The 72089-nt window shown below is 40.8% G+C and overlaps 1 protein-coding gene across 1 annotated transcript; it reads left to right on the top strand.

The window, feature by feature from the left end:
• The first annotated feature begins 40227 nt into the window (after positions 1-40227).
• Positions 40228-60118, top strand: LOC103722845. Its single transcript, XM_026799868.2, has 4 exons — positions 40228-40476; positions 45211-45304; positions 45393-45497; positions 59632-60118. Exons 1-4 carry the CDS (start codon positions 40331-40333, stop codon positions 59899-59901), a joined length of 615 nt encoding a protein of 204 aa, XP_026655669.1. The 5' UTR covers positions 40228-40330; the 3' UTR covers positions 59902-60118.
• The last annotated feature ends 11971 nt before the right edge of the window (positions 60119-72089 follow it).

Here is a 72089-nt window from a genome sequence, read left to right as displayed (position 1 = left end):
GGCGATCTCCGCCCGTGAAGGAGGCGGGATCCCACTATGGCCGGGCTCCTTTGGGCGGTGGTTTCCGCCCACGGCGGTGGCGTGCGAGCCGCCTGAAATTCCTTCCGCCGCCGTCGCACGGCACAGAGGCGCCGGCCAGCGGCGAGGAAAGCCCCTTGCCATCCTTCATCTTCTTCTTCTTTCCCATGAAGAGGGGATTTGTAAAACGGGAAGAAGATGAAGGATGTCTGCGGGAGAAGAAAAAAAAAACAGAGAGATTTAGTTCATCCATCTCATGACAAAAATTGGTAGACTAGTTGCTAGGGAGAGGAGAATACCAATGACATGTCACGCTGGCCCCAAAGCACATCAATGCTTTGGAAGATGATAAGGAAGAAGATGACTCATGCGGTTGGAAGATGAAGCTTACGGGGAGGACAAGGAAAAAGATGAACAGTGAAATCCTTTTCCCTTTTCTCTTTTTATTTTTATTTTTTTTTAAATCCGAAAATCATATTCCATACAAATCTAAAATAAAATCAAATCAAAAATTTGATCATCAATGGAAGATCCGTGTATGAAGATTTATGCAGAAAATCCATTCACCATATATCACCAATGCATAAAATCAATCCTTAAATCCAGATAAAATAATAACTGTGTATGAAGGATTCTAATCCTAGCATGGATGCTCTGATACCAATTGTTAGTCATAAATAATAACATGCTAAGATTTAGAATCACAAATAATACCGTATTCAAGTTTAAGAGATATACCTGCGGAAGACATATTGAATACGTTCCTCAATCACCTAGAATAATAGCGGCTGGATCTTCCCTTCCTTGCTCCTCACAAAAGATAGCCGTCAATGGGGCAAGCTATCAACCATATGGAGATGAGAGGGGGACCTAGCCTATATATAGGAAACATAGAGGAGCCTTCCCATTAAAGGCTCCAAAACCTTAATTAGGTTTCCTGGCCTACATACCAAAAGTACCACAATAAATAGGACTCAATCCTATACATCTAAGGTGCACCAAAGTCCATAAAACAAAATGATCACACATCATATTGGGCTTAACCATAGTACCATTCTGAGCCATACGTCTAACCCGTTTTATAAAACAAAAATGCGCAATCAGTGTAAACCCATATTTTGAAATTATTCTAACACTCACTAGTTAATTCCTAACCAACTAAAAACCCCCACCTTCTCAGGAGCATAATAAGATCAGATGTCAATCATTCCAGTAACTTTATGGCCACTAAAATTCAGAAAAAGATAGAAAGATTTAACAAACAAAAATCCCTGAAAATGACGACCTCCAAATAAAAGTATCTGGACTGTCTCTTAATTGAATGAAATTAATTATTCAATCAGCATTAAAACTTCCCAGAATTGATTGACCCAAATATTCCTTCTGAAAACCTGATTTCTGTTGAAGTCTTCCCAAAAATTAATCTCTCAAAATGCCTCAACCAAACAATTCTCCTGATCAGTTCATCTTTTATTGTCATTTTTTAATGAGAACGGTAATGAGCTTCCCTTATATTATCGGTCTTAAAATTAACTGTTGAAATATAGAAAATAACCTCTTCTGGTGCATGTGAAGCTTAATTAAGGAGCATTTACTTCATGACATGGATGTGGTTTCAAAACATGCGAACTGCTGTTAAATTAATTGCCAAACGTGTAGGTGATGTCTCCTTGCATTAGTGTTCTATGAGACTGTTTCTTCTTACAAGCTGCTTGTTTTATTGCGCCCAAATGAATTGCACTGCATTGAATTGTGAAGTAACCGTCCATCAGGACTTTGAAACTAAATGAAATAACGGCCCATTAGAAAGGTTCATGAAACTGATTCTTTTCTCCATTATATATCTCTCTTCCATTTCCTCAACCACATCCCCACCCCCCCCCCCCCCCCCCCCCCCCCCCCCCCCCGCGGCCCTCTCCCTCTCTCTCTCTCTCTCTCTGAGATGAAAGGTGGTCTTTTAGAAGTTCTACTAGTGAGCGCTGAAGACCTTAAAGATGCTCATTTACTTGGTTCTCTCTCTCTCCCTCTTTCTGTGTGTGTGTGTGTATGTGTTTGACCTATAAAACTTCAGGTTGAAGTGGGTCAATCAGAATTAGATCCGACCCGTATCCAACTGGATATGGTCCAAACCCAACTAAACCCAATCCATGTCAAAGTTCGGATTCATGGGTCAGGTTTCGTTACTAAACCACTTGAATTCCAGCAAGATGATCATCGGGTTTCGCAGGATCGGACACGATCTAACAAACTCGAATGGATCCGACATGAAAGTCTGGACTTTGTGTTGACCGACCAAGTAAACATGTTGGATCTGAATTAATTGACCTACCCGAAGTCCACTGTGGCTGGACCCAATTCAAGCCAGACCTAGACCTAACCTAACCAAACTAAAGCCCTGACCATTCCTCATGGCTCAAGAATACCTCGACAGGATATTTCTGACATTATAATATCTCATATCTTGTGAATTTTTAAGTTAATAGTCTGTAAATTTCAAGGAGTCTGGCAATATTAATATGCTAATGTTGTGTGCAGGATTATCAAGGCACTATGTGGTTCTAAAATGCGGTGGGCAGACTTTTACGAGTAAAATTACAGCGGGTTTGTGCTCTCCCTCTTCTGTTTTTCCCTTTTTTGCCTATCTTAATTACCTTTTCTAAATGACCGAGTTTCGGTGGTTCTTTTTTTTTTTTCTTTTTAACCTTTTTAGAGTGAAAAAGTTCAATTCCGCCGGCTAGACTTACGCCATTGTTGGGGGAGAAACCCTACTTAAACTTTTTAATATGCATGGCTCAGTGGTAACAAATCTAGCTCGTTCATGATTCTTTATCAGTAAAATAAAATCTTTGAGAATTTAAAAATGTTATTTTATTCTCAATCTATAAGGGGCTATCTAAAATGAAAATAAATAAAATGTCTAGGATAATTGTGCACATCAAGTTAAGAAAATTAAATGCCTTGTAATATATCATCCAACTGCTTTATTTAGGAAAACTAACATATTGATTGGATTATATTTATAGTCTATCACTAGAGATAGAGGTTGATCTGTTTTTAAAAAAAAGAGCAAAAAATCTTTTAGGGTTGAAACACTACAATCTACAACTAAAAATTACCGCTTAGTTCTTCTAACAAAAAAAGAGCTACCCAATGCATGAGATTCTCACTATTGCAAGATATGAGGAGTATTTTTATGCTTACATATTTCAAGGTTGGAATTGTTCTTTAAAAATAGAAGAGTAGAAAAAAATAAAATTCTTTAAAAACAAAAAGTAAAAAATAAAGAAACATTAAAATATACAACTAAAAAGTATTCCTTAGTTCTTTTAGGGTTGGAATTTTTTTAAACAAAAATAGTAAATAATTTGTTGAGTCATTACAATATCCAAGTAAAAATATTGCTTAATTCTTTTGGGGTCGTAACTGTTATTTAAAAACAGGAATAAAATGAAAAAGTTCTTTGAAAATAAAAAAGAAAAAGAATCTTCTAGGTTTGGAACATTACAATATACGACCAAAAAAATGGATTAGTTCTTTTGAGGTCGTAATTGTTTTTCTAAAAAAAAAAATAGTCAATACTTTGTTAAGATATTACGAGATATAACTAAAAAATATTGCTTAGGTTCTTTTGGGATTGGAATTGTTCTATAAAATTAGAAAAGTAAAACATAAATATAATTCTTTTAAAAATGGAAAAGAAAAAAATATCTTCTAGGATTGGAACATTATTACAATGTTCAACTAAAAATACTGCTTAGTTCTTTTGGGGTTGGAATTTTGTTTAAAACACAGAAATAGTAAATAATTTGTCGAGATATTACAATATACAACTAAAAGGTATTGCTTAATTCTTTTGGATTGGAATATTTTTAAAAAAACAAAAATAATAAAAGAGAAAAGTGAAAAAAAAAGGGGCGGGAAACTATTTGTTGCGAGTGGGATTTTAACCCACGCCCTTTCAAGCATGAACCTTAATCGACGAACTCGGTCATCTCAACTTTTGCTTCTGGTTGTTCTCAAATATAAAGAAAAGAGCAACAGAGGTGCCGGTTCCCACTGTTCTGCCACATCAACCCCATGCCATCTATCGACTGCAGCAAAGTATATGCCTTCTGAAGGGAGAAAACTATATGCCTTCTGAAGTAAATGTGTGGTAGTTTCATTTAGGGAGAAAACTATATGCCTTCTGAAGGGAAGAGCTAGCTTGACATATATAGGCAGATCTTTAATTTCTTCACCAAGTAGCAAATCTTTGAGTACAACTTTACATGTAGCACCATGTCCTTGAAATATTCTTTTTTGCCCACTGTCACAGGAAAAGACAGGAAGGTCTGGTGGAACGAGAAGTTTACATTCAAGCTATCATCTTCGGAATGGAAAGATATGAGCAAGCTCAAGTTAAGAATCATGGAAAAAGATAAATTCCATGAGGATAGCTCCGTCGGCAAAGCGACGTAATATTTCACATGGCATTGTGAATTTCACTGCTTTAATATTTACTTCTAGTTATTCTAGTAATGGCTACTAATGTTTTGCACATAATTCATGCTTCTTTTACAATGACGATAGTAATATCATTAATAGTTGATCCTACAAATGAAAACTGAAACCTTTCATTTTCTAAAATTCCTCTAGCCATTTGGGAAAAATGCTCAATGGCCTGTACACACTCAAAATGACAATGATCTGAGATCATAATTGAGCTGCATCATTCTCAACCTGGTTTAAAGTACTATTGCATACCGTTTCTTCTTTGAATTAGGGCTGCCTATGACATTTCGCCATATAATACTTTTCTTTGAGTAAAAATTTCACTATATATCATTACAGGAAAAAAAGGGGTTTGCTGACTCTTTCTGGCTGACGCTAGGAGAAAGTGTTGCTATATAGCGATAATTTAAAGTGTCATTATATCATGACGCTTTAAAGGATCGTTCAAGACCACCCATGTGGCAGTCCAGCATGCCACTTAATTTACATCACATAATATTACCTTGTGTATCTTAAAAGTCATAAAAAATGGCACGTACAAAACCATGATAAATTTGCCCTTTATGTAACATATTGACTAATAAGTGATGATCAACTACAATAGTTGATTGACATGAAAGAGATAGGTCAGTAATAGAATGCCAGTAAATTCTACTAGCTAGGTATGACAACTCACAGTAAATGATATTAGCAAAAGATGAATAACAACTATTGGTTACATTACCAGACCATGCTAGTGCTAAAGGCTGGTCTATAATGAAGTGATAGAGCTTGTTGGGTACGGTAACATGTATGTTATAGCATTTACCACCGAAGCAGTTTTTATCTGATAACTATTTTATAGGTTGTATTCTAGAAGTGGTTCAGCCATTCTATGAACCACTCCTAAAATGATGATGCAGAGTTTATTTAAGAGGCATTCTGAGCGAAGGAAGTCAGAAAGGTGGCATTGAACTGATGCCAGCTCCATACAATGTAGTGCTCGAAGATGGCACATATGAGGGGGAGCTGAAAATTGGCCTCAAGTTCATCTCCAATGTAAGTACATACAGTCATTGCATTGAACAGTTTAAAGTTGATCACATGCTTCAATGTATGTTTAGTATCAATTGTATCAGACATCACTGATTCAAAAAGAATTCAGTTAAACAAGGCATTCTAGGATTGACTAATTTTTCTAGCAAAAAGCACTTAGAAATAGCTAGTGAGATTTCTTTCTATTGAGGTACAAAAAAAAATTTATAATGTCACCACTAGATTACATTAATGGAAAGCTAGCCCTTTTAACTTTTACAAAAGAAGATCAAGATATTTAAACATTTCTTCATGCTGTTTCAATGATCTTCAAATTCCTTCTGAATAGATTCCATTTACCCAACCCAGAAAGGAATGTTAACATTCATCTTTGAATATTGTGGCAAAACTTTTGGTTTGCAGGTAGAGGTGGAACTACAGGCAGAGAGAAGAGAATCCAATCTATCTGAGAAGCAACCACAGCCACTATATAGAACCATTCTGAACCTGACTTTAAAGCGGATCCAGTGGCCGAGATTCTTCATTTTCCAGAAACACTGAGATCATACAGAAAGAAGGAAACATAAATAGATTCCTCACGAACATAATGCAAATTCCTTCATTATAGATCTTTATTTATTATAACTTATACAAACCCCAAACAAATCCAAAAATTCGATATACTATCCGTACAGAAATTAAATAAGCATAAAAAACTTGTTTTTTCAGTTTGGACACCATGCAGTAGAAACTTCTTCAGTAATATTGTCAAATATCTGTTTTTGACTTATGTTATCTTTTGCATTATATATTTTTAACTTCGTGTGTAGTTCTCTTCCTACCAGATGAAGAGAGATGCATGTAACCTTCTGCAAGCATATCTTCAAACTTACATAGTGTGACCTGAAGTAAATTGGTCTGGAAAGCGGCAATCTTATATTTGGAGATTGTTAGTCAAGAAAAATAGTAGAGGGCCTACTAATTTTTTTCTTTTCATTTTTTTGTATTTGGAAACAGTTCTAATTGGTTTGATCATAGCTCTAAACTATCTTTGTTTATCATTTCATAGGACACTCACAGATAATGATGCTGCAAACGATGGGGCTAAAATGGATGGTTAGGTTTGGGAATAAATATTGTAATGATGGACAATATGAATCAAGGTAAAAGATGAAGGTTAGCAAGAAACAGATAAGAACAAAACTAGCAGAGTTTCAAATTGCCGGAAGGAAATTCAATATATGCATATGCAAGTTTTTCAAAGAACTAGAGAGGAGTAGAGATCGATGTGAGGTTCAATATTGAGGCTGATACGATTGAAACAGAGAAAGATCCTGGAGTGGCTAAATTTGTTAATGAGCACATTTTTTTTCAATGAATCAATAGAAATAACACCAACCATCAATTACAAGCTTAGATATGAAGACAATTAAATGGTTGTTGTCACAATTGGTTGTGACAAATCCATATCCTGCTTTGGCACTTGAGCAGGCAATTGTTTGCTGCTCCGAGACAACAGTAATGAACCATTGTCAAGGTTGTTGTAACAACCCAGGATCTCACCCAAAATGGCTAGCCGGAAGTTATTATTTGGGCTCTTTGATCCTGTATAAGTACCCAAGATTTACCCAGCGAATAACCGATGTGGGACTAAACACACGCCCGCACGGATCCTCACATACTCCCCCCGTTCAAGCTCTGACGTCCTCGTCAGGCTAAGGGTTCAAATCCATTCAAATTTAATCACAAACACCACGATCAATCCGTGGTCAGCCCCAATGGATCCGTACTGCAGTGTCCCCTAGTCCACATAGGTTATGGGCTGGGTCCGCTCTGATACCATTTGTAACAACCCAGGATCTCACCCAAAATGGCTAGCCGGAAGTTATTGTTTGGGCTCTTTGATCCTGTATAAGTACCCAAGATTTACCCAGCGAATAACCGATGTGGGACTAAACACACGCCCGCACGGATCCTCACACTCCCCCCGTTCAAGCTCTGACGTCCTCGTCAGGCTAAGGGTTCAAATCCATTCAAATTTAATCACAAACACCACGATCAATCCGTGGTCAGCCCCAATGGATCCGTACTGCAGTGTCCCACTTTGGATCCATTGGGGTTGACCACGGACCGATCGTGGTGTTTGTGATTAAATTTGAATGGATTTGAACCCTTAGCCTGACGAGGACGTCAGAGCTTGAACGGGGGGAGTATGTGAGGACCCGTGCGGGCGTGTGTTTAGTCCTACATCGGTTATTCGCTGGGTAAATCTTGGGTACTTATACAGGATCAAGGAACCCAAATAATACCTTTCGGCTAGCCATTTTGGATGAGGTTCTGGGTTGTTACAGTTGTCTACCCAAATAGTTTTGCAGCTTTCGAAACTGGAACTTCCTCACTTCAAATATATAAGGTACATCAAACTGAGTATGTGTTGTACTCTCTCTCTCTCGCGCGCGCGCGCCCGATAAAGGGAGGGAGAATCATCACCTATGCTTCAATTATGGAAGTCTAAATTTTTGGAGATGCACCACTCAAGAGTCAAACCCAAAATCTCTGGTTGCTAAGAGAAAAGATGTGAGAATCTAGGACTAGGCCTGGTCCACTTGATTGGCCCAGCCACATGCCTGGGCCTCACGTGCGACAATTATGGAACTCTAAATTTTTGGAGATGCACCACTCAAGAGTCAAACCCAAAATCTCTAGTTGCTAGGAGAAAAGGTGTGAGACTCTAGGATTGGGCCTGGTCCGCTTGACTGGCCCAGCCACATGGCTTTGGGCCTCACGTGCATCGCACGTGAGGGCACCAAGAAGAAGACTCCGGCTCCTCCCCAATCGCGATAAGAAAGAGAGTTCATCGCGATCCGGAGACCAGCCAAATACGGTCGGGATCATCTATTTATAGAACTCCTTCGAGTTCATCCGAGATCGAGCCACCGAATCCCAACTCCTCATTCGGCTCATCTTCTTCCTCGACTTGTTGCCGGAGAGAGAGATTCGCTAGAACCCCTTATCGGACTAAGGTATGGTACTCCTTTCCTCTTTTTTTCTCTCTTTTAATGTGGAAGCCTCATTGCCTCGTTTTGGGATGGCAAATCGCTGAAGAATCATTGAAATAGGGAAGCCCTACTTCAGCCTGTTTTCACTTGCCGTCGGCTACAGAGGTTGGCTGAGCCTACCTCGCCATCTCTTGCCACCATTGGGGCGGGCCACCATAGCCGCCTTTGGGTCCGATCGAGGAGGAAGGGAGGGAGCGTATTTCCTGTTTTGGAGAAGAAGAGCGGGTCTCTCTCCTTTCTCTCTCCTCTCTCTTTCTCATTCTCTCTCTTATTTATCTCTCTGCAAAGTTTTTCTCTCTTGATTCATGGCCAGACAAGTTAATTGATTTAGGTTGACCGTGTTATTAATAATCAAGCCCAGACCCCTGATTGAACTCAAATTGAGATTCTCTCTCTTGCTGAATTTTCTCTCTCTATTGTACTTTCTTTCTCTACTGAACTTTCTTTCTCTACTGAACTTTCTCTCTCTATTTTCTCTTAGATAGCTAGATCCAGTAGGGGCTCTTCATAGTAATTTTGAATTAACTTGGACGAAGGATCCTGATCTAGGATCGTCAAGCGGCGTGTCAATCCCACCCTAGCTCTTGCTAAACACTGCTAGATTTGATTGCCCTGATCCTTGTTGAACAATCTGTTTCCTAGTTCGAGCATAATTTGATGAATATTGGACCAACCAGAGTATCGAGCATTCCCGCTTGGTCCGTCCTGTAAGGGTGTTGGAATTTAAATTTTCATATATTATGATAAAATTTTAAAGAAAAATATGATTTTTGTATATTAGGCTCTAAGAAAGATTTTTGGGATTAATTGGATCTATTAGTTAGATCACGTTCGTAAGATAAGTAATGTTTCACCTTTTTTCTGAATTTATCGAAAATTATTAAATTATTATATTGATGGCATTAAGGTTGTAATGAATTTTCAGTCCTTGCAAGTTCTCTGGGGCATTGTCTTAGGGAGTGTGCGACTGTGTTATGTGGTCGACCCACGTAATAGGTTGGGGCATGACAGAAATAGTATCAAAACTTTAAGTTATGACAAATAGGATGATAGGATGTACCAGCCAAATCAAAATATTGATGTTCGACTCTTTAAATAATTACCATATTCCACCAACTGTGGGTCAAATAGGATGATGGGATGTACTAGCCAAATCGAATAATTGATGTTCGACTCTTTAAATAATTATGAATGCAGGAATTTTCACCTTTCTTAAATTTATCTTTTTTATAGTATAGGAACCATGTAGCAACGCCTCTTTTTTCTTCTGTAGTAGCCTATGCAGCAGTGCCTCCTCTCTCTTCTATAGTGGCCATGTGTTGTTATCGCATAGGTCAAATCTCAAAGGGTCATTCCTTCGACTTTTGAATATTTCATAATCACTATGCGATCTCTTTAGATTGGCATGGAGCATTTATCTTTTTTATACCAAGCATCATCTGCTCCTTTTTCAAAGAAACCCTCCTCTAGTTCTCACCTTCTCATCTACAACTTATCTTCTTTGCTCATTTGCTCACTGTAAATCAAGTGGCTAGGTTTCTTTCTAGTGCTAAATAGCACTGAAAAGACCTTAAGTGCATCAATATTTTCAAGAAGATCAATACTTAGGTACTCATAGTAGATTCTGGTGGCCTCATTCTTGGAGCCATCTTCCACCCTAAGATCCCCCGATCCTTATCCTCTTTCCTTCCTAGCTCTTCTCAAGAAGTTTTTCTGTACAAAAGTCCAAACTTCAATAATTCGGTCCAGGATAGTCCGAACTACTGTTGCCTATGGCCCACTAAGATCCTTCTTTAGAATGCCTAGTTCAATCATGTTCGTGAACTGAAGGGCACTATTTGGGAAGTCAATAGTCTCTTCAACATTTTATCCCTTTCAACATCTCCTCCAATATATACCCAACCATCATTTAGTCATGGTGGTAGCATGTTTCTAGCCACCTACTTCCAACACTTCCCATTTCAACTCCCATATATCCAACCCTAGTCTCTTAGTCTTAGGGTTTCTTTTCAACCATTGCGTAATTCAATACTACAACACTTTGGTCGAAATCTCTAAAAATGTTAACGATATATTCTTCATCTCGCAATGGTCACTATACTAGGCCCATCACGATGATAAAATATACTATCTATTTTCTAAATTTAATTTCTAGCTTTCTTTTCTGTGTTGATTGGTGAAACTCGTAAAAACTCACCTTCGACTAGCAGTTGCCTTGGCTGAGAATCGGCCTATATCTCTCGAGCACCTAGTTTTTGATTGTTTATACCAATTAAAGGGCCTTAACATGGAAATCTAGAGCTGCAAGGTTCCTATTTGGATCCTTCAAATTTGGTTCTATACTTATTTTCTGGAGGTGCGTCCTTTGGCAAACATTCCAAAAGCCCTCCGTCTCGGCCTTCGCTTGTCTTAATTAGCTCGGCTGACTCTTTTTATTTTTGCTGAATACTTCAAGAAGTTTTATAAAGATTCAGCTTATTGCAACACTTCTTTCCTCTTTCCATTCCTTCAGGCTTTAAAGCTCAGTTGGCTCCTTCTTAGCTAGTTAGACATGGCTTTGGAAGAGGTAGAAGCTATAGGTAACTAGTGGAAGCACTTTCTAGTATCCAGAGATCTACATGTTAGCTCCACTATCGAGCACTCAAGCAATAATAAGTGTGGGATTAAGCAGTATTAACCAAACTTCTTCACCTACCAATTTGGTCTTGCTCAAGCAATCCCTTGTTTACCACTTTTCTATTTGAATGAATTTTATTATGATTGGCTTTTGATCACTGGTCCCAAGTTGATAGATCTAGCTGATTTGTTTTATCATTAATCCTACTCTAACTATATTTTTGTTTCTTTTACACCCATACCTTCCATGATAGAAGACTTCGTGCACTAGTGTGACAAATGAATATCTCAAGTTGGGTCTAAGATGGCGTCTTTCATCCTGGTTCGGATAGATCAGCCCGAATCTGACAGTGAACCACCTTTTCTTGTTGCTAATCCTATTGATGATTCTATCGTCTCCTAGCATATAGATGCAATAGCTTCATTTTTCCCTAAGGAGAAAGGTATGCTCTATAATCTTGTAGATGAGATTAGAAAATATAATTTACAAGTTCATGTTTGCTGGGTAACAATCCATGTTAATGGAGAGTAGATGAGGAAGGTCAAGCAAGAATTAAGGGTCGAATTTGAGGCCAACTATGCTGCTAAGAGAAAATGGTTAGGGCGGCATATTGACTAGTTAGCCTACACTAGACAATTCTACGCTTGGTTGGACCTATGTCGGCCTGACTATATTTCAACCAAATTCAAAGTCGCCGATTTAGTAGCTACCATTGACTTTATAATGAATGATTCAATCACCCTGATCGGATTATATTACCTTGACTGAAAATGGTGGCAGTCATTTCAAAAGGCAATATTTGTAGATCACAACTACAAGGGTGTGTTACTATTGTTTTTTCCTTTGATCATTTCTTCACTAACTTGACTCTTCTTGCTTCACCATGCAGCTCCTCTTTTAGCACTACCTATTCAGCCTACTCAATCTGAGACCGAACTTGCATCTTCTTAGTGCAAACTCTCGGCTCCGAAGTGGAAAAAAATAGTGGATGGTAAGTCTAAGCCCTCTGGTCCTAAAAAGCCAAAGTCAACTATAATAACAGTAGTTTTATCCTTAGTTTGCTAGCTCAACTGAAAGCCAAGGTAGCTGCACATATTTTCATGCCCTCACCGACTCACACCCTATCAAACCATTTAGCCAATATTTTGAAGACAAAGAGAGTCATTTGGGATGTTGCTAATGTGAGCCTTGATGATTGGCTAGACCTATGAAGATGGTTGAAATCTGAGATGCAGTCGACTTCCTATTGCAAGCTGACTTTCTTGTCCGTTAGGTAGCAAATATGACCGATTTGAGAAGCCAGCTTTTGTGCTTTTTCTAGTGCACCATACTATAGCCACGGCAACCGAAGAGGTTAGATAGGTTAGATAGGTTAGATAGTTTAACGTAGCTGCACTGGAGGATGATGCTATCCTGTAGAAAAGCTTCTATGATAATCTAGAGGCCAAAGTTGCTTTAATCGAGGAGTTGATCACATGCTTGGAGGGTCAATTGGAAAATGCTTGCATGAGGCTAACAAGGTTGAAAGTGAACCTTGCCGAGGAGAAAAGATCTTGCAAAGTGAAGTTGTAAGGCTTGGCCAATGCACGTGTCAGACTTCAGGATTGCGTGTCTTGGCTCCCCAGTCTCATAGCCCAAATGGCCAAAGTAGATGAGTCGGCTGAGGAATTGCAACATGAATGGGAGGATATTGCTAGAACCTTTTAGACCCCTTTTTACATTGTAACTTTTTGCATAATGATGTACTCGGATTTGAAAGTAGTGCATGGACTTTTTTGACAAGTATCATGTAGGCTTTATCCTATTAGTATTTATTCTATCTATAGTTTTCCAAATTTGGATCGAGGGAACCATCTGCGGATATTGATATCTAATGGAGGGTTGCATCATCCACAGTCTATATGTGGATCCCAAATTATATGTACTGTTAGGTACCAGGCTAAGTTGTTATGCTACCTCCTGGCATATAGACTTAGAATATGTATCACATAGGAAAACTCCAAAAGTGCCCCTAGGTAAGGTTTCCCCTCAGCCCTTGTGATGCTTACAAAGTTGTTATATTTTGGCCTTTCACTCCTAAGCAAACAATAAGGAATTATTAGTAGCATGGATTTGCCGACCTCACCATCAATCTTCTATTACTCACCCTGACCGACAGTATCGTATTTCAACTAGGTATTACCGCAATATCTCTTCATAGCTCGGTCTACCACAACCTTGTTGGTGTGACTTCTATAGTACCTCGGTCATTGGATTCTAAGGGCTCCATTAACTAGTCTTTAGCTATTTCTTCCAAATGGAACAAAGTCTAAAATGTGGGTTCTTTAATGACCCCAACACCATGCATTGGTAGATTAGCTGATTCATCCTTCTCAAGGATGTGCTCGGCTTTTTCCACCATAGCATGCACTAGAATGTACTATGGCTTGACGCATCAGCTCTCAATCATAAAAATAGTTTGTCTACCTATTCTAGCATCAAAGCCAAGGTAGCCACATATCACTTCAATAGTGAACTAGAATAGCGGCCATTCTTTCTATAGCTGCTTCCTTGATCTCCTTTCGTATGATCTAATGACAGCTATGTGGTTGTCCTACTAGAACCAATGTAATGATGACTATGCTAGGTCCTACTAGGAATGCCAGAAAAGATTTGTTGCTCATTTTTCCATCCCATCTAGGCAAGCATTAGAGAACTTAGAATCCCAAGGAACTCAGTTGGTCGGTGAAGAAAGACATTAAATCTCAACGGCAACAAGGTTGGTGTGCACCGGCATAATAATGGAGATCAAAGGAAGGATAGAGAGTAGCATGGGGCCAAGTGCCTTGCCCTTCAAAGACTTTCGCCACCATCACATTATCGTTCAAAAAAGATAGAATAGATAGGGGTGTAGCACTGGGCTATGGTAGAAATCTAAGCTACAAATACTTCTATAGTAGAACTACTGGTAGAGTAAAACTAAGATATAATAAGTAAAATATTTTTGAACAATCCTTCCGACATAGTATAGATTCAATATTCATACTAAGTAAAATAACCACTTAGTTTTGATAGCTATTACCTACGTTTGCTTCCGCTTCTGACAATTATGGTAGCTGACACCAATTGCCTTTTCACTATTTACATTCTTCAGTATAATCACTCAGCACCAACAATCAACCCAATAACCTAGTCAAATTAGCCGAAATCCTTGCCAGACTTTCATTAGGCCAATTTCATATCAACATTCTTTTAGCCATTCTTGTATATTTGATCTTTAGTAAGATGCCTTTGGCCGGCTTCTATTCAATATCCATTTAGTTTTGTTTCTTGAGATTTTCTCCTGAGGCTCATTATATCCCTTCTCCCCTCATCTTTTGGCCAATTATGCACGTGTCTCTCATGTGTCAAATAGAGCAAGGATGTGTTGTAAACACACGGGAATCCAAGATTACTAACATGTAATACCAAAACTACCCCGAAAATATTCCATATATTTTGTAATTACTAAATTGAATTCTCAAATAAATCATAGGAAAATATAAATAAACATAAATCAAATTATCAAAACCTGTCACTCTAGGACCAAAAATAAATTAATATCTATCAAAATAACTACAGGGGATTATAGAACTTTCCTAACTAGAAGATTTTTTTTATAGAATTATCAAACCCTTCTCAACTAGAAGAACATTTTATAGAGATTGGCATTTTTAGAAACAATTTTTCACCCTAGACTAAGGGGCATTTTTATTTCCAAATTTCAGTTCAACATCACTGCCTTGGGATTAATTTGGAACCTATCCTCAAAAGATTGCTTTAACATCATTGGGTTGGGCAGTGATTTTAAGAGTAGGGATGATTTGAGATCGCTACCATATAAGATCATTGGGTTGTAACCAAACACGGTGTCTCATTACCTCCATCCATATCACTTTTGATCTTGGAGTCATCACCCCATGCCAAATGCTATCTTAAAGATTTATACATAGACTCCACTTCTATCAAATATATTCTCTATGGTTATAACCTTACACAACATTTTTATCTATAAGAAAATCAACATAATGTGAGTAAGTGATGCATGGGAGTATCATTATGAGGTCTCACAATTTTTATGAGTAGGAACCAAAAATTGAAGTGTTTTCTTTGAAATATAATGAGAAGAACTTGTGAAGAGTTTGAGTCTAGTACTACCAGAGATATTAGTTTAAAATTGTAGCATTTTTCCTAACTGATGGTTTTCATAAGTTGAATTATATTGAACAAAGACTATAGATGTCAAGGTGCTAGGTTATACATTTATATTTTTAAAATTGTAGCATTTTTCCATCTGATGGTTTTCATAAGTTGAATTATATTGAACAAAGACTATAGATGTCAAGGTGCTAGGTTATACATTTATATTTTTAAAATTGTTGCATTTTTCCAAACTGATGGTTCTCATAAGTTGAATTATATTGAACAAATACTATAGATGTCAAGGTGCTTGGTTATACATTTATATTGATAGGCATGTTCAGATACATTATTCAGAAAACTGTGTTGTCATAATAATACTAGGCAGGTATTTGATTATTTGTTTAATTATTAAATTTGGGAGAGATGGAATAGTGGCTAGTATTGAAAGGAATATGGAGGCTTTTGTAGAAGGAAATAGAAAATGAGACAGGGATGTTACATGGATGCCTTCTTGGGCCCCTAGTTAGATTAATTAGGACTCTAGAACTCTCTTTTCAACAAAAAAAAACTAGGACTCTGAAACTCTTAGTTGGAAAAGTCATTAGAGTCCTAACAAGTAACATGCTGCTATATCTGATTGGACAGGGATGTTAGAATCTTCACAAGCAAATTCGTGTCAGCTCTGCAGCTTCTGTTGAGAGACCTTTTCTTGGTCATCAACTGGATGGCTGCTGCCATGAAAAAAATACTGATAGACACGGAACCTCTCGACAAACTTCTAGCTCTTGATAGAATTCGCTCCATTTATTGAATTTTCCCTTCAATATTTTCTTTTTCCTCTTTCCCTTTTACCAGTTTGGCTGGTTTGCTTGGTGACCTCCATCTCTCTATATTCATTATCATAGTGAAAAGCCAAGTGTAGTTTCCCCCAATTTCCTCCAAAAAAGAAACTTAGACGGGTAGATCTTCATGGTTGCTATCATATAAGTAAAGAAGATAAGGTTATATAATCTTGGATTGTCTGATATAATCCCACTTCTAGGATAGAACATTCGAACCTTAGCATACCAGTTGCGGGTTAAAAGTTTGCTGATCCACTGTAATATCAAATTAAATTGGATTAAGTTGGAGCAGATTTTCTGGCTTCTTGCTAGAATTCATTTTACTGTTCATCTGACCCATATCTGGTTCATTTATTCAATATTGTATCAGCATTATAAAACGGGGAAAACATAATTCCTCAAAATTTTGTATTGAGTTATATCTTTTTCCTTTTTTGATGTGGAGAAGGCCAATAATAGAGCAACATGAGAAGAAATTTGTAGCCACTGACGAAGAAACATATATTGGAAGGTGATGTTGTAATTTTACAAGACTTGTATCAAGAAACTAATATAAGCATGAGTTTCTTTTACCAGACTGGTGAGTTTCCTGCAGCAATTGGCAGACACTAAGTGTCACGCCCCAAACCCATCACCCGAGTCTGGCACGTGACCGGCCGCATGAGCCCTAGAGCAGTGCCCTAAAAATCATGCAAAGCCTAAGATAAACAACAATTCAATAAATCCACAACTAATTAATAAATTCAAATTGACAAATCCGACATGTCCAAATAAACAATCGGTTCAATTACAAGATTTTCAAATGTTCATCAATAAAAGATAAGCTGCTTTTATCTATCTAGCAGTCTGACTCCAGATCGAGCTCACTTCTCATCCCATCCGATGGACTTTACAAATCCAGTACCTCTGAAAAAGAAAGTAAGAGTAGTATGAGCTTTTCCAGCCCAGTAAGAATCCCAACAGCCACACACAATAATAATAATAAAATAATCAAAGCATCAAAATATTCATCATTTCAAAGGCTCAACAAACAACAAATATATATAACCATTTCATATTCATAAATCCTTTTTCATATTATGTGATCCATTCCCGTATTACTCTGATTCCCAAGTTTTCAGACTTTTCACTTCTGGCTTTGGACTAACCAAGTTCATGTCCCAGTCCAAGACTGCACAAATCCCACGCATAAGCTCGTGGCAGCTATCCCACGCGTAAGCCCGTGGAGGCTATCCTACGCATAAGCTCGTAGAGACTATCCCACGCGTAAGCCCGTGGAGGCTATCCTATGCATAAGCTCGTAGAGGCTATCCCACGCATAAGTTCATAGCAGCTATCCTACGCATAAGCTCGTAGAGGCTATCTCATGACAAGGTTAGTCCAACCCATTTTACATGTCTAGTTTTACATTTTTAATCACATTTCCATCACATCATATATTTTCATAAATTCTCAAAAATATGTTAATTCTTCCTAATTTAATTATTTCAATATTTCCATAGCAATCAAAATGCGCATCTCATATGTGTTATACAAGCTCATAAAATTAATATCAACATACTAATAAATTATAACCAACGATAAATTCCATACATGCATAAATAGAGGTGCTCAGTTGTAGAGATTCTCACAGAAATTGTAGACTGACACAAACACAGATTCGAATCACAACCTACGAGCTGAGGTGCTGAGTTCCCTGATCCAAACCTCCTGGTACCGCTGACTCTTCCCCTACAACATCAATTACAAATCACGAACTAAATTATTTAATATTAAAATATTCTGAACCATAACTTACATATACTTTGGGGCCTATTACCAGGTCCCCAATCATCTCAACCCCTCCAGATCTAGGGCAGTCGGGGTGGCCCGACTCTCACTTTGTACCACCGGCCTATGTCGTCGCCAGCCATGGCCGCCGTCATGCCGGCAACGGTGGCCGGTCTCGGTGAAAAGACCAAAGGAAGGAAGTGGATGAGAGAGAAGGGAGGAAGATCCTTCTCTCTTCACAGGTGTTTTTCCTTGATCCTAGGGCAGCAGCCATGGTGGTTGTGCCCTCTTCCTTCCCCAATCCAACAACTCGGCCACCACTCCGGCGATGATGGCTGGCCAAGAGAGGGAGAGAAGAAGAAATTTCTTCTTCTTTCCCCCCGCCCCCAAGAACCGGATGGACTTCCCTTCCCCCCCTTCTCCATCATCAACGGAAAGCCATCGTGATGGTGGCTCGGCTCCCCCCACCCGACGGCAGCCACGGTGGCCCACGACCGCCGTCGCCGTCGCCGCCTGTGGCTAACCGACGAGAGGAAAAGGAGGAGAGGACGGAATCACGAGGAAGAAGACCTCGGATCTGCCATCCCCCATCTCCAACCAACCTGAAATCCCTTCCGCAGTCCCGATCCACCCCATCTGCCATGAATCCCGGCCAACCCCGGCGGCCGGCGGCGGCACAATTCGGAAGAGAGAGGCCGAAACAGGGGTACCCTATTTCGGGTCCCTCTCCGGCGATTTCACCGGCTAAAACCCAATTTCACACAGCCCTACCCCTAGCAAAGGAAGCACAAGGGAAGGAGCCATGCTTACCTCGGTCCGACGGGGTGTTCCGGCGATCTTTCCGGCGAGAAATCGAAGGGAGCGAGCTCGGATCAACCTCCTCTCTTCTCCCGATTTGTGGATGGTCTTCACCAAAGGAAAGGGGGCTTTGGGGCTTCCTCCACGGCCGGCCAGATCTCGGAACCGTCGCCTCTCCGGCGCTCGGTCTCCTCCGACGGGTCACCTCCTCTAACGCCGCCGTCTCCCCCCTCTTCTCGTTTCTTCTCCCACGATCGTGCCTAGGGCACGATCGTAAATGGTGGATGGGCCCGATCTTTTCGGGCTGGCCCGTCCACCCATCTTTTTTTTTTCCTTCTCCGGGGTATTACATACTCTCCTCCTTAAAAAAATTTTGTCCTCGAAATTAACTTACTTGAAGCCTCAAACTTTAAAAATAAGAAATGCATCCATTATATCATCCCGAGATCTCAAATAGTCTCCCTCTCGGAGTACCTACTCACAAGATTTTGACATACAAAAATCACAGCATCTCAAAACTTGATCATTTCTATTTACCACACGTAGTAAGTTCTTTTGATATCCTTCAAAAGAATTCCAAACTCCCAACCTTGGATTAAAATGCCATAATTATATCCCAAAGAAAATAATTTCTCTTGATTCTACATAGAGATCATAATTGGCTTAACATAAATAGGAGAAATCTTTAGTATCAAATGCTCTTAATATTCTATAATCATTTTTCTTTTCTTAACTTTGCCTGTGATTAAATGATCAACCTTTATCCTAGGAAAACCGCAAACCTGTTCAAATAGGTATATTAACAATGTCAGAGCTAGGAGTCGAAGAACTATGTTAAATCATTCCAGGCCCAAGCTTAATCATAGAGCTATCAATCCGTTAACGCTATTTGAGATGCCCCAAAATTCTTCTTAGAATTATCAAAAATAGGAGAGCCCACAACTACTTCCAGTAGGCAAAGAATCAACGACATTCCCCTCTACTAGAAAACTAACTCAAGTCCTTCCATAATAATACCTTTCAGATCAAGGTATTATTATTATTATTATTATTATTATTATTATTATTTTAATCGATTTCAAAATAACTCAAACCACTACACTTCCGCTGCGCACTCTGATCTAACTCATCAAATTCTCTAAAGTCACAAAATGATTTCTGACCAAAGTATCACTTTGCATCAAGACTAAAAAAATCCAAATTTTAAATTTTCAAGTAGAACTAGAGCAAAACCTCTAGACCTTTTTGTCCTCGATTTATATAGAGTATACTTACCATAACTAACCCCCAATCCTTTAGTCAAGTTTAAGGTCACTACATGATCTCCACAACCTTCTTAGAATCCAAAATATCTAAGTTTAATTTAAAGGGGGTAATTCTTGTATTTCCTTAGCAATTTAATTAGAAAATCTACATTGATTTTTCTTCCAACAGAATTTACTTCAAACTCAATGGGTTAGAACTGTCGAGCCAATATCACTATGAGTAGGAATTAACTCTATCCACCTCCAAATCCTTCTTCACCAAAATCCTTGATGTCTATGATCAATGCCACACATAATAACTCACATAAGCATCTCAAAATCGAAATCTCTACTCAATATTGTATTTTACAATGACAAAGATTCTGGTTAGATCATAAACCTAGACTTGAGTTCAAGTTAACACATCCAAAAGTCTCCAACAATTATAAGAAAAATTCAGTAGCCCAATCCAAATATACAAATTCAAATAATTAGAATACTCCACCAATTTGCATACTATATGGCCTTGAGAATTTAATCCACTAATAGAAATATGCCAATTTACAATATTCAAACATGTCAATTCCAAATATAATCCCCATACAGATTTAACCTCGAAAACATTCTGCACTAATACTACGAAAAATCTTTCTTAGCCCACTTCAATAATACGGAAGATCAATATATAAGTCACACTCTAATAATTAGTAGCAAAACCAAAAGTATGATCATATCATAACCCATATCAAGTTTGAACTTCCAAATCATTTAAATAATATCTGAACATTGTATAACCGATATGCCATTGTTGACCTTCCTACAGTTATCTTAGGTCAAACCTCTCTTATCATGATCAAAGACAATTTATACTTTTCTTCTACACTCATCGAAAATCAAACCCAATACATACATTTTATCACAATGCCTAGTAATCTTACACCGTAAGCACTGAATTTAATTATCATGTTTCAAGTAATCATAACTGTTGCTGGAAATTGGACCCGGGGGCCGCCGCGAAGCCGGGGAAGGAGGAGCTCCGCTGCTGGGACGTGTTGCTGGAAATTGGACCCGGGGGCCGCCGCGAAGCCGGGGAAGGAGGAGCTCCGCTGCTACAGGGGGCGGACGGCGGTGCGCCGGCCGGCTGCGTCCTCCGCTGCGAGGGGGGTGTGCAAGTCCTGCAAGGAAAACCGGTGGCCGGGCTCCCCGGCGCCGGCCCTCCGATGCCTAAGTCAGAGGGGGCAGATATGTGGAGAGAGCAGGGAAGGGAGTATGTGGAGAAGACAAAGAGAATATTGTGTTCAATTGGGTCTGTGCTGTTTTCTTCCTTTTTCCCCCGGTCTAGGAGGGTTCTCTCCAGCTCCGGGTTTTTCCTCTTGTTTTTGGTCCCCCCTCCCTTTTCCCCCCAGGTTTCCTTTTATAGGAGGATTTTTGTTACCTGGGAGGTGACAGGAGGTTTGTCCTGTTTTGTAATAATTGGGCACGATTTGGCCCATTAATGGCGTAATGGAGAACGGGACCGGATCAGACCGGAATCAGGGAGTTGTCACGGTCGATCGGACCTGTTGGAGTGGTTGAACCGCCGGCTGTGGTGGGCCTGGGGTCCGTGGATGGTAAGTGCATTTATTACCGAATGAACCGGCGGTCAGGGAGAGCCATACGTTCTGATGGTTCAGTGATCCGGAGATCGTCTTGGGCCGTGTTCATTAAATGACTGAGTGCATCGGAGACTTGAGAGAGTCTCGTGCATTAATGGCAGGTCGTGCCGAATACCTGCGAAGATCTTATGCCTTGATGGCTTGGAGATAGTGGCAGGTTATAGTGGAGTTGTCAGGTCCCTTAGAGGGTTAGGTGGAAATTGGATATTTGGCTAAGGCATGGGCTCGGCCTGCTGTGCTCGGCCTTCTGGTCTCGGCCTTCTGGTCTCGGCCTTCTGGTCTCGGCTCTCTGGTCTCGGCCTTCTGGTCTCGGCTCTCTGGTCTCGGCTCTCTGGTCTCGGCCCTCTGGTCTCGGCCTTCTGGTCTCGGCTCTCTGGTCTCGGCCTTCTGGTCTCGGCTCTCTGGTCTCGGCTCTCTGGTCTATGAGCTCGAGAGCGGAAGAGCTCGATCACTTAGGATGAGCTCGAGAGCGGAAGAGCCCGATCACTTAGGATGAGCTCGAGAGCGGAAGAGCTCCATCACTTAGGATGAGCTCGAGCTTGCTGATGGATTTGGGTGCTATAATTACATTTGTGGGGTGGTCCATTTTTCCACCAACACTACCCCCCGACTTCCGAGTCCGAGCTGCTTTTTGGCTCGGGCGAAGGAAGTAGTTCAGTCATCGATCGTCCTGGTGCTGTGAGCGTTCTTACACCAAGGCGACTGAAGACGCTTTTTCTGCTCGAAGTCCGTTCTTTGGGGACGTCGGCAGAGAAGAATCCAAGTAAAGATAAATGAGAATGTAAAGACATTAAATGAATGGGTACCTTGTACCGTGTGCGTCCTTGCGCCGAGGCGACTGAAGACGCTTCTCTGCTCGGACTCCGTTCTTTGGGGACGTCGGCAGAGAAAAGTCCAAGAATAAAATAATGTAAAGACATTAAATGAATGGGTACCTTGTACCGTGTGCGTCCTTGCGCCGAGGCGACTGAAGACGCTTCTCTGCTCGGACTCCGTTCTTTGGGGACGTCGGCAGAGAAATCCAAAAATAGAAGAGCGGGCTGAGCTCGTTGGCTGAAGACGATGGAGCACGAGCCGAGCTCGTCCGGTCAGAGAGGACCGCTAACTCATAGCCGATGGAGCACGAGCCGAGCTCGTCCGGTCAGAGAGGACCGCTAACTCATATTCGGGGAGCACGAGCCGAGCTCGACGGTGGAAGCCGATGGAGCACGAGCTGAGCTCGTCCGGTCAGAGAGGACCGCTAACTCATATTCGGGGAGCACGAGCCGAGCTCGACGGTGGAAGCCGATGGAGCACGAGCCGAGCTCGTCCGGTCAGAGAGGACCGCTAACTCATAGCCGATGGAGCACGAGCCGAGCTCGTCCGGTCAGAGAGGACCGCTAACTCATAGTCGGGGAGCACGAGCCGAGCTCGACGGTGGAAGCCGATGGAGAACGAGCCGAGCTCGTCTGGTCACTTAAGACCGCACCCCGACGTCTCGGGCCATCCCGACGAATCGGGGCATCCCGTTGTGGCAGGGCATCCCAATATATTGGGGCATCCTGATGTCTCAGGGCATCCTGACCGTGGTCAGGGTAGGAGAACGAGCCGAGCTCGTTGGCTAACCTGAAAATAGATAAAATATTGAATTTATTTGAAGCCAAAGTGGCGTCCTGTACCTTTTGGAGATATTTTGATAGCTCTCGAGCTTCGAAGTCCCTCAGGACTTGGTTCGGCACTGGCCTTCTTTGGCTTGATTTTTTAGATATTTTGCGCTCGGGTTTCTGAGCTCGGTCTGCATGAGCTCGACGGGGGCTTCAGTGATGGCGACGCTCTGAAAGGGGAGCAATGTCGCGGGCGCCGTCCCAAGGACTTACGCCCGTAAGGAGGGAGTACATGCTGGTTTCTTGCTTGCTGCCGGAAGACAGAAGACTTGGAAGGATAATGGGATTTAATGGGGCTGTACCCTTTGTCACAGAGGCTTACAATCCTATTTTAAAGCTCCATAACTTTCCTTCTCCAGACCTCAGCTTTTATTTCTCTTTCCCCCCAACTCGTTGACGTGAGACTTGGACTACTACTTCTCACTGGTTGCCCCCACATACGTCGTTGCAGCGGGAGCCATGCCTGATTCGAGATGGCTCGGGAGTCAGGAGAAAGTTTCTTCCTCTGCTTCACATGATTCCGTGGAGGCGGCACAGGAGGGGCCTCCACTTGTTGCAGGCTTTGGGCTGCAAATAGCTAGCGCTTGGACTTGCTGCACAAGCGCATCGAAGTGCTCGAGTTGGACTTGTGGAACTTGATCTACCGGAGATCTTGATGGTGAATTTTTGACTGAGCGTTTGGGACTTGGAGCATGATACTCGAAGGGGAAACCCGCTTGTAGGGGGCTCCGGTTGAACTGGAGCCGGAGGAGGCGGTGCCGTTGGGATGCCCCTGGGTTGCAAGCTTTGGACAGCGGTAGCCAAGGCTTGCACTTGTTGCACCAGGGCATCAAACTGCTCCGGCCGAACTTGATGAACTGACTCGGTCGGAGGTGATGGGTTTCGGACGGAACGCTCCGGGCTAGGTGGAGGACGTCGAGAGGCATTGGAAGTCCCTTTGCTTCTTAGCTTCATGGCAGCGAACTCGGTCCCTTCCTCTAGCGCCAACTGTTGCTGAAAATTGGACCCGGGGGCCGCCGCGAAGCCGGGGAAGGAGGAGCTCCACTGTTGGGACGTGTTGCTGGAAATTGGACCCGGGGGCCGCCGCGAAGCCGGAGAAGGAGGAGCTCCGCTGCTACAGGGGGCGGACGGCGGTGCGCCGGCCGGCTGCGTCCTCCGCTGCGAGGGGGGTGTGCAAGTCCTGCAAGGAAAACCGGTGGCCGGGCTCCCCGGCGCCGGCCCTCCGATGCCTAAGTCAGAGGGGGCAGATATGTGGAGAGAGCAGGGAAGGGAGTATGTGGAGAAGACAAAGAGAATATTGTGTTCAATTGGGTCTGTGCTGTTTTCTTCCTTTTTCCCCCGGTCTAGGAGGGTTCTCTCCAGCTCCGGGTTTTTCCTCTTATTTTTGGTCCCCCCTCCCTTTTCCCCCCAGGTTTCCTTTTATAGGAGGATTTTTGTTACCTGGGAGGTGACAGGAGGTTTGTCCTGTTTTGTAATAATTGGGCACGATTTGGCCCATTAATGGCGTAATGGAGAACGGGACCGGATCAGACCGGAATCAGAGAGTTGTCACGGTCGATCGGACCTGTTGGAGTGGTTGAACCGCCGGCTGTGGTGGGCCTGGGGTCCGTGGATGGTAAGTGCATTTATTACCGAATGAACTGGCGGTCAGGGAGAGCCATACGTTCTGATGGTTCAGTGATCCGGAGATCGTCTTGGGCCGTGTTCATTAAATGACTGAGTGCATCGGAGACTTGAGAGAGTCTCATGCATTAATGGCAGGTCGTGTCGAATACCTGCGAAGATCTTATGCCTTGATGGCTTGGAGATAGTGGCAGGTTATAGTGGAGTTGTCAGGTCCCTTAGAGGGTTAGGTGGAAATTGGATATTTGGCTAAGGCATGGGCTCGGCCTGCTGTGCTCGGCCTTCTGGTCTCGGCCTTCTGGTCTCGGCTCTCTGGTCTCGGCCTTCTGGTCTCGGCTCTCTGGTCTCGGCCTTCTGGTCTCGGCCTTCTGGTCTCGGCTCTCTGGTCTATGAGCTCGAGAGCGGAAGAGCTCGATCACTTAGGATGAGCTCGAGAGCGGAAGAGCCCGATCACTTAGGATAAGCTCGAGAGCGGAAGAGCTCCATCACTTAGGATGAGCTCGAGCTTGCTGATGGATTTGGGTGCTATAATTACATTTGTGGGGTGGTCCATTTTTCCACCAACAATAACCTTAAGCTATGATATATTTCTGTCACAATACCTAGTGATCTTAAATATATGCTCATATTCCGATTTTGTCACTATCCCTAGTGATCTAAAACCTCAAACTCTAATGCCACTAAGCCCACAGTCTCTAGTGGTCTTAAACCGTAGATTATAATATCATTCCTGTTACAATCTCAGATGATTATAAACCAAGGCTCTGATAATTTTCCTATCATAATTCCCCACTCACACTCATCTGAACCTAAACCCTAGAATATCTTAACCTTAAGCTCTGATACCAAATCTGTGACGCCCCAAATCCATCACCCGGGTCCGGCACGTGACAGGCCGCATGAGCCTTAGAGCAGTGCCCTAAAGATCATGCAAGGCCTAAGATAAACAACAATTCAATAATTCCACAACTAATTAATAAATTCAAATTGACAAATCCGACATATCCAAATAAACAATTGGTTCAATTACAAGATTTTCAAATGTTCATCAATAAAAGATAAGCTGCTTCTATCTATCTAGCAGTCTGACTCCAGATCGAGCTCACTTCTCATCCCACCCGATGGACTCTACAAATCCAGTGCCTCTGAAAAAGAAAGTAAGAGTAGTATGAGCTTTTCCAGCCTAGTAAGAATCCCAACAGCCACACACAATAATAATAATAAAATAATCAAAGCATCAAAATAAATATCATTTCATCATTTCAAAGGCTCAACAAACAACAAATATATATAACCATTTCATATTCGTAAATCCTTTTTCATATTATATGATCCATTCTCGTATTACTCTGATTCCCAAGTTTTCAGACTTTTCACTTTTGGCTTTGGACTAACCAAGTTCATGTCCCAGTTCAAGACTGCACAAATCCCATGCATAAGCTCGTGGCAGCTATCCCACGCGTAAGCCCATGGAGGCTATCCTACGCATAAGCTCGTAGAGGCTATCCCACGCGTAAGCCTGTGGAGGCTATCATACGCATAAGCTCGTAGAGGCTATCCCACGCAAAAGCTCGTGGCAGCTATCCTATGCATAAGCTCGTAGAGGCTATCTCATGACAAGGTTAGTCCAACCCATTTTACATGTCTAGTTTTACATGTTTAATCATATTTCCATCACATCACATATTTTCTTAAATTCTCAAAAATATGTTAATTCTTTTCAATTTAATTATTTCAATATTTTCATAGCAATCAAAATGTACATCTCATATGTGTCATACAAGCTCATAAAATTAATATCAACATACTGATAAATTATAACCAACGATAAATTCCATACATGCATAAATAGAGGTGCTCAGTTGTAGGAATTCTTACAGAAATTGTAGACTGACACAAACACAGATCCAAATCACAACTTACGAGCTGGGGTGCTGAGTCCCCTGATCCAAACCTCCTGGTACCGCTGACTCTTCCCCTACAACATCAATTACAAATCACGAACTAAATTATTTAATATTAAAATATTCTGAGCCATAACTTACATATACTTTGGGGCCTATTACCAGGTCCCCAATCATCTCAACCCCTCCAAATCTAGGGCAGTCGGGGTGGCCCGACTCCCACCTTGTACCACCGGCCTATGTCGTCGCCAGCCATGGCCGCCGCCATGCCGGCAATGGTGGCTGGTCTCGATGAAAAGACCAAAGGAAGGGAGTGGATGAGAGAGAAGGGAGGAAGACCCTTCTCTCTTCACAGGTGTTTTTCCTTGGTCCTAGGGCAGCAGCCATGGTGGCTGTGCCCTCTTCCTTCCCCAACCCAACAACTCGACCACAACTCCGGCGATGATGGTCGGCCAAGAGAGGGAGAGAAGAAGAAATTTCTTCTTCTTCCCCCCCCCCCCAAGAATCGGATGGACTTCCCTCCCCCCCTTCTCCATCATCAACGGAAAGCCACCGTGATGGTGGCTCGGCTCCCCCCACCCGGCGGCAGCCACGGTGGCCGACGACCGCCGTCGCCGTCGCCGTCGCCGCCGGTGGCTAACCGACGAGAGGAAAAGGAGGAGAGGACGGGATCACGAGGAAGAAGACCTCGGATCCGCCATCCCCCATCTCCAACCAACCTGAAATCCCTTCCGCAGTCCCGATCCACCCCATCTGCCATGAATCCCGGCCAACCCCGGCGGCCGACGGTGGCACAATCCGGAAGAGAGAGGCCGAAACAGGGGTACCCTGTTTCGGGTCCCTCTCCGGCGATTTCATCGGCTAAAACCCAATTTCACACAGCCCTACCCCTAGCAAAGAAAGCACAAGGGAAGGAGCCACGCTTACCTCGGTCCGACGGAGTGTTCCGGCAATCTTTCCGGCGAGAAATCGAAGGCAGCGAGCTCGGATCAACCTCCTCTCTTCTCCCGATTTGTAGATGGTCTTCATCAAAGGAAAGGGGGCTTTGGGGCTTCCTCTGCGGCCGGCCGGATCTCAGAACCGTCGCCTCTCCGGTGCTCGCTCTCCTCCGGTGGGTCACCTCCTCTAACACCGCCGCCTCCCCCCTCTTCCCGTTTCTTCTCCCACGATCGTGCCTAGGGCACGATCGTAAATGGTGGATGGACCCGGTTTTTTCGGGCCGGCCCGTCCACCCCTCTTTTTTTTTTCCTTCTCCGGGGTATTACACTAAGAGCAGTCTTCAATCCACCATTACCATTGTGATAAAATTCACTTCTGGTATTTTGGCATACATATGGTTTGTCTACTGATGCTTTTATGCTAACTTATAAGGCAAGAATGAAGCTGAATGCAGTTTAATAAAATTATGAGCTTAATAGAAAACAGACTCGGAAATACAATTTGATAGTCATAAATTTGAAAAGGAGGCCCAAGTCAGAATTGATGACTAACATGTACTTAAGAGTTATGCAAAATGCCTCATAACAGGTTGGAAATGTGAAACTACTGTTTGCCCCATCACAGGCTGGAAATGTGATACTATTGGTGTTGGGGTATGTAGAGACCATTGGTGATGAAGAGAATTGAAGGAGAATCAATTCTGCATAATTCTGTCTGGCGGACTGTCGGAGTCGACTCGAGCTACAGTCGAGTCGACTCGGGAACAGTCGAGTCGACTCGGGAACAGTCGAGTCGACCCGGGAGGAGAAAGGCCAGAAGACCGAGAAAACCATGTTTCTGTCTCGACTGTCAGAGTCGACTCGAGATACAGTCGAGTCGACTCGAAGCATCGTCGAGTCGACTCGAGCTACAGTCGAGTCGACTCTAGATCGTGCCAGTTTTGTCCAGACGTGCCAGAGTCGACTCGAACCACAGCCGAGTCGACTCGGGCTCGCGAAAAATCGTACAGACGATTTTCTTTTGGTGTTTTTGGTGGCGTTTCGACGGCTATGATCATCTGAAGGTCTTGAGACTATATATAGGACTCATGAGAGCCCTAGGAGGTGAGATATTCAAGGATATTTTTGAGAGAGACTCTTGTTTTGTGCGGCTAGGGTTCTAGAGAAGAAGAGGATTGGGATCCTACTTCTTGTGCAAAGGGAATTCTGTGTGAATCTCTTGTAGAGCGATCGCGTGTGATCGTTCGGGTGTGTGCTATCTATGTAATCTGTTCATCCTAATTGAGATTTGGAGCGGTGGAGGACGTAGGCTACTTGTAGCCGAACCTCGTTACATCTTTGTGTTTGCTTTGCTATTTTCTTCCTATTTCTTCTTCTTTTGGTTTGATAATCCGCTGCGGTGCTCAAGTGTTTTACCCTATTGATACCACGGGGTAATCTTTTGCCCTTCGTAGCGGAAGCGAAGCGGTGATCCTTGAGTTCGGTGTCGAGGGAGCGAGAGAGTGCTTATCCGTTTGCTTCTCTCTTTGCTTGTCCGACATTGGTGGTTGTACCGGTGTGAGTGGGTTCCGGTGCGGGTCGCTGCCAACAATTGGTATTAGAGCTATTGGTATTCTGCAATGGCGGATGAAGGGAAGTTGCGAATTGAGAAGTTCAATGGCACGAACTTCGGATTTTGGAAGATGCAAATAGAGGATTATCTTTACCAGAAGGATCTCTATTTACCTCTTGGAGGTAGAGCGAAGAAACCAGAGAAGATGTCCGATGAAGACTGGGAGGTCCTCGATCGAAAGACGCTCGGCACCATTAGATTGTCACTTGCATCCCAAGTGGCATTCAACATCAAAAACGAGAAGACGACGATGGAGTTGATGGCAACATTGTCGCGGATGTACGAGAAACCCTCAGCATCAAACAAGGTATTTCTCATGAAGAGGTTGTTTAATCTTCGTATGAAAAATGGCAGCAGCGTAGCAGAATACTTCAACGAGTTCAACGGACTCACGGCCCAGTTGGAGTCAGTGGAGATTAGTTTTGACGATGAGATTCGGGCATTGCTAATCCTCTCCGGACTGCCTGATAGCTGGGAGGGCCTGGTGATGGCGGTGAGCAACTCTTCGGCGACGGGGAAGTTGATCTTTGATGACGTTGTGGGAGTGCTTCTGAGTGAAGAAGCAAGAAGGAAATCTTCTGGAGCTACGGAGTCGTCTGGAAGTGCACTAAACATCTCTAACCGGGGAAGACAAAAGAAGGACGGTCGATTTCGAAGCGACTCGAAGTCGAGATCCAGTAGGTCTCGAGCACCTCAGAACAAGGGAGCGAAGTGCTGGAACTGCGGGAAGATGGGGCACTTTAGGAGGGACTGCAAATCTCCTAAAGGGAAGCAAGGCGACCACACCGAAGGAGTCAGCAAGGATCTGGCAAATCTTGCTGAAAACGGTGACATGGATGCCCTCGTTCTATCTTTATCTACCGGTGACGAGTCTTGGGTGATAGACTCAGGCGCGTCTTTTCATGCTACATCCCAACGGAAGCTTCTTGGAGGATATGAGAAGGGAGACTTCGGCAAAGTCTACTTAGGGGATGGAGAGCCTTGCACCATACAAGGAAGGGGAAGCGCGGAAGTGAAGTTGATTTCTGGATCTTCACTTGAGCTTGAGGACGTACGGCACATGCCTCAACTGCAGAGGAATCTGATTTCTGTTGGACAGTTGGCGAGCCAGGGGTACAAGACTATTTTCACAGCTAATCAGTGGAAGATATCCAGGGGTTCGTTGATGGTGGCTAGTGGCAAGAAGGTTGGGACACTTTATATCGCCAACGGCATGGAAAACTCTATTGGAGTTGCTGCAGCAGATGTGGACGCCAAGTTATGGCATTGCAGACTTGGGCACATGAGTTATCAGGGACTGGAGGTGATGCACCAGTTGGGAAAGCTGCAGGGTCTCAGGAGTGTTGAGATGGACTTCTGTGAGGATTGTATTCTCGGAAAGCAGAAGCGTGTTTCATTCAACAAAGAAGGTAAACCTCGGAAGCAAGAAAAGCTAGATCTCGTGCACACGGATGTGTGGGGGCCTGCACTGGTTTCTTCCATTGGTGGATCTCAGTACTATGTTACTTTTATTGATGATGCTACCAGGAAGCTTTGGGTGTTCTTCTTGAAGCACAAGTCAGAGGTATTTGGGGTCTTCAGGAGATGGCAGGCAATGGTAGAACTCGAGACAGGAAGGAGGTTAAAATGCCTGAGATCAGACAACGGTGGTGAGTATTGTAGCAGAGAGTTTGAGGACTACTGTGCAGAAGCTGGGATCGTCAGGCAGAGGACAGTTCCAGGGACACCACAACAAAATGGAGTTGCTGAAAGGATGAACAGAACAATTAATGAGCGTGCCAGGAGTATGAGGATACATGCTGGATTGCCACAGCAGTTTTGGGCAGAAGCAGTTAACACTGCTGCCTACTTGATCAACAGAGGGCCATCAAAGAAACTTGAATTTGAAATTCCTGAGGAAGCATGGACAGCGAAGAAGATTGATTTGGTGCACTTACGAGTATTCGGTTGTACCAGTTATGTCCATGTTGATTCCAATCAAAGAAGCAAATTAGACGCCAAATCAAAGAAGTGCATTTTCGTTGGATACGGAGGTCAACAGTTTGGGTATCGTTTTTGGGATCCCGAACACAGGAAGATCATTCGTAGTAATGATGTGGTATTTAATGAGAAAATGCAGCAGAGCACTGAATCAGAAACAAAACCTGTTGAGCCGTGTTTTGTGGATCCTGAAGAGGAGTCTACAAATTCTGGTCAGAAGACTCAGTCAGAGCAAGAACCTGAAGTATTGGCACCCTCTCCACAACTAAGAAGGTCCACTCGTAGTACTCATGGGAAGCCTCCTCAAAGGTATGATGGGACTCTTAGTTATTTGCTGCTCACAGATAATGACGAACCTGAATGCTTCACGGAGGCATTGGAGGTTGATACCAGGAAGGAGTGGGAGTTGGCCATAGATGATGAGATGGAGTCATTGGAGCAGAATCAAACGTGGGATTTGGTGGATCTGCCCAAGGGGAAGAAAGCACTGTCAAACAAATGGGTTTACAGGCTGAAGGAAGAGCAGAATGGGAAGAAACGGTGCAAGGCCAGGCTGGTTGTAAAAGGATTTCAGCAGAGAGCAGGTATCGACTTCACGGAGATCTTTTCTCCTGTAGTCAAGATGAGTTCTATTCGGGCGGTGCTGAGCATGGTGGCAGTAGAGAATCTTCACTTAGAGCAGCTTGATGTGAAGACAGCTTTTCTTCACGGAGATCTCGATGAGGAGATATATATGCAGCAGCCGGAGGGATACATTGCAGCTGGCACGGGTGACTTGGTTTGCAAATTGAAGAAAAGCCTCTATGGTTTGAAACAGGCGCCCAGGCAATGGTATCTCAAGTTCGATAGTTACATGCTTGAGATAGGATACAGGAGATGTCAGGAGGATCACTGTTGCTACTTCCGGAACTTCGGTACATCTTATATTATCTTGCTATTATATGTTGATGACATGTTAGTTGCAGGAGCTAGCATGCATGAGATTGCAAAATTGAAGCTGAAGCTGTCAAGAAAATTTGCAATGAAGGATCTAGGAGCAGCGAAACAGATCCTTGGGATGCGGATCAGCAGAGATAGGTCTAAACATATCCTTAGACTATCTCAGGCGGAGTACATCAGCCGAGTACTCAAGAGATTCTGCATGGAGGGTGCCAAACCTGTTGGCACACCACTAGGTGCCCACTTAAAGCTTTCAAAAGGACAAAGTCCGAAGACGCGGGTGGAGGAGCTCAATATGTCAAAAATCCCGTATGCATCGGCGGTGGGGAGCTTGATGTACGCTATGGTCTGTACGAGACCTGACATTGCTCAAGCAGTGGGAGTTGTGAGTCGCTTTATGAGCTGCCCAGGCTTGGAGCATTGGCGTGCGGTCAAATGGATACTGAGGTATCTGAGAGGCACGGAGCACATATTAATGTGCTATGGAGGTTCTGAGATCCGGTTACAGGGCTTTGTGGACTCAGACATGGCAGGGGACTTGGACGGCAGGAGGAGCATGACAGGGTACTTGTTCACCCTGGGCAGTGGAGCCGTCAGTTGGATTTCCAGGTTGCAACCAGTTGTTGCATTGTCGACTACGGAGGCGGAGTATGTGGCAGCCACAGAGGCGTGCAAGGAACTAATATGGCTTCAGGGCTTGATGAAGGAGCTTGGGAAGGAGCAGAAGGATTGCATGTTGTATTCAGATAGTCAAAGTGCAATTCATCTGGCAAAGAATTCAGCTTTCCATTCAAGGACAAAGCATATTGACATACGGTACCACTTTGTGAGGTCATTGCTCGAGCAGGAACTTGTCAAGTTGGAGAAGATTCATACAAGTCAGAATCCTGCAGATATGTTGACGAAGGTCGTCACGGTGGAGAAGCTGAGGAGTTGTTCAGCTTCTGCTGGTCTTCATGCTTGAAGACGTTGAGGAGGCATCGTACCTATCTCACTAGGATGATTCAGTTTCAGTGGGAGCACAGAGGAGAGCCAAGTAACAAGAGGATATACCCAAGGTCTCCAAGTGGGAGATTGTTGGGGTATGTGGAGACCATTGGTGATGAAGAGAATTGAAGGAGAATCAATTCTGCATAATTCTGTCTGGCGGACTGTCGGAGTTGACTCGAGCTACAGTCGAGTCGACTCGGGAACAGTCGAGTCGACTCGGGAACAGTCGAGTCGACCCGGGAGGAGAAAGGCCAGAAGATCGAGAAAACCATGTTTCTGTCTCGACTGTCAGAGTCGACTCGAGATACAGTCGAGTCGACTCGAAGCATCGTCGAGTCGACTCGAGCTACAGTCGAGTCGACTCTAGATCGTGCCAGTTTTGTCCAGACGTGCCAGAGTCGACTCGAACCACAGCCGAGTCGACTCGGGCTCGCGAAAAATCGTACGGACGATTTTCTTTTGGTGTTTTTGGTGGCGTTTCGACGGCTATGATCATCTGAAGGTCTTGAGACTATATATAGGACTCATGAGAGCCCTAGGAGGTGAGATATTCAAGGATATTTTTGAGAGAGACTCTTGTTTTGTGCGGCTAGGGTTCTAGAGAAGAAGAGGATTGGGATCCTACTTCTTGTGCAAAGGGAATTCTGTGTGAATCTCTTGTAGAGCGATCGCGTGTGATCGTTCGGGTGTGTGCTATCTCTGTAATCTGTTCATCCTAATTGAGATTTGGAGCGGTGGAGGACGTAGGCTACTTGTAGCCGAACCTCGTTACATCTTTGTGTTTGCTTTGCTATTTTCTTCCTATTTCTTCTTCTTTTGGTTTGATAATCCGCTGCGGTGCTCAAGTGTTTTACCCTATTGATACCAACGGGTAATCTTTTGCCCTTCGTAGCGGAAGCGAAGCGGTGATCCTTGAGTCCAGTGTCGAGGGAGCGAGAGAGTGCTTATCTGTTTGCTTCTCTCTTTGCTTGTCCGACGTTGGTGGTTGTACCGGTGTGAGTAGGTTCCGGTGCGGGTCGCTGCCAACAATTGGTTGCTTAGTCACTGGCTGGAAATATGACCGGCATTTGGCCTAAAGTCGATAAGATAATTGATCCGGATCAAGTTAAAAAAAAGGAAAGAAAAGCATTGAAATCATCCATGAAGATTTATAAAATATCTTATGCTATTTCATTCTTGAGTGGATGGATTTTTATTGATATTTGATGTTCATATTACTTACTTTTTTTAAAGAAGTCAGGATAAGACAAATAAAAGAAAGACTTGAAATACCAAAAAGAACTCATTATGCTGATTATTCGAGCATTATTAATAGTCGGTTTGTGATTTCATGATATGTGTAATGATTTCATGCGGTTTTCAAATTTATATTATTATTATGTTGATGTGGATGTGTGAAAATTCTTGCTGGGTTGTCAAGCTCACCATCCCTTCTTTCTTTTCTTGGAGTCGCAGGATGCATAGTTTGAGATGGGTTGGGTACAAAGTGCGAGTGTCAAAGTCATCAATCAGTTAGTTAGTTTATTTTGATACCAATAAATATGAAAGTTCTTGTAATTGAACTAGTTTGATTATTAATTAGATATGTTGGATTTATCTATTTAGATTAATTAATTAATTAATTATGGAGTTATCGGATTTTTATCCATCTTAGGCCTTGCATGATCTTTAGGGCATGCTCTAGAGCTCATGTTGTCGTGTCGCGTATCGGACCCGGGTGTTGGGTTCTGGGCATGACAAATAAACCGTCTGAAATGAACTAATATCACAAGAGCATACCATGGCTGTTATATAACATTAAAAACAAAATTTGATTATGCAACAGATTCTCCAGTTATATTTGATGCTTATGCAAACGGATGGAGAGATACACGGAGACATTTCCAACGATAAAGTCAGGCAGTGTTAAAAATAATAGGTCTTCAAGAATACCATAAGTGGTCGCTAAATAATTTTGAGAGAGGAATTTGATTAAAGGTAAATCATATTGTCAGGCTATAAAGTGCATCAAACAAAAGATATGCCTTGCAACAATGAGAAAGTTGATCAGGTTATATACAATTGCTGTCACCATTTTCTGAGTTTTCTATTGGAGATTTGTAAATGCTCACGTATGCAGTTGAGTGACAGGATATATAACTAGAATTATCTTCACATGTTTTCTCTAAAATGCATACGGAGCATGCAAAATTCCCCTTTCCTGTTTCAAGAAATATATCTGCGGTACCCACCACAGACATGGCAGAGATGGTGTTTAGCTTTCCAATAAATGCAACATCTAGGACCTTATAGAAAATATTAACTTTAGAAAGAAAACAAAATTTCAGAGCTAATTTAAGCTAAACACCACAGAGTTACCCAAAAAAACTCCATGCAAACCAAAACACAGTGATTATCCATTCAAAACATACTAACTTAATGGCCAAGTGCTATAAATTACAATAGTAATTAACATTACTTCCATGGTCCTTCCCATTGAACATTTTAGCAGATTTAACAGAAAGTTCGCTTCGAGCCATTGATAAGTGCAACTTCCCACTTGCTGCCTCACAAAGATGCCATATCCATCCCCGAAGCCATCAGCATGGAAACTCTCTTTTGGAACCCCAAATGGCATATCTCATTGGCCAGGTTCCTCATATCAGTTGTTGCATATTTTTCATTTGCTCGCCGCAGCTGCCGACCACCTCTCTTCTTTTGAGGCTTTGAATTTGGAATGGGAAGAGGGTTTGGCTGCTCTGCAGGGGGTGTTCTTGCCATGGCTTTGCAGGGAGTTTTTGAGAAGGGCTGTCCTTATTTACAAAAAAGAGAGGGCTTTCTTTCTCTTCCACCACCTTTTCAATAATCTGTCATTTCCACTATCCTATTTTTGATGGTCAGCTAATTAAATCACGTATCTTTCTTCCTCTTTCTTCTACATCATATTAATACGAGTTGTTCTCTTCATCAAATGTTATTGAGACATTGAAGGCTCCCTTTTCCAACCATTCCAGTTGCTGTTAATGCATGTTTAGGATGACATGAACTTCAAGCCAAAGACTCCGTCATGCCTCAGCATTCAGACTCCTAATCCAAAATTTTAGTTCATATTTTGTACATCCTCATGTCTTTCCCATGTGTTCTTGATAACAACAGGGAGCATCCAATACAATTGAAACCACAGTGGCGAATGACAACATGCATATGCATTTATTCATTCAGAATGCTTTCGAATTCGTAATTTTCTTGGTGCAGGGCAACGGAACCTAAGTAGAGGAGCCATTGAGTTCTTGATGAACTTAAATTGTGGGGAAGACTTCGATTCGCCAGTCATAGGAATTTGTTAAACTAAGCTTGATTCAGGTTGAAGTTTTTTTCCTCCTAATTAAAATACCATTTTAAGTAGATTTATTTTTAAAAGCTTCAAAAGATTTAAAGATTGCAGAAAATATTCGAAGCTTATACAATTGCATGCTCTTAAATATTGCAGAAGATCAAAAATTGCATGAGATAAAATGTCAACTCCAACATGAAACAAAAGATTTAGAGCAGCATGGATAGAAGAAGACCAAGGACCAAGATATTTGAAAATGATTCAAAATTGATGGGATTGGGCGGTGGAGAAGTTTGAGGTGGTGGAAAACACCAGGTACATCAAGATTGTCTGAATCCATGATAAAACATCCCATTCACAAAATAATATTTTTATTTAATAATTCAATCGCATTTTATTTTTGCGACTCTATCACCATGCTTTTTCTAGTAGAATATATAGCTCGCTGAGAAGTGTGCAAGAAATAGCTTCACAAAATCAAGAGTTGCCCTAAAACTTTACAATTCTTAAGAACCAAACATATTATAATATTATGTAAATTTAAGGTGTTGGGTAAGATTGTGAGGACCCGTGCGGGCGTGTGTTTAGTCCCACATCGGTTATTTGCTGGGTAGATCTTGGGTATTTATACAGGATCAAGGAACCTAAATAGTACCTTCCGGCTAGCCATTTTGGGTGAGGTCCTGAGTTGTTACAAATGGTATCAGAGCGGACCTGGCCCATAACCTATGTGGACTAGGGGACACTGCAGCACGGATCCATTGGGGCTAACCATGAGCCGATCGTGGTGTTTGTGATTAGATTTGAATGGATTTGAACCCTTAGCCTGACGAGGACGTCAGGGCTTGAACGGGGGGAGTATGTGAGGACCCGTGCGGGCGTGTGTTTAGTCCCACATCGGTTATTTGCTGGGTAGATCTTGGGTATTTATACAGGATCAAGGAACCTAAATAGTACCTTCCGGCTAGCCATTTTGGGTGAGGTCCTGAGTTGTTACAAAGATACTGAGAGAGGTGTCCGGAATATATCAAGAGATTATTATTCATCTGTGCTTTGGAACTTGGAGCTGAAATGATTTCAGATAAAATTTAATCAGATATAAACAATAAGAATTTTTTCATTAGCTGAAATATTTGTAACAACAAAGCTTTGTAGATCAATAATCTTTAACTAAGATTTCCCCTCAAAAAATAATTAGTAACTAAGGAGTAATCCTTTAGAGTGACATAATGAAATTGCTAGTTGAAAGGTGAGTTGATGCTACCTGAGTGCAAATCAAGTTTCCTTATGATATAGAAAGTAAAGGAACATGCATAAATTAGTGAAGGAACAACTCATACCGTGAGGACCCGTGCGGGCGTGTGTTTAGTCCCACATCGGTTATTCGCTAGGTAGATCTTGGGTACTTATACAAGATCAAGAAACCCAAATAATATCTTCTGGCTAGCCATTTTGGGTGAGGTCCTGGGTTGTTACAAATGGTATCAGAGCGGACCCGGCCTATGACCTATGTGGATTAGGGGACACTGCAGCACGGATCTATTGGGACTGACCACGGGCCAATCGTGGTGTTTCTGATTAGATTTGAATAGATATTAACCCTTAGCCTGACGAGGACGTCAGGGCTTGAATGGGGGGAGTATGTGAGGACCCGTGCGGGCGTGTGTTTAGTCCCACATCGGTTATTCGCTGGGTAGATCTTGGGTACTTATACAGGATCAAGAAATCCAAATAATATCTTCTGGCTAGCTATTTTGGGTGATGTCCTGGGTTGTTACACATACATTAGAAATTCTTCAATTTTTTAAATAAAGAATATGGCAAGTAGGAAAACACTATCAAGAATTTATTATCTACCTTACTGAAAGTAGGAGAATTTTTCTTCTGGTCCGTGTGTCGATCGAGAAATTATCTCAGGAGAAAGAAACCTTACTTTTGATACAATCCAAACCAGATTTAGTAAAAAATCATAAAGCCATGCAATAGAATTCTTGGCCTAATGGTAAATGGAATAGCTATTTTAAAATTAGCTGTCATCGAGAACCCCAAGACTCTTCATAGAAAAAAAAAATAAATTTGTATTTATTAGATTCAAATGCTTATGCATGTGCCCTTTAACTAGTTGTAATAAATATATGATTATAAGGTTTTTTGCTGATTAGCTCTTGAAATCTTTCACATTTGCATATTAATTTCTATCTTTCTATATTCATATGTTATTCCTTTTTTTTGTGGTAAAAACGGCATTTATATAGCTCTTATGTGGGTACAGCCTGCCAAGTCAGAAGAAATAAAATGATACAAGAAAGCTGGAATCTCCGCGGCACTAGTCTAAGTGACCTCGCCGACGTGCTGAGCAACGTGGAAGGCAACCCAGTCTGCAGCTCTGTTTGCCTTCCGACACATATGTACTGTCTAAAGGGAACTTATCCCCCTGGCCAATTTACGAATCTCCCGAATCAGGGGGTGGCCATCCCTGTAACGATCCGCACCCCGAATCTAATTGATAACGATAGAGGAGTCTCCCTCGAGGTATATCCAGTCTACATCAAGGACCCTCCTCGCGTAGGAGATGTTCTCCCATGCCGCCCAGACCTCCGCCTCCACGACGGACAATCCAGGGGAACACCAACCTCCCGCCACAACCAGTCTGTTAAGATGGTCTCTAATCACAAATCCTACTCCTCCATACTCACCATCCGCCGACACGCCGCCATCGAAGTTAACTTTGAGATGACCAACAAGTGGGGGCATCCAAGAAAAGAGAGTAAATCTGGGCACTCGAGCAGCGGAGCGGGTGTCCCAGATGTCTCTAGTCTTTAAATCTTGTTAATTATTGCTTATATGTCCCTAAAGTTAAGCTAACTAGATGAAAACAGAATATTCTACTTATATTCTTCCGGCAATGTTTATTCCTTATCTTCTAGACATTTTTTTCTCAAACTATTAAATGACCCCTTAACCCATGTCTTTCGACCGCCGGCCCCCTTGACCCCTTAATCCAATCTTAATTCTACTTAGTCTCGAGTCTTATTCATTACTAAACCAAGAGCATTTTATCTTTCTACAACCATGTCTCATCTTAACTAGGATTTGATTCATGAAAAATAGTAGAAGGGCCAATTTGTTCAAACAGAGAACTTTATAAGATGTTTTCCATAAATATGAAAATAATGGGGATTAATATGCAAATAAAGAAGATTTATCAGGGACTACTGTGTAAAAAAACCGGCGATTTCATTGCCGTGATAATTTCCAGCCAAAGTGGTACCCATGACTATGAGAGACAGCGGGCTACTACAGCGGCCCATTCAGCGTGTCCGATGGTATTGGGCTATATCTTTTGTTAGAATAGGCCTGGCCCGGCCCAAATCTCGTAGTAAATCAGAGAATTGTCGACCAAAAACCGGTGCTTGACCAGATCGGTACCACGTCGTTCCTCACCGACGCCACCTCGCTCTCTCTCATCTTTGTTTTATATGATCTTTTGATCAATTCTATTAGATTAGCCGGTCCGGCAATCGTTCCCTTGCTGTGATCCGAGCAGGGTAAGATTATTAGCTTGGAATGTTTTTCGTTTTCTAAATCTGAACCCGTCCCAAATCTGACCCGGTCCAGGCTGAAGGAGGTCGAGGGCGGGCAATAAAATAGCCGGACCCGAAGAGAAGCCCTGCAAATTATTGGGCGGAGAGTTATCGAAAGTAGGGAGAACAAAGAGAATGGAAGTTTGCGAGGGAGATGATGCGAGAGGCGCGGAAGCCATGGACGTCGATGGCAGCTCGAGGTCGGCGAAACTCGTCGATCTCCTTCGAAGGTTTCTCGGAATCCAGCAGAGGAGAGCAGAAGCTTACGCAAAGCTGCACAGGTACTTTTATTTTTTGATCCCTTTCATGCTCTCTTCCGCCTTCTTTTTGCTCTTCTTCTCTCTCTAGGTGGTGAATTTGTTGTTTAATTTCTTTTTTGGGAAATTGTGATTTTTGGTTCTTGAAGGCTGGGATAGATTTCGTTTTGGCCGTTAATATCTTCTTATTGAATCCATTGAAAAGACGCCCCTTTTTATTTCTTTACTTTATCTTTGTCTAGATTTGGAGTTTTGAATTCGATTAGCTTGATTAGCTGCCCTTGTTTCTGGATGGAAATCTTTGTATTGATTTTTTCTTAAACATTAATAAATTTGATGACAATGGTGCGGATATTGGATTCTATATGTTGATTTAGAACCATATACTGTTATCTTCTCTGAGTGTTTTTTAATCACTTATGTAGTGCTCAAACTGCTTTCTTGAAATATATGAACATTTATGCTGAAGGTATCATGGAAAAGGGATCCCTTTTCTTTGCGCTTCGACATCAAAATTTATCATATTGATGACCCAAAACAAAGTAGAAAAAATTCATACGTTAGAAGATTCATTATATTTGCCAATTTTAAATCCTTTTAGTCCCAGTGCACTCAAATCATTTTGTCATTTTCTAATATAACTCACAAGTACATTGAATTCTTATATTTTTGAAGTTGAATGGCCATTTAATCATTTGCATGTAATTAAAGAATGTTATTTATTCTATATAAAATAAGGTGTCATATCTTTGAAATGTCTCGCATTTAGTTGTTCAAAATGGTCTGGTAATATGCTGTAATAAGGGCCTTTTTAGAAGCCTCATCCCATCAAGGTTGCACTCATTATCTATTTCTTATTTTGATTCAAGAAGAAAAAGAAGAATCATTAAAAATTAATACAATACATCCTATGCACCAAATAAATCAAGACATGAACGCAATATAATTGTAAACACCAAAACAATACTTGAGCAAAAGCATCTATAGCTAGTTTTGGTCAGTTTTCAGTTGGAACTGGCCAAAACTACTGAAACTAGACGAAAACAAATCAATTTCGGCTGAAACTAACTAAAACCGGGAAGTGGGGATCAGTTTCAACTAGGTCTTGGCCAAAACAGATGGTTTCAACTGAAACTTGAAAACTTATTTTCATCTATAAATTGTTAGAACGTGGCAGTTTGCTATTGTCCTTTTCGGCTCATCATTTCAAAAATTTTGGAGGTCTTAAGTCATGTTTTATTATTTGGCTAGGTATTTGATCATCAGGCTTGCTGTCACTGATAAAAAAATTCTTAGATACTTATAGAGACAAACAGTTTTCCACAGGTGTTAATGGTTCAGTTGTTGACACCTTTTTCATGTAGCAGAAGTGCCCAGAGTCCATGATCACGTGATATGATAATCTTAGAATTTAGAAATAAGCGGCAGAGGTGCATGATACCACATTTAGGCTAACAAATTAGCCATTTTAACCGAAGAAGAGTTGATGATCTTTTTAAGCCGTCATCATTGTTGCTATTTTTTTAATTCTAAATAATTGCCTTTATATGATGCTGATATTGTACCCAGTCATGAAAGATCATGAGAGAGATTTGTTGGTTCAGTCAGTGTTATCACATGTGGTGACCTAGGCAACTATATGGTCTTGCCTAGGCTCTTGATCAGCCTGCTTGCCCTGGCATATGCTGTACTCAGAGGTACTAGGCAAGATAGTCGTCTAGATGCTGCAGTTAGGTGCCTGGGTACCTTGAAGTAGCTGGCCACAGTCAAAGGTGCTTCTAGTGCTTGGACAGCTCCCTTGACCGTGGCCCATTAGGTAAAGGCAATCAGTTAACCTAACAATATACCTAATAATGTTATTTTTTCCGTCCTTTCCACTGTTCTTATTCGACCATCTTTACATCATCCATTTGGCTTACATTTAGCCCTTAAGGATGCAATTATTCTAGCTATTTTACTTAAAAAAACCTATATGTTTAACTCATCCTTCTTTAGTTATTTCGCTCAAGTTTTTTTCTCCATTTATGTCAACTGTAGGAATTTCTTTGCTACCCAATTTAGTCATTCCTATCTGATAAACTCAAGGGACAAACTTTTCATTGAACACTTCCTTGGATCTACATGTTGGACTGCCTTTAAGAACTTGTAATTTCTACAAATATAACATCACCAACCAGCCTACACCTTTGCAGTTTTCTACTTGATATAATATCATCTCTATATACTCAATCTAAAAGGCACATATTAACATGTAAACAGGAGTTCCTGTGCATCAAACGTTTAATATTTCTGTAAGCAGTTTAGGGACATATCTCTTGTCATCACAAGATTCCTGAAATATTTGCTGCAACTTCTCCAGAAGATTTTATAGCCCCTTTCCTTCTTGTAAGCCCACATGCAACACGACGACAGATAAAAATTTCAATTCAAGGTTTTAAAGTCTCGGTTTTGGTTTTGGTCCCTAGGGTGTTTTGTTTTTGGTAGTTTCAGCAGATTCACTTCAAGTTCTAGAGTTTTGGTCAAAAAAGTTAGAAAATCAGAAAAAAAATCAAGGCAACTTATTTGACATCATTTTATTGTGTTATGAGTTATTGCCATTATAATTTACATAGCTTGAGTAGTTTTAGGTTGAAAAGAATCATTTACCCATGCATAGTTTTCTCTCAAAGTGTTTTTTTTTTTTTAAAGTTTGTATTGGATATGCTTTCAACCTAGAATTATGTTTCAAGACAAAGTAGTCGAACACTACCTATCTATTTAGTTAAAGTAGAGACTCCAATCTATGTACAAGCCCTATCTCTAGGATCTTTAATCATGATTACAAGTAGCCTTTTCTTTATCAGTAATTACATCCTAACAAAAAAAAAAAAAAACAAAAGCTGCAGATGAAATAACAAAAACCATGTATTTTGAATTATCAAGCCTGCTCCGCCTCCCCCCCCCCTTCTCTCTCTCTCTCTCTCCAATGCTGCCCTCTTTTTGTCTTTTTCCTATAACACTTCTAAGCGTTTGCGCAATGTTTCCAGTTTGACATCACGTAAACATGTTGATCCTTGATTCCTGAATAGATAAATGTATGATTAAATAAGCATATTAATGAACAATATTAGTGACTCAAAATTTCAGTCATTCTGGATTTGTCTTGGCTGATGCTGATCCATTTTGGCTGAAACTTGAAATTTGGTTTCAAATCATATTAAAATGGTCCAGAAAACCCAATAATGAATGTTATTTAATGAAACAACTATGACGTCACTTGTGCTGAAGATTAGTGATGAAGTTTCAAGCTAGAGTGCCATCAAATTAAGCATAGCCAAGATTATATTGCCTAATTGAGGTTTTACATGTGTTCTTTAGGATTCATGGTTGACTTGGTCAAGTTACAGGTCAACTCAGACGAGATTTCATGCTGAAGCACATGACAACACATCTTCCTCTAGGTGTTGCATGTGTATATATGAACCTAAATTGCCTATTCATGAATGTTATCTTGAAAGAAGGTTTGTTTGAAGAGCCTGTAGTTTAAGTTTATTCTTTGTATGGTGTCATGTAGACACTTCGCATATGTGCTAGGTGTCCCTATGTTTTCATGGAGATTATTTGTAATGAATACGTCGGCCTCTGTCAAAATGAAGATAGTATACGATACATATGTGTAAATATGTGATTGTATCAAAACTTGTTGACAACTAGTCTAAAATGACTAGTTGTAGCTTTCACCAAAATTACATTTATGCCATTTTACAAGAAAGAAAGCAAGAAAAAGTTGTGAAATTTCACTTCTAAGTTATAGATATTTTATATAATATTAATACTATCAATCTGCCACTTGTTGAGAATTAAAGTTACATGTATGCAGTGATGAGAATTCCAATTGATGCAATAACAGTCCATTCTTCGAGTGCACGGAGTTCCATACCATGTTGTGCTGTGGCCAGATGTCCAAAGTATTTGTGTGCTTATTGCTCAGAAGTTTATCTAGGTAGTATTAGTATTTCTGATATCTCTTCTTTGCCCTTTCCCTTTCTCCCCTTTCAAGTCAACTCAATGTTATTTTCACTGTAATCAACAATTTTCTGCTAAATGCATTAATTTCCTTAGTCTGCATTGCTACCTAAAAAACATTTTGCTATCCAACTATTATTCAAATCCTTTCACTTCAAATTAAGATTCCTAGCCTTGGAGAGCTGACTTTCACTTTCCTTAACAAAACAATCTTGTCTCATTCTCCATATCCTTCTCTATAAATGATATTTTTCTTTATATGTGAAATTTGAAATCTTCAGTTACCTAAAAAAGAAAACTTCATATAATGCATAAATTTGAATTTCAGCCTATTTCCACTGTCTTTTTTCAGTACACTTCTGCTCCTACATCCTCCTCATTACTATAGTCATTCTTAATCTTTTCTTTTCTAAAACTTTTCCTTTTTTCCCTCTACCCATTGTCAAAGAGATCCTCCTTTGATCTGAAATGGAAAAGATTTGGAAACACCCTGAACATGACACTTCATGTTGATGGTAAAATAAAATTCATGAATCAACCTCTAATAGATAATGTACGGATGGTAAACTGAGGTTTATTTTTCACCTAGTTGTTTCCTTCCATTATAGAAGGAGGTGTTTTCTTTGTAATTGGTTTAGTTCTCCTGCAAATAAATTTATGAGATCAAGAAATCATCTGGAAGTCTTCTATGTACCTTATCCATAGTTAAGATGGTGGCTTACTATCAGTGAAGAAGCTTGGATATTCTGGCAGGGGGTTTTCTGAATATATGACCAATGGAGGAGAGTTGTCCTACCAACAACTTTGTGGGGAGATTACAGTAGAGTTCAATGATTGTTCAAAACAAGTAAGTTACATTTTATGGTTTTAAGTTATAACGGATTGTGTTCATATATGCTATATGGTAAGTAATCTGAAGTCCTTTTGTTTGATAGGTTCTAGAAATGGAATCGCTGCTTTTGATGCCAGATCTCTGTCGTGACGATCTTGCCGGCCTTCTACGGGATGTTCAGGCACAAGAAAAACAAAAACTGCATTTGGTAACTAGTTTTATTGCACATTTCTCTCCATTCTCATTGGCACATTTGTTCTTCTCTCCATTCTCATTGGCACATTTGTTCTAGTCTGTTTTCTAGATTCTAAGCACAAAAAATGAAGTAAAATGATAGAACATAATCAGTGGAATGAACCAGCTTCCATTTTTTGACATGAAAATGATTGCTTAACCCATTCAGGTGGTGCATACTTTAGTGGAGCTTACATGCCATGTTAGCTTCAATAGCAGTAATTTCAAGTGCTTCAACCGTAACTTTAAACAGCAAGCCTTAGTCGATCTACAATGAATCAACTTTAGTGATCAAGGTTTGATCCATTAGAGTTTTGCCTGAATTTTAGTATCGGCACCAAAGTTATCAAAATGCTTGGGTGATCCTACGTGCTGGTCCCTTGAAATGCCCAAGTGGAATGCCTAGGCGACTAGACAGGTGCATAGAGTTCAAAAACTCCCAAGAATTAATAAGACTAATATTATAATACTCTACAATTAAATTATCACAAATACCTATAGGATGTGTTTGGTTCGCGACTGGAATCAAAATCAGAATAGACTGCAATAGGAATTGGAATAGCCATATTCCCTAATACATTTGGTTCATGTCGTGAATCGAAATCGGAATCAGAATCGGATGGCTGATTCCCATTGTTGCTGTTTGGTTCATTTAAAGGCAAGAATCGAAATTAGCCCAAATTTTCAGTTCCACCCTTGAACTAAAAATCTTCAAAAACTGATTGTTTTCATTTATTTTTGATATATTTATCTTATTTGATATTAAAAATACACATCAAGGGACTTGAAATTGAATACAATTTATTAATTTGGATAATCTAACTCATAGGCTAGTGCGCCAGTCTATGCAGGTGGTTCTCTCCGACTTGGCCCCAAAACTCTTAGCAATAAGCAATCATTTATCAAAGACATCTTATAAAGAAAATTGTGTATAGCAAAATATGATAACCAGCTAGATTTTTGGTAAAGAATGTATTAGTTAGAAAGATTGTATAGTTGCTGATTTCTGTAACTGGATCTAATCACCGAGAACCAAGGCTACCATAGTGGCAATTGCTCTATATAACAACATATAAAGATGGACTTTCATAAAATCTAGTAAACTAGAAAAGCAAAGAACCTATGTAGCTGAGGGAGCCGTTTGCACACAAGGCCACTGTACTTTCTTTATACGGAACAACCTCATGCATTTACGTCTACATAACATATTTTCCAAAACTACTGACTCAATTGCATTTGATCTGATGAACATTATGATATGGCCTAAATAACGATAAGACAAGAAGCAACTGGATGATTCATGTTGTGAACTGCATTTAAGATGGACATAATCAGCAAAAGGAGATGTCAATGCATCATCTGATATGTTTTCAGGGTTGAAGGGGTGTTTTTTAAACATAGACAAGACATTATTTTTAACTCTAGCATGTGGGGTGTTTGAATGATTCATACATGTATGACTACTGAATACATCAATTAAAAATGCTCTCAACCCAAATGCTTTGATTTGCAATAATTTTATTTAGCAAAATATGAAGAATAAATGAAAAATCAAGATGTCACATATTTCACTATCAACTAATCATCACCAAGGTAGGCCGAACCGAACTGAACCGAACCGTCCGGTTCAGCCTATACCAAGCCGACCCGGTGGGGAACCTGGTCGGTTCGTCCATTAAAATTGGTTCCGGCCTTGAATCGGCCGGAACTTGTTCCAAACCACTTGGAGTCGGCCGAACCGGACCGAATCGGCCGGAAAAGGCCTGAATCGGACCAAACCGGCTGGAACCGCTCAAAATCTTTCAGAACTGGCTAGTTTTGTTCAAACTTGGTGTGAACCATCCGGTCTGCACCGAGTCAACCCGGCTTGGAACCGGGCCCCGTCCCCCTTTTATTCTTTTGTTAGAAGGTGCTGGGAAGGCCGCTTCTTCTCTGCTTCGTTTAGTGTCTTAAGGCCTAAACGGCTCTCTTTTCCCTCCAATTTGCAAAATCACACCAATTTAGCACGATTGAAGAAAGGTCCAAGCCTAAATAAGGTGTGCTTTCTCTCTTTTATCTCATTTTCTTTCTTTATTTAGAGACGGATAGCTCGAAAAAATAACTCGAAATTTGCACAATAATAAGTGATCATGCCAAAATTTTTGATTTGAGCTTAATTTTATTATATGTTGTAAATTTATCGATGATCTACACAATAACATAAAAAATTTTAATTTTAGATTATATATAATTTTTAAAAATTAAAAATATATTTTTGGATTAAAAATAAAAAATATAACAAAATAAAATAAAATAAATATAAAATCAGAAGCGTATTTAGGGGCATACAAACTACTTTCCAGCAAAATTTGGTGTCTATTTATTCAATATTTAATGTGAACATGCGCATAGTGGTCTAGGCCTAAATTTAAAAAAATTGAGAAATAAGTAGCCTTTAATGCATGTCCACGGGTCTAGAAAAATATGTAGCATCCATTGCTGGATTCTATATGAATTTGAGCTGAAATTAATTTTTTAAAATATTTATATTTAATTTTTTTTAATTTAAAAATAATTAAAAATATATAATTAGTACAAAAATGATGAAAAATTAGTAGTACATATTATATAATTCAGAAGTATTTTTTGAAGTAGAAAACATATTTTTCTGAATTTATGACATTTAAACATATTTTTAAATTTTAAAATTATTAAAAATATATAAAATATATGAAAAATTATTATGTATTGAATAAATCAGATGTATATTTGAGGTAAAAAATTATCTTCATTGTAACGAAATTTTGCTATTTTTAAATAATGGATAAATTGACGTACTTGATAAACCCGTAGGAATGGAACCATCAAAGAAAAAACGAGCCAGAACATGACATTAGTTGGGATCGTGGGCAAATATTCTCAGGTCGGCATCATTGCAAGTGTAATTGGCGCAACACAAAATTAAAGGGAGGAGGGGTAACCAGATTGAAGCAATACTTAGCTGGTTGTTACTCCAACGTATATGTGCAGAAAATATCCATAGGAGGTTTGACAGCTGATGAAGAAGCACTTCGTTGATTTCAGAGTAGCGAAGGAGAGGGTTTCCAAGAAGAAGACGGAGGTGGACCTCCGAGCGGCAGAGCCACCTTTCTATTACTTTAGGAAGACAGTGGAGGCGTCCGCTCTAGATGACGAGGGAGTATAGATCCAGACTGTCATGTAGGCAAGCCTGAATGATTAATGGCAACAGGATAGGTGGCCAAGCATAGGGCTCGATTTGGGCTCTCATACTACGAGTGCAGCAGATCCAGAGTTCAGGAGGACTTCAGTCAGAAAGGCCGTCAGTAGAGGCGGTAGCCTTATTGCATCTATGCTAAGGATTTTTGGTAGCAAAAAGAGGTCATTCAGAAAAATTCCATCTAGAGCAGCCATATATGATTTAGATCAACATGCCTTTCCTAATAGGAATTTGAAGTAGCAGAGGATTGACGCAATGTTGAAGAAGGATAAGAAGAATGATATGTGGCGAGCTATTGGATCTTGGTTTCACTTCAGCAACATCCCAGCGAATGTGGCAGACAATATGTATTATAGGTTTGTCATTTTTCTCATATAGGTTTTTGATGCTAGTGTAGATCCTCCAGGACATCTATGGTGAGTTTCTTGACAATAATAAGGAGCTAAAGAAGTGGATTGCCTCATACAAGAGCAACTGGTGTATATATGGACTGATGGTGATATGTGATGGTTGGATCGGTCCTACCAGGCGGATCATTACAAGAGCAACTTCTTGACATATTGTGATACGAAGATTTTCTTCCACAAGTCGATTGATGCTTCCAATCAGGTGCACGACACCACGTACATCCTCAAATTGATAAAGAAGGTGATTAATCACATAGGAGAGGAGAATGTCGTGCAGATTATTACTGATAATAGGCCACAATATAAGGCCATTGAAAAAATTTTGGAGCGACTGACATATTTTCTGGACCGCATGTGCTAAACATTGTATTGATTTCATGTTGATGGAAATTGCGAAGATTCATGGGGTGCAGCAAACAGTGAAGATAGCCCAAACTATCACTAGATATATTTATAACCATACATAAATTCTTTCACTTATGAGAAGGTATGCAGAGGAAGAGATCTTGAGACTAGAAGTCACGGTTTTTTACGAACTATGTTTCACTTGATAGCCTTCTAGAGAGGAAAGCAAACCCTACATCGGATGTTTGTCAGTCCGGAGAGGCAGAAAAGTAGATATGCAAGGGCCGACACTGAATGAAGCATTGTCAAGGACTTAGTGACGAGACAGACATTCTGGCAGCGGGCTATTACGATAGTAAAGGCTATCTGACCATTATATGAAATGCTTCAGACTGCGGATAGCAAATGGTACCTCCAGATGGGCTCCTTGTATCATATGATGGAGAGGGCAAAGATTCAGATCAAGAAGGCAAATCCAACATATGCCTAGGAGTACATCGACATCATTGAATGGCGGTGGGACTATCAGATGGATAAAAACTTGCATCTAACAAGTAAACAAGAACATTAAAAATTAGATTGCTCCTATACTTGTATAATTTTACTAAGACAATAACGAACTCTATCTGCACAATACTACCTGAACCCAAGGTTTCAATATACCGTAGCTGGAATCGATATGAATGACGAGCTTCTAGCCGCTCTGCGTAATATAATTTATAAGATGGAGCTTGATTTGGAAGTTGCGGCCCTATATCTAGAAAAGGTAAGTTAATAAGTGATATGCATAAGTTAATTGGTATCTTCAATTATTAACATATTACCACATTGTTCTTTTTTATAAAACAAAATATTTAGAGAGGGCACTGATAATTTTGGAGTCTCAGCAGCTGTCGTAAAAAAAGTATGAATCCAGATATATTACACATCGGGAGGACATTTACCTGACGTTGGATAGTTACTAATATGATACTATCTTATATATAATTTTTTTAATATTTTTGCAGCTGAATGGTGGATTTATTTTGGTTTATCCGCAAAAAATCTTAAGTGGCTGGCTATTCGGATTCTCTTCTAAACGGTCTCTTCGAGTGGCTGTGAGCATAACTGGTCCACTTTCGCTCTCATCCATAGCAAGCAAAGGAACCGTTTGACACAGAAGCGCCTCAATGATCTTGTATATGTTTACTACAATCTGAGGTTGAGACTAAAGTGCATTCAGGAGGAAGTAGAGCTAAACTATACAAATCTGATAAATAGTGCTTTCGTTGATGATGAGGATGATCCTATGATTGGAGGGCTTATGGGCCAGTAGCAGGGGCCGGAGTTTGATGAGCGAGGATCGCTTCCAGGACCAGCCAGTTTCGTAGCCAGCTAGGGTCGATGCAGGACAATGGATAGAGAGCAATATTCTACGCATCCTTCTAGCTGATCAGCCACATCCATGGAAAAGCTGGTCACCGCATGACTTCTTGTCTGAGACATACTTTTAGAATTATGATCGAGAGATGCTTAGACAAAGCTACTACGCTATCCAATCAACTCGGTCAGGAGGGTGATATACATTCTTCCAACATAACCAGACAGAGGGGCACGAAGAATAAGTGGGCAATGAGTGGCACAAAAGGTAAGAAGGCAGCGAGTGGCACAAAAGGTAAATAGGCAGCAAGTGGCACGAAGGGTACGAAAGCTGCCCAGCACCCCAAAAAAGGAAAACAAAAAGCACATGTAGCCTCAATGAAGAGTGTGGAGGAGCCAGTTCACTCAGATTTAGATATCATGAGCAGTAGTTCTAGTGGTCATGAATCTGCTGGCCAGAGAGAGTGGAGGATATGAGACCACTATTTATAAGTCACAGTCGCAAGGTTGTCTTCAATTCAGCGATGAGTTCTAGTTTACGCAAGCTATGCAGGATAAGGATCATGGTACACGATATGGTGGAGCCCGCGAGAATACGATTGTATATAAAAGACGGGCTCTTCGAGATCATCCAGGAGAATATAATGCAGCTGCAGATAACCTCGCACGTGGAGTAGGATCCATAGACTTATCAGGTTCCGAGTCGTATACTAGATTCTATTATCCGCAGCCACAAGCAGCTTATGATTCATACAGATATGGATATGGATATGGTGCGTCTGAGGCATCTTCCCGTGGCTTCTATCTTGTATAGCTCAGAGCATCTTACATGTCGGATTTTGCTGCGGGCTTATTCGGATGAGCTCCTTTAAAGTCATTTTATCAGCTATTTTATCAGTTAGAGGACACATTTCAGAGCCAGAGCTTTAGAGAGAGATCCGAGAGTGCTTATAATTTGGAGCGTGTTTTTTATGGAATGAACATACAAGACTACAATGCCGCTTGGTTAAAGAAGTGGGCTGATATGCCTCCTGACTATGCTAATGATTCAGATATCTATGAGAGGCATCACCATTCGATGAGATTTTAGAAATCGGTATGTATGTTGTACTTTAAATATATGTAATTGATTATATTATTTTATACTTTTCATCTTATTACTTGATTTGAGAATATTTCATGTTGCTTCTTGTAGTATGCAACATCTCACTAATCATTTTATGTTTTGTATCATTTTAAAACAACAAGATGCATCATTTAGGTTAAAAACATCAAAATAACATCAAAAAATATCAAATTAGATTTAAAATTATTGAAAAAGTTGAAAAAGATTGATTACCAATTAACTGAACTTGGAACGCCCAAGTGTATCGTATGTTGGTACGATACTGAATTGGTGTTGTATCAATCGGTACAGGTCTCAGTACCGGTTCAATGCACCTGGATCATCACGGCACATGAAGTAACCCACGACAACTTACGACTAGCTAAAAGCCAGGCTATCCTCATACAAAAAAGCATAGTTGAATAAATAATAAAACAAGCACCATATATCTGCTATAATAGAGACTTTGAAGAATCTATCAATCTGTGCACTTATTTAACTGAAAGAAACAATAAAAACTAGCATCATATAATTATTACAGTAGAGACTTCGAAGTGTCCATCAATCTATACTCTCCTATAACTTAATAAATCATAAAACCCAACATCATATTACAGCTATAATAGAGATTTTGAAGAATTCATTAATCCATTAATCCCATTATAAAGTTGAAATCATTGCTTGTATACCAATTCACCATAGCTGATCAGGAAAGAAAGATCTTGAAATCATAAACGACATGAATTGGGGCAAAAAGAACTTTATGCTAACCAAAAGAGGTATTTTGCTCAATAACGATTGTTATCGTTCAGATCTGGCTATTGTTTTTAAGATTTCCCTTTCTTGGCCTTGCCACAGCTGGTCGAAGAGGCCACAAGTTCAAGAGCAATCTAAATAGAAATCCAAATCAAAGAAGCAACAAATTAAGATCGGATCAAAGAGAAAATTAATTAAAAATTCAACAAAATCACTCAATTAATTGATGGTAAACAAAATTAAGACAAATACTTAGAGTGATTGGAGGAAAATAGAATCAATAAGGGAAAAAAACGGTAAAAAAGAAAGCGAAAATCAATACCCATGATCTAGACCTTGGAGAGGTGGCACAAAGCCTCTGAGCCCTAGAAATGGAGAAGACTGAGGCCGAAACTGCTCGGATTGGAGATTGGGATGGGGAAATGGGGACAGGAAGGGGGTTTTAGGGATTGATGGGCGATATGATTTGGAGAAGCGGGTGTGAGGGTTTTGGTCATTCGAGTGGGAGGAGAGCGGGCGCAAGGAGATCCACCGCAACCGGATCTTCTAGGGTTTCTCTTGTGTGAGAAGGGGCTTTTGAACACTACTGAGATGGGACATGTGGCGTGTGGGGCATGTGGGGGTAGGATGGGTTTTTTGGAAAATCAATAAATCATAAGGATATTTGGAAAATAAATATTTTAATAGTAGAATGACATTTGAATCCTTGGGGGAGAGTCGGAATTGGATTTTGGGGGCTTGGGGCATTTCCATTTTCCTTCAGCATTGGAATCGAAATAGGACTCTCCCCCAACCAAATGGCTGGAATAGGAGTCACTCATTCCCATTGCCACTCCAGACCTCAACTCCCCCCAACCAAACATGCTCGTATTTTGTTCATAGAAAATATAAAAAGACATCATACTCATAATAGTGGTTGTTAACTAGACTAACCCAAATCCTATAGGATTTATGATCCTAGGGATAAAATATCCGTCGTAGATCCTGTGGACTGTGTGGATGGCTGAACCTCAAGATTAGAAGGCAATGGGGAGTTGACGATCTTGCAGGAAAATAAAGTCCTCAAGTGGACACTATTGATAATTTTGCGATCATTAGGCTCCCATTCTTGGCCCCTTTCTCGTATCTAGGGTACTCAGCGCCTAAGTCTTCGACCATTGCCTCTTGTTGCTACCTCTAACCTTTTATTATTGCCATCTTTGGCCACCTCTTCCGACCTCCAACCACCACCTCCAATCTTTGATCTTGGGATCTGGACAAAGTAAGCCCGCACCCCTCTCTCTCTCTTTCTCACCTCGACTGCTGTTCAAACCCTTCTCCTTTGCCTTCCCCAACCCCTCGCCCACCTTAGTTGGCCTTCGGCAAAGGCCCTTCCACCTCTTCGTTTTCTCCTCTCTCGATCTTGAAGTTTGTTTTGCTTGTGTTGCCAAGGGGAGGAATCAGTAAGCAAACATGATGGGTTTAAAAGTTCAATATCTATGATAAACAAAAGAAAATATGTATATTATTTGTTTCATGATATTTATCATTGTAGACTCCAAAGAAGCCTATTTTACATGTAGCAAAATAAAGAAGCCTATCTTACATGGAGGGTTGTATGCATGTCCCTATGTAGGTAGATACATAGATGTAAGTTAGAATGCTTGTTTTTCTCTATGCTTGCCAATTCTTTGATGAAATGTCTCAATTGGATGCATCTCTTTGGAGTCAAATAATAGTTGTATTAGTAACAATGGGATCATAAGCAAGTTAGAAGGTGTATACTGAAATAGTCAAGATAATCTTAGAATGTACAATTATATTTTCTTGTGATGTTGGCTTAGACATCCTGATTGTTGTTTTAAAAATTTTAGATTTTAGTAGATGCACATTCAGTGTATGATATGAAATGAGTCAAAGATTCTTGAACATCCATCTAATTAGAAAAATTTGGACCTTGGAGTTTGTTTGGCTTGTGGCTTTACCATTTGAGACATATGCATAATTGATGTTTATAGAATGCTAATCTAGAAATTAAATAGAGCCCTAGCTCCACTGCTATGTACTGCTACAGACCAAAGTCCTAGCTTTGTTTCTACATGTAATTGTGCATGAATTACCTCTCAGCTGAATGTTAGCTCCCCACCCCCCCCCCCCCCCCCCCCCCCCCCCCCCCCCCCCCCCCCCCCCCCCCCCCCCCCACAAAACAAAAAAAAATAAATCCTGCAAGGATTCCAGTTGGATTCATGTGATCATAAATTGCAGTGATTTATACAATGTTATTATATATTTGTTATGTTGCACATGCTAATGCACATGTGTCCAATGAAAAGTAATGATTCATGAATATGTAATATTTAATTATTGAAAATGTAAAATATCACTAATTATTTAAAAATTAGTTTAGTACTGAAAATCTTAATTTTGAAATCGTAAACTCTTTGTAATATATCAGGGTCATTGTTCTGCTTTAAGAGTCCATGATGTTTGTCTATTGTCTAGTCCAGGAACCATTTGCTTACAATTTATATCTTTAGACATGTAGCTTAACTGTATCCACTATAACTTTTAAAAAATTTTACATGAACATTCCAAATACCCCATGTCAAGCACCAGATTTAACAAATAGTAGCTGGGATGACTGTAGTAGATATGAATCCACTATTCTAGTTGTGAAGGCAACCAATGGTTCTCTTTCCATGTATTTTTAATATCCAGTTGTAGAGCAGAGGCCTCAAAACTAGATGTTGGATCTCCACTTTCTTTATACAGCTCTTTGTTGTAGTAGTCTGGTTAGGCACCTCCAAGCATTCAATTATTGATTCAACTTTCAGGATAGTTAAAGCCTAAAGTTTAATGTCAACTTCTCGGGATACTCAATGTGCTTTCGTGGCTATTAAGTACCGTTGAAATCTAGGTCTAGCTCGGATGAGTTGAACAATTGAAAATAAAAAAGAACCCATGCTTGATCCATTTATTGTAAGACTGGATGGTCATGCTGAGGAAGGAAATCACCATCGGTTCCACTAAGGAGCCCCTTATCACTGGATCTGTGGTGGAGGAGCCCTTCCTTTCTAGGTTCATGGAGGATAAGGCCATGGACATAAGAAGATCTGTGACGGAAGCGCTTGTGAGCACCAACTCCATGGCGGAGAGCTCATCATTGTGAAAATCATAATGGAAGAGCCCATGTTTTTTGGATTTGCAGCAGAGGAACCTGTGGTTGCTTGATCCATAGTGAAGCTTGTGTCTGGATCTTATGGCTTTAGAGGTACCTCACCTTAGATCTGATGGAATGGGGGTGATGCCATGATCCCCATGTCTTCTCTCTTCTTCTAGTTTTTGGTGAGACATAAAGAGAGAGAGTGAGAGAGAGAAGGCGTAAGGGAAGGGGTTGGTCTGGCATCTAGAGAAGTCCAGAAGATGAAGGGGAAAGGGGATCATAGCATCATGGAGGATATTTGAGAACTAAGTCGAGAACATGCAATTATGTAGGTGGACAGTTGACCCACCATTGAATTGTGGTCGAACCAGAAACCCATGACTTGGCTAGCCTTGTAGGTTTGCTTGGATCAATGGGTTGAGAATATTTGTTTTCCAATTTCGATATGGAGGAGCATCTTAGATACAATAACAGGTACATGAGTTGCATCTATGGTGTCAATACAATCCTGAAATAACAGATAATAGAATAATAAAAATAATATACTAATTTGAGAAAATATATAAAAATGTTATATTTGTCATTATAATGCTATGTGCTATACCTTGAAATAGGGTCAAAATTGAGGATTATTATTCATTTTTGGACATGGTGGATGTGTGACATAATCATGTTCAAGTTCTGAAATCGATTAGGAGCTACTTGGAAGTGTCAATGAGTGGTTTCACCACTATATTGAAAAATTTCTTGCAATGCTTGATTACTTATATTTCTTGACAGTATGTAAATGAATATTATGAGTTGCTCTTCCACTGTTACACCCTTGGAACGACTTAAAAGATCTATTTATCGTAGAAGGTTTGCAACATTTTGGAAAATATATGGATCCATATGAAATTTGAACTTGCAACGATCTTCATGGCCTTCAAGAATTTCTTTGAACTACAAAGCGCCAATAAGAATTGAAGTATGGCTTAGCCTTTTTTCATAAGTAGCATAAAAATATGATGTAAGATGGAATAGCATCATCCAATCATCTCAATCTTTGCTCCACAAAACACCAGTAAAAATTGAATTATGTCATGACCTTTTTTTATAAGCAGGATAAAAATTATGATGTAGGATAGAATAACATCATCCAATCATCTCCACTTTTCTCCTTGTTAACATCCATTGTTTGTCATTTGAGTCCATAATGTAGAGTAGCGAGGAATTTTTCTTTTTATTTTTGTGAAAAATGAGGATAAAGGAAATTAAAGAAATAACTAATCATATCCAAGGTCCATAGTACCAGTATTGGCACCCATATGGTTGACTGGCAGTATGGTACGGTACGATACTATGGCATGTCGTTCTGGCGCGTATCGTCAATGGAAAATCTGAGAGGGAGGGGAGGAGAGAGAAAGATGGAGGGAGGGAGGGAGGGAGGGAGGGAGCGGGAGAACGAGGGGCCCTCTAAATTGTAACCCTAACCCTAATCAAGAGAGAGAGGGGAGGGAGGGCATACTGGAGAGAGAGCATTAGCCTCTCGGACGGTGGAGGGGGTTGGGGTCACAAGCATTGTGGGATGGGGGGGCTCCAAACTATAGCATCAAACAGGAGGGGCCTCTTGAGTAGCGAAGGTGGGGGGTTGCAAGAGCCGTAGGGTGGGAGCGCTCCGAACCATAGCATCGGCGGCGGGGGGCGGGGGGAGGATTTGGGCATCAGGAGGAAGGAGGGAACATCGGCCTCTCGAATGGTGGAAGAGGGGGGTCACGAGCGTTGTGGGGTAAGGGGCTCCAAATCGTAGCATCGAGCAGGAGGAGAGAGGTGCCGGCCTCAATCTTTCAAATCGCCTCTCGAATGCAAGTAGCTAAAGGCTTCTTGAGCAGCATTTAAGCTATCTCGTTTTAACTTGTTTAACCATACTGATAACCAACCAATCCAATTTGATATGCCCCAAATCGGCCGTTACAGCACGGTTCGTTAATCCCTAATGATATCCTGCTATGTTTGTTAGTCATACATGACGCATGCCTTTCAGTGCCTAGGCACGCTTACCATGATGAGGTTAGAAGAGTGAAATGGCAATATCTTAGGATGATATCCTACTATGTTTGTTAGTCATACATGACGCATGCCTTTCAGTGCCTAGGCACGCTTACCATGATGTGGTTAGAAGAGTGAAATGGCAATATCTTAGGTTATGTGTACTTTAGGAAATGATATAGCTTTTCAATACTTAGTGGATGAAACTTTATTTTCCTAACCATCAATTTTGTTTGTTTGTTGAGTTTATTTGACCCAAGGTTTATCATACCGTACCAAACCGAACGGTGCGGATGTACCATACCATACCGGTTCGGTATTGGTACATAATATGGAGAGCATATCAATACTTGGTACGTCGAACCGGCTCCGTATTGTATCGTATTGATACTGTGTTGGGGTGGCACTGGTACGGGGCTCGATACCGAGACCGCATACCTTGATATGTTCTCAACCATCTTGGTACTAATGTTGAGCTATATTATTCTCCTATATAGTCCATGCATTAACCTTGGCATCTAAAATTATGTCAAATTGAGGCATCTACCTGCTTCTACTTGCTGTGAACATGGAAAAGGACAAAGAAGTATAGAATCAGAGATGCCAAGTAGTTTGTCCCAGCAGGATTTCATGTGTAATCTCATATGATCAGAACCTGGATCCTGTCATGAGTTATATCCTAAGGATATAGATCCTAAGTACCCAAGCACGCCCTTAATTCTATTCATATTATGATCTTGCATCAATCAAGAACTCCAAGAACACATTAGGAACAGCAAAAATAGTTAAAGAGAGGGCAAATTGTTGGAGGCTGTCATTCAGGGGAAATCAAATATGGATGGCTATAGTATAGAAGTAATTTATTGTGTATGCTGCCTGGCACTTTAATCCATGATCTACTGTTGAGTTAGCATCATGTGGGAAGCAATGTAACCCAGACCAGAAAAATGTGATTCAATTTGCCAAATGGAACACTTGGACTTTAGTCAGTTGCACCTACCACACACCAACTCCCTGAAACTCCACTTGAGGCATAACATCATCATCAGGGAACCTTTTCTTTTAAGCAATTTGTTGCACTGCTAACACCTTCTGTAAGTGCAACCACTATCATTTTTTCCATCTGCAACTAGAAGCTTCTCTTTCTCTGACTTCTTGTAGGAAATATTATGAGATAAAAAATTAAGATGAATACAGGATATTATAAAGATGGAAAAAAGGTAACTACATTTCATAGTATGCATAGATTAATATTTCTTTCTGCTGAATCATAGGTTATATTTTGTCCAATAACATAGGGGAGACTTTACAATACCCATTATTTATTTGTTCAGAAACTACCTCGCTAGGCAAGACAATTGTATAAACATGGGTGTTGAAGGCTTGAATATTTTCTATGTTCTTTTCGAAAAATTTTCCAGTGGAGAGTTCAGTTTTCATTTAAAGCATAGTCCAATCAGTCCAATCTCGTGAAATTATCTCTGGAGACTTATCCATTCTCCTTTGGGTAAGAGTTTGTGTTAGTATGGTTGTAAGCAGAAACTGGTTGAGTCCTACAAGGTGCTGTCTTTGCGACCTTGAGGATTGAGGCATTAGTTTCAGGTCCGGGATAATCGCAATGTGATTTATGTTGCATGTACACGCATTCGTACATACATAATATGATCTCTTTTCTTTTTGATGTGCTTCCTTCTTATAATAATTTTTTGTGCGTGTTCCTGTGCTTTCTCCTCTTTTACCTACCAAAAGACAGCGAGCATTCAGATCTTAAAGAAGGCTGGTCGACCCTCAGAGCGTCTGGTGAGCCATGAGCACTGCCGGTTTAACAAGCCACAACAGCATGAGTGTGTGCATGTCCGCAAGATAACAGAAGATGCTGGAACGGAGGATGCTGAAGCTGATGCCGAGTATGATGGTGCTCTCAAGGAAGCCATCCGGGGTGTGCAGGATGCAGTGACCAGCATAAATGAGCACCTGGAGGAGGTCCGCTATGAGATTGAGGCACTCGAGTCGGAATAGTACATAATAAACTTAAATCCATGTGTTTCTGGCTTCACTGAATCTGGAAATGGTTCGATTATATTTAACTGCATATTTACAGAAGAACGTAGAGTAGGCTGGATTTTCTTAAAAATAATTCTTATGTGATTATAAGATTATTAGTTTTCTGCAAATGAAAATGGCTATTGTAAGTTAAAACCTGTGCTTCTTCAATATCTATCTGTTGTTTTTGATATCCAGAAGGTTCAAATGCAACAGAGAAGAGATGGAAAATTGTGCAGAACGACCTTTAGATTTAAAAAAGGATGTGTTATACAGAGGTCTTTGGTTCACTGAAGGATTTATGACCATTTTCATTATCCAGAACTAACCCTTGTTAGTAGACAGCTAGATGGCTTTGCAAAGGAAACATTTCCTTCTGAGGAATGTGGAACTAATAATGTCTCAATCTTTTGAGCTTTAACCAGTAGTGGTTTAATGTGCTACAAGACATGTGAGATATGAAACTATAGTTAGTACAACTAGTGTTAAGTTGGAGATGGTGGTTCCTTTAGTAGACTTTTGTGTTTGTTAAACAAAAACAGAGAATGGATCCAGTATATTCTTGTACAAATATTGTGATGATAACCCAAGAAGGAAAATTGGGTTTTTCAAAAAAATTTACAAAATTTTTTACATTCTAGGGTCAACTCGACTTGCACTAGGGTCGACTCGTGCTTGGTAGGAGTCGACTCATGGTTCTTCAGGGTTGACTCGTTCATTTCAAAAACTTCCAGAATTCTTTAAAAACTTCTCCAACTTTGAGAATTATTCTTCTAGGCTTCTCTAACTTTTATTTTCCAAATTTTATCTTACATGAATAACATAACACTTAACATATTTTAAAATAATTATTATCATAATAATAATAACATGACTCATTTAATCAAGTATAAAATAGAGATCACATTCAAAGTTAATAAACTAATTATAACTTTACTAAAGGTCAGAAACTGTACTTTGAAATATTAGTTACTTACCTCTTCTCACTTCAAAATCTCACTTCAGTTAGGCGGGTTAGGTTCACTTGTTTTAATACCATTAATTTTATCATTATCTTAGAAGCCAAGCAAAGTTAAAAATTAAAATACTGTTCGGGATACGGCCTTATGCCCAAATCAGAGTGGAGGAAAAGAAAAGTCGATCTGGCAATAGTGCCCAACTTTTAGGTCGGTCCAAACAATGTGAACTAAATTGATCAAGTTAAGCCATGATCCGAGTAACTCAATAAAGGTCAATAGTAACCAAATTCTAACAAGGCTGGGGTATTGAGTCGGTATGCTCCTCAAGTAATGAGGTGGTGCGGGGCCTCCATGCTGGGTCAACTTGGATCGAGCAAAAAGAGTCATGGCTTTGAACTAAGATCTCTGGATCTTGCTTAGAGAGAGAGATACTCGATCTAAGGCTAGTTGGGCTTTTGAACATGATCCACTTAGTTTAGGTCCAATCAGATCTAGATCAATCGATGTATCTAGTCAACAAGTCAAGTAGAGAGAGAAAAAGAGGGTCGCCCCCTTTTGTTTAACATAATGAATTAATAGAAAAAATAGGAAGAGTAGAAGAAATAAGAAGAAAGCGGTGGATACGAAGAGGAGGAAGAGAATGAAGAGAGAAGAGAAGAGAAGAGACCAGGATGATGGTGGCCAGGCCATGGCGGCAGAGTCAGCAGCCAGCCAAGAGCAGCTGGCGGTTGTAGCAACCAGCGAGAAAGGACCGAGCACGAGGGAGAACGGTGAAGCCTCATTTTGGCCCAAAAATAGGGGAATGGCTAAGGCTATAAATGGGTCGGATTAACCCATGACCTGACCATCTTAGACCCGATCAAACCTGATTTAAAGGACCCATGGAGCCAGGTTGGGTTCTAAAATTAGACCCATTCTATTTTAGGGGTCGGGTCTGAGTTGACTAAATTCTGACCCAACCCGATCCGACTCATTTGATTTTTGAGGCAATTTTGGATTTTTTACTCTATGACCCGACCCTTTTAATTTTTCTTTCAATTTTGTAAAATTTTCCTTGTTACTTTCATAAAATGGAGGATACTGGGGGATAAGCATACTTAGAGTTCTATTGCCTTTGGTATGTTCTCTCTCTCACTATATGTGCCCACTTCATTTTTATGGATATTGTGGGAGATGTTGAGTCTTTTTCTTTTGATTCTCATGAGACTATATAGACATTGGTGTCATGTTTGGGGAAGAGAATAAGTTCAACAATAACGATCAAGAGATCAATTTCTACAAATCAATTGGGAGAATCTTTTCCAAGAGTAGCCAGTTTGGAATGGCATTTTAAATAGTGTGGGAAATTTTCAAAATATTATTAACATTCGCACCCTAAGCATTGACATCCTTCTGGCCTCTGTCTCTTAAAATTTCTATAAGTAATGGATATCATGAATCGCTATATTTGAATTACTATCATTCATAACACACCCAAAACTTCATTTCCAGTAGCCAAAGAGGAACATTTGGTTCGAACACAAGAAATTTATGCAAATAGTAAAAATTATTTTAACGGTGAAGTGAAGCAATGCCTGAACTTGGTGTCAGTAAACAGTTTGCTGAGTCAGAGATATATCTTAACACTGCAATGAAAAATAATTTTGCAACCCAATTGAAAGTTTTCTCTAGGCTTACCATACAAGCACTACAAGATAGAGAATTTCATAGTTGACTCTAATTCACTGGCTTATTGGTTTAGGTTTCAGTGGAGTTTGGATTTGTTAATTGTACATGAATTTTTATAGCGCATTACGCATAAATACTGAAATATACTTCATATTTATTTTGTAAAGTTGAATGGGGTTCGGATCCGACCCGAAACGGACCCAAATTTTTTGGGTTGCGATTGAGTTATATATAGACCCGACCTGACTTGATGACCCGTTGGGTTAAAAATTGTAGCTGTAGACCCAACTCGATCTTCTATTGGATTAGGTTTGGGTCCAAACTTAGGATCCGAATAAGAAACCGGGTTAGGTCAGGGTCACTCATGACCCAGTTCGACCTAATCCATTTACACCCCTAAGAATGGCTCAACATAAAGAATAATGGAAGAGGAAGAGGAAATGAAACTCACTGGTGTGTGTCGTAGATAGTGGATCTCGAGCGAGGACAGCTGGTTCCAACAGTTTTGTGGCAACGACGCTCAGAATAGGAGAAAAAAAAAGAAGAACATGGCAGTTGGGGAAGCTAGAGAGAAAGAGGAGATCTCAAGCAACCGTGGTCGATCATGGTGGCACGGCGGCCACTGGAGACTGGGGAGAAATAGAAAGAAGGCTCGGTGATGGATCAAGTGTAGGGGAAGGAGGGATCTATAGAGGATTTTGGATGGGGTTAGCTTGGCACTCGTTGCACCTACCCACAATCATCGTGGCGGTTGTGTGTGACCCAAAAGTCGGCAGCCGTTTGAACGGCCCATGGAGTCGTCACTAGCCACGACTCCACGGCCTTATCGTCTCAATGGCTGGTGGATCGGGTAGGGGAGTGCAGTTCCTCTATTGCAATCCATAATTTTTTCCAATTTTCAAATTGAAGTCGGTGGGTCTTGCCGACTTCAATTCCAGATAGGCCCATATGGGCCAGTTCTCACATTTTTCATAGAAAGAACTTGAAAAGAAATGGAGCAACGGCTACGCTGAGGCAAGGCGATAAGGACACCTTGTTTGCACATCGAAGCCGGAAAAGCGGGATACGTGGGCTTCTTCAGCTTTTGTCGAGGAGGCCTCGATGCACAGGTGGATGCCACCGAGGTGATGGCATATATTCATGGGAAAGAGCCCATGGAATAGGCTGCTTTGAGGAAGGATACTTGGGCCAAACTACTTTATGGCAACTCTCCTTGTTTGGGAGGTTTATGGGGCATACTTTGCTTATACCTGCTGTCAGAAGCTCTGCTGGTAGTGGCCGGTGACTGAGAACTACTTTGTACAAATGGAAGAGGGGTTTTCTGTGCTTGAATTCAGTCTCAAATCTGATGTGCTTAGTTTGCTAACAGAGGGACCACCAGTAGTGAATGGGCAGTACTAAATCTAATCCAGTGGCATTCTGGTTTCTGATCTTGTGCCGATGCCTGTGAGGTTGCTCAGGTGTGGATCCAGATGTCGCGTGTGTTAGCAATGAGAAACACAAATTCTAGAGATTGAGGATTGACTGGCATGCCAGATAGATCAGGCAATCAATGTAGATGTAGATGATCAGGATAAATTGACTTGGAGAAATTGAATGACAAGAAGAATGGATACAAGAATGCAGAAAGAAAATATAGATTAATTTAAAGACAAGTAAGAATTATAACCTAAACTAGAAAAGATCGATGCAAGAAAGAAAGATAAAAAAAAGATATATGCGCAAAATAAGTATTTTATGAGGGTATATATGCATGTAATTAGCATCTTTGTTAAGGTATTCATATAATTTTATATATTTACAAGGATATATATGTAAAAAAATCCTAAATTATATTTAAGTTTATCAACCATATTTGTCAATTATAATATTAGTCAATTATATGAATATATTAAACTTAGTGACAGAGGATAGGCATGGTGATTATTAAGCACTTAGTCCTCTGTAAATCAAAGATTAAAGGCATGAAAAATGATTGCGTGAAAGATAATAAGAGGGGAAGAAGCAACAACACAAAAAACAGTTATCATTGAGTATTCATTTATAGACAATAAGATTGAAAGAAGCAATAAGAAGCAGCAGTCATCACAACAAAACAAACAACAATTATTATTTAAATACTCATAATTCACTCATGAATAGTTATATTGCATGATTGAGTAGGTGGTGATTTTTCTAACAAAACATAAATGACTTCCGGAACCAGGAGCAACTGGATTCCTTAAATTTCCCTTTGGAGAATTTTGTGATAGCGATTCCATGCACACACTGCAAGGAAAAGGCGGTTTGCCGGCCATCTCTTGCCTATATTAGGGGTACGCATCATTAATTGAGTGCTCACACAATAAGATCACGATATTTATAATAAGCATCGATGCTTAACGTTGCTTATAAATGTTGTCAGATGCCATCCACTACCACTCGATGTTCTTTAGTAGGCATCTCGAGAAGCCATGCAAAAAATGACGCTAATAAGCACCATCAAAAGCCATCCACCACAAGTCGACGTTTTTGGGTAAGCATGATCGAACACCAGTAAAAGATGATACGAAGTGAGCCATATTATTTCCAACCAATCTCTTTCTCTAACAATCCAACAGTACCCTAATTTTCAGATTCCTAATTCTAGTGCTCTGCCGCCACCGCACGCCGAGCTCCTCTTCCTCCCCCGAGTTCTTCCGCCAAAGAACAGTGCTCCTCTGTCGGTAGCCTCATGACGGTTTTAAAAAGCATCATCATGTAGCGACATTTAAAAGCGTTGCTAGCTTAAAATGATGCCACAAACGAAAAAGTGTTTTTTTTTTGTCTTTTTTGCACTTGCAAACATGATGCTTCTTTGACGCTTGTTATAGCGTCGGGACGTGCAATGCTCATAAGCATCGGTAGATGGCTTAAAAAATGCTGGAAATGCTAATTTTTGCTGCAGTGATATTTTCATTGAGGTATTCATGCATTGGATATTGCTTGTATAGTCACTGTCAAATCATATCCAATGTAGCACCTGTGTTCGTTGGTACAACCAATTTGCAGAGCTAGACAATTTGTCATGCATATTTGCAGTCATACCATTGCAATATTTTAGCCTGCTAACTTCCATAGAATTTGATCAGGTTGGTGTACTTATTGAAGAGCCATTCCTAATGCTTGCACCCCATTAACTGTGTAAACAGCTTGATGACAGCATCAGAGAGAACCAGGTTCACGGGAGACTTCTTGCCAAAATGAACGGCCAGTCTGATGGACATTCTATTCGTAGGTGGACTAGCCCTAAAGCTAAATAGGGATGCAGGGATGATAACTGAACTAATATTGGAATATCTGAAATCATTTAAGGGGATCATCACAGGAAAGGAAGTGTACGTACCTACCAAGGATACATGAAGCCTGCATATATGGGTCCAACGATGAGAAACTGGGTCGTTAAGGCAAGCATTATCTAAGGAACTAAGATGTAATTTGTACCATACAGAGCAGTCCATCTGGAATAAAAGAACAATAATAAAGCTATCAGAGGTAGAAAGAAATGTTGGATAGTTTGCTCTAATGATGTGAGAATCAGTTTATTATGTATTGGATTATTTCAAAAATATAAAAATATGTGGATTATTTATGTCATAACAAAATACAAATGCATCAAACAAGACTGGGTTTGATTTTAGCGTCCAAAATAGAATATCCATGGATTGGACAAGCATGGGTCCCAAACTACAACCCGACTATCAATTGGATCAATATCAGATCTCAAAATATGAGACTCAATGGTCTAGTGCCTTACCTAGATCAACCTTGGCTAGAATCATATCTAGATCTAGTACCCGCCCTACAGATAAAAAAAAAAAAATCGGACGTTTTTTAATGTATATACCAAGGTATGCCGTACCAGTACCAGTAGGCCTACCAGTCGCCTATCAGACTGGTATGATACCGGTTCAGCATGTCGGTACCATTTTCGGTACTGGGCCCATACCGAAAGAACCCAGCCAGAGCCGGAGAAGAAGAGAAGGAGAGAGCGAGCGGGGGAGGGAGACAAAAGGAGAGGCCTCCATCGTCCGCGGAGGGCTGGCGGAGGCCGCACGGGGGGGAGGGGGGCGGCTAACGCCGCAGGGGCGCCCCCGCTCGTAGGATCCGTAGCCCCCCCGCGGCCTCCGCGAGCCCCCTGCCGTGGGCAGCGGAGGCCTTTCCTTTTTTCCTCCCTCACCCACATGCTCTCTCTTTCTCTTCTTCTTCTTCTCCGGCTCCGGTTGTGTTCTCTCGGTACAGCCTTGGTACTGTTTTCAACCCCCATACAGTACCGGTCAGGGATCGGACTGGTACGGTATGTGCTGAATCGACAGCATACCATGGTACATACCAATGCTTATAAGCATCGATATTTTTATTGCCGACGCTTTCTAAAGCATCGTAAAAGCATCGGCAATGTTAGCGTGAAAATTTTATTTGCCGATGCTTTTAACAAGTGTCCACAATAACAAACGCTTTACCAATGCTTATAAACATCAGCCATTGACGATGCTTATAAGCGTCGGTCTATTTTCGATGCTTATAAGCATCGGACCATTGCCAATGCTCAAAAGCGTCGGCCATTTTCGATGCTCAAAAGCATCGGAAATTTTGTTATCGCCGACGCTTTTAAGTGTCGCAATACTTATTCTAATGATGCTTTAAAGCGTCATTAGAGTTATTTTTTTAAAAAAATTATTTTAAAAAAAATTTAAACTCTATATACATTATTTTTACCAAATAAAATATATAACAAAAATCACATTCATAATAAAAGTCACATGTCACAATCAAACGAATCATTCAAATATTTATACTTCAATAATTTTTGGAGCGAGAGAAGAACTATTTACACATTTTTAATATAGACATAAAATCTGTCTATTTATATTAGATTTTTCAGAAGTAAATTTAATAAAATTCTGAACCCCATTCAAATATTCTTTGCTGGATCTTGACTTATTTAACCAACTTTTGCCTATTATATTAGAATAATGATTGAATTACAACTTATCTAAAATAAATAAATAAAATTAGATACTAAGTGAAAAGTTGTCTGAAGCAATCTAGCAAAATCAACATATATAGAAAGTAAAACCAATCGAGCAAAATGGTAATATAAGATAATTTTTTATGTTGCTCAATGCCTTGCTACCAAAAACTGATAAGGAAAAAGACATTACAATAACATTCATCTCATACAACACACTTATGTATGATGAGTCAAAATAAATCGAAAGGTACCCCACCAATCTAGACAACTCATTCAGCAAAAAAAATATAGCAAAACTTTTGCTTAAAGTTCAAATAGTCTGTTACATTATGATAAATATGACTGTAAAAAACATGACACACTTTACAAACAGTGTTATCATTTCAACAAAGTATTATACGATAATCTTAACCGCTATTATCTTTTGCACATTTTGTATAGTCAACATCAATTTATATCGATATTCTATGATTATATACAACACTAGATACATTAGAAAATTAAATATTGTAAATTACGGCAATGTTAAATAATGCTATCATTTTCTGCTGCTACCCATTATTTTGCATTATAATATTACGTATCAATGGAATCCGTAGCTAGGTTTTCTAAAATAATAGACCAAATTAAAGTAGTGCTTAAGAAGGAAAATATTCAAGAAATAGAAACTTACCAGCAGAGATCCGCATCCGAGGAGACGCCAGAGGATGGTGGTCGGCCGGATCTTCGAAGAACACCGTGGATGGGTGGTGGGTATGGACAGCGAGGAGGAGGAGGAAGTGGGAGACGCTAAAGAGGGAGAGGGAGAGGAGGAGGGGGAAGTGGGAGGTGCCAAAGAGGGAGAGCACACTACAGTAAAAGCTTGAAAAGCCGACGCTAGGGGAAAGCGTCAGCATTTTATACTCCCGCGCCAAACTTTTTCGACACTCTTGGGGAGGGTGGGTAATTTAAAGTAGTGGGCGACGCTTAAAAGCGTCGTCGTAGACCTAAAGCCAAACGACGCTTTAAAGCGTCGTTATTTTTGGCCTAAGACGACGCGTACAAGTGTGGGTAATTGAAACGCTAAAACGACGCTTATAAGCATCGCTGAAGCCCCCTCAAAACCCAACGGCCGACCCCGAGCCCGCATACTTGCCCTAGCTACTCCCGAGCCCCCTCATTCTCCTCTCCAGCACTGCCCTTGCCTTCGTCTCCGGCGCTGCCTTAGCCCCCATCTTCCTCCTCTCCGGCACGGACCGTCCGGCTCCTACCTCCTCTCCTCCTCCCTCCTCTCCGGCGTCGACCGACCGACCCCAACGCGCTCCGCCCGAGGTAATTTTCTCCTACTCCCTCCTCTCCCTCCGTCTCGCTTGTTCTCCTATTCTCCTCCTCCTCTTCTTTGGGTGTTCGTGGGTTTTTTTCCTTCTTTAATTTGTTCTCTTGCCCTCAAGCCTTGATCGCTTCGCCTCCGCCCGAGGATCTTCTCCTCCTCCCTCCTCTCCGGCGTCGACCGACCGGCCCCAAGTCCCGATCGATCCAGGCCCGCCTCCACCCGAGGATTTTTACCTGCAACATATTATATTCCAGGTTTATAGATATTTCTAATTTTACTGTAGATGCCTTTGATTTCAGCTTCCAGCTTCCATTATTGATTATATATTGTTTTTAATCCATTCCAGCTTCCATTATTGATTTATTCCTCAAACATTATTGATCCTAGGCGGTCGCCCAAGGCCCCGGCTCGAGAGAAGGCCCCGCGACGGCATCCTACGCTCTACCCTCCCAGCTCTCGCTCCTAGCTACTAGCTAGCTACAGTGTCAGAGCCTCAGAGGGTAAGGCCGCAGCCCGCAGGACGGCAGGAGCCAACGGCTACCTCGACAAGACGCGGGTCGCCGGGTGCTCCACTGTCCACTCCTCCTCAATGGCTTAATCCGATCCCATATTCCCATCGGCCATGATGCCATCGCCCATCATTCCTCTCTGCCCTCTGGCTCTCTTTAAAATCCTCATCCTGCTCCACTCCTCCTCCACTCCTCCTCTGCTCCTCATTCCTATTTCCTCAATCCTCTTCTACTCTGTTCGACTGTTCCGTGAAGGTGTGACTGCCTGCCGGCTGCCGCCTGGGTCGTCTACTCGTCTCCTCCTCGCCTCCCCCCGCGTGGCCGCGCCTCCGCCAGTCCGCCTCCCCGCCTCCTCGGGCCCCGGCATCCCGCGACCGTCCCCGCCTCCCTGGCATCCAGGCGGTCCCGCCGCCCGTGACCTCCTCGGCTCCTCGGCTCCTTGCCTCCCTCCCGCCTCTCGGGCCCCCGGCTCTCGTGAGGCCGTGACCCCGTCGCCCGTCGGCCCGTCCGGCTCAATCCAGCGAGCTGGCGAGGTCGTCTCCTCCGCCTGAGCGCCTCCCAGTCCCCGGACCCCGCCTGTGACACCGTCAGGCCGTCAGTCTGTCACTCCCGTGAGCCGTGAGCCCGTGACCTCCTCCGCTCCTCGCCCGCCCCCAGCTCCCGTGAGGCGTGAGGCCGTGACGGCAGACGGCGTGAACTCCTCGCCTCCCTCCCCGGCCTCGGCTCCCGTTGTCCCGTGACCCCAGCGGGCTCGGCCGTCCCCTCAGCCCTCCCGTCCGTCTCACTGAGAGACTGTCAGTCTGTGACACTGACAGTGACTCAGTGGGTAGTGGCAGTGTGGCACTGTAGCACAACATATGGTGTGATCCTTCTAACCCTTCTTTTGTTGTTTGATTATATTTTCAACATCCAGTGTTTAATTTTCCTAATTTTATTACAATTTCTATAATTTTGTTACAATTTTTCTCTTCTATTTTTTCTCTTTTATATTTTAATTTGTTTGTAGTAATTATCTTAATTGTTTTGTTTGGTAATATAATTTTTTATATTCAAATGTCTAATAGAAAATATGAATGTGGATATGAAAAACTTAAAAAAAAAAGAAAAATCGAAAAACTCATTCAATCTCAAAAAGGAGCTCTAGATAAATTTGTTATGACAAACAAACAAAACACTACATCAAGTTCAACTCAGGAATTAACAACAGAACAAGCACCTGAAATAGAGCTAAAAGATGACATGAAAGGAATGAAACAAAACGAGATTGACAACCATATTCATGGTGAAGAACATAATGAGAAATTAGATGAAGATAGGATAAATAAGAATAGTGTAGAGCTTAATGAAATTAGTTCTATTTCTACAAATATATACGATCCTGGTCAATGGAAGCAAATCGATACAAGGTTGAGAGATCTATTAGTAGAAAGAGGTCCAATTAGAGATTATGATCTTCATTTTCCTAAGGATGAAAATAATAGGCACTTCTCTACGCTACATTACATTCGTAAATTACCTAATGGTGAAAAATATGATAGAAGATGGTTAGTGTATTCGAAGGATTTGGATAGAGTATATTGTTTTTGTTGTAAATTATTTGATTCAACACCTAACACGAGTCACTTAGTCAATGAAGGAACTAGAAATTGGAAAAATCTAGATATTATGATCAAAAGTCATGAAATAACTAATGAACATATTACTAGCATGAATAAATGGATTAATTTAGAAGTGAGATTATTGAAAAATAAGACAATTGATAAAAGTCTCCAAGAACAAATAAACCAAGAGAAAGATCATTGGAAAAAAGTATTATTGAGAATTATTGCTGTCGTAAAAAATCTTACAAAAAATAATTTAGCATTTCGGGGAAAGAATGAAAAGATCTATCAAAGCAATAATGGAAATTTTTTAAGTCTTATTGAAATGATTGCAGAATTTGATCCAGTAATGCAAGAACATATTCGACGTATTCAACATGGTAAAATTCACAATCATTATTTAGGTCATAAGATTCAAAATGAATTGACTCAAATGTTAGCATCTGAAATTAAAACTATAATAATTAAAAAGATTAAAGAAGTAAAATACTTTTCTGTAATACTTGATTGCACTCCTGATGCAAGCCATCAAGAACAAATGATCCTAGTTTTAAGATGTGTAGATACTTCAACAAGTCTAGTAAAAATAGAAGAATATTTTTTAGAATTTTTAGAAGTAGATGATACCTCTGGAAAAGGTCTTTTTGTTGCACTTATAAATATAATAGAAAAATATAAACTTGAGATTAATGATATAAGAGGACAAGGGTATGACAACGGGTCTAATATGAAAGAAAAACATCAAGGTGTACAAAGAAGATTATTAGATATAAATTCTAGAGCATTTTACACACCATGTGGATGTCATAACTTAAATTTAGTATTATGTGATACTGCTAACTCATGTCCTAAGGCTATATCTTTTTTTGGAGTAATACAACGAATTTATACCTTATTTTCTTCTTCTACAAAACGATGGAAAATTTTACAAGATAATGTATCTACATTAACTCTTAACCTTTGCCACAGACACGTTGGGAAAGTCGTATTGAAAGTGTCAAAGCAATTAAACATCAAGCTCCTAAAATAAGAGATGCATTAGTTCAATTAGCGGAAACTAGTGAAGATCCTAAAATAAAGAGTGAGGCTATATGTTTAGCTACATATGAGATTGAAAATTTT

The sequence above is a fragment of the Phoenix dactylifera genome, chromosome 5 (genome assembly GCF_009389715.1).
Source record: "Phoenix dactylifera cultivar Barhee BC4 chromosome 5, palm_55x_up_171113_PBpolish2nd_filt_p, whole genome shotgun sequence".
NCBI lineage: Eukaryota > Viridiplantae > Streptophyta > Magnoliopsida > Arecales > Arecaceae > Phoenix > Phoenix dactylifera.
The sequence above is the reverse complement of the archived record's forward strand: the minus strand, read 5'-3'. Positions and strand labels throughout refer to the sequence as shown.

Coding starts and splice junctions, on each gene's coding strand:
- LOC103722845 (XM_026799868.2), top strand. CDS start 40,331: ATGGAAGTTTGCGAGGGAGATGATGCGAGAGGCGCGGAAGCCATGGAC. Junction 45,305..45,392: donor TCAATGATTGTTCAAAACAA/GTAAGTTACATT, acceptor TTTGTTTGATAG/GTTCTAGAAATGGAATCGCT. Junction 45,498..59,631: donor AAAAACAAAAACTGCATTTG/GTAACTAGTTTT, acceptor ACCTACCAAAAG/ACAGCGAGCATTCAGATCTT.